The sequence below is a fragment of the Moschus berezovskii genome, chromosome 15 (assembly GCF_049115385.1).
Source record: "Moschus berezovskii isolate FMDL1 chromosome 15, NW_MosBer_1.0, whole genome shotgun sequence".
Classification (NCBI taxonomy): domain Eukaryota; kingdom Metazoa; phylum Chordata; class Mammalia; order Artiodactyla; family Moschidae; genus Moschus; species Moschus berezovskii.
In genome coordinates, this window is record NC_142474.1 from 50,486,770 (window position 1) to 50,558,858 (window position 72,089).

At 44.9% G+C, this 72,089-nt stretch overlaps 1 long non-coding RNA gene across 1 annotated transcript; it reads right to left on the reverse strand.

The window, feature by feature from the left end:
- Positions 1-16,701: 16,701 nt before the first annotated feature.
- On the reverse strand, positions 16,702-40,640 carry LOC148775441 (uncharacterized). Its single transcript, XR_016039178.1, has 4 exons — positions 40,261-40,640; positions 36,474-36,633; positions 17,972-18,096; positions 16,702-17,539 (listed from the first exon to the last, which is right to left on the reverse strand). It is a non-coding gene; the product is annotated as an uncharacterized LOC148775441 (long non-coding RNA).
- Between the last annotated feature and the right edge of the window lie 31,449 nt (positions 40,641-72,089).

Genomic DNA, 72,089 nt, shown 5'->3' on the forward strand with positions numbered 1-72,089 from the left:
ATCATGTCTCCTAGCATTAGTGATGGTAACTATTCAGCTAACAAATCTATCCATGTTAATGCATCTAATGGTGAAATGGAATCTCCCCCCTCGGATTATTACACCTAAAGTTTTCCTAGGCAATGTGTTTGTGATTGGATTAAATTAGAAAGATCCTTAGTGGCAAATCTGCATTTGTTTTATCCACAGCAGCATTAACATGACCAGATTTCCCACACCCTCTATTTCCTGACAACTTTTATCAAACTGCCCCCTGGAAAGATAAACCTCACAACTGCAAGGACATGAGCTAAGACCAGTTTCAAGGGCTAAGCAATCTGCTGACAGGGGATGAAAGGAGGGAGTCAAGGACCAATCAGAGAGAAGTTCCACCCACAACACAGGTATCCATCTCAGAGCCCCCTGCCCTCCCCATTTGCAGGGAGTCTGACACCCAGCTCCAAGCAGGACCCAGTGCCAGCCCCAGCATCAATTCCCAGACATGCTCCCCGCAAAATACAAATTATGGAAACAGAAAAGATAATGGAAGAATTCAGAAAAATCATGTCCTGTTTCCTCCTGCAACTCAAGCAAGTTACTTTAATAATTTAAATAAAAAATCCCTCAAAATTCCCTGTATGAAGAATGTCTTTGAAGAAAAGTCAGAAGAGACCTTAGGTTGGACTCATGCTGGTTTGGAGAAAGTGGCAAGACAACTGATGGTCACATTTAAAGGGTAGCTGAAAATAAGGGCTACAATTTGGGGACTGAGTGTCCCAAAAAGTGGATTTGTTATAATAGCTAAGAGAGAGGAGGAGGAGGAATAGTGGTACAGAAAGACATGACAAACTCCTGGAGGGTCCTGTTCATGACTATTCACTTGCCTAGCTGTATATACTACAGTAAGTCCTCTACATACAAACCTTCAAGTTGTGAACTTTCAAAGATGTGAATGTGTGTTCCATCAACATCAGGCATGAGTGTACTTGTAGCTTTCCCTCCATCTCCTGTTGCTGACCATCTCCCACATCCTCTCTCTCCTCCAATCAGTAACTCTTCTTGCCTGTTCACTTGATGCCAGGCCCTGTGTGCCAGCTGTTGTTCTGTACTATTCAAGGTACTGTATTGTATGACTAAAAATGCTTTATTGTGTTTGTCTTATATGTATTATTTGTGTGAAAAGTATTGTAAAACCTATTACAGCATAGTAATATAGGCATCACCAACTCAATGGACATGAGTTTGAATAAATTCCGGGAGACAGTGAAGGACAGGGAAGCCTGGCGTGCTGCAGTTCATGCATTCACAGTGAGTCGGACATGACCTAGTGACTGAACAACAACTATGTAGCTGACTGTGTTAGCTGGGTTCCCAGGCTGGCTTTGTTGGACTTATGAACAAATTGGAATGAACACGCTCATGGAATGTAATTCATTCGTATGTACGGGACTTACTGTATCCAGAACCAACCCCTTCCAAGTCAAGCCATGTCTTCAGGACCAATCAAAAGATAATAACAAAGTACCCGTCCAATCAGTTCAGTTCAGTTCACTTGCTCAGTCATGTCCGACTCTTTGCAACCCCATGAATCACAGCACGCCAGGCCTCCCTGTCCATCACCAACTCCCAGAGTTCACTCAAACTCATGTCCATCGAGTCAGTGATGCCATCCAGCCACCTCATTCTCTGTCGTCCCCTTCTCCTCCCACCCCCAATCCTTCCCAGCATCAGAGTCTTTTCCAGTGAGTCAACTCATCGCATGAGGTAGCCAAAGTATTGGAGTTTCAGCTTTAGCATCAGTCCTTCCAATGAACACCCAGGATTGATCTCCTTTAGAACCATCCATTAAGAAGGATAATCTGCAACTAAGAAAAACACACACATAAAAATGACCTGAAATGATAAATCTCCAGTAGGAAACATGCTTAAAAATGTGTTCTAAATATGTCAGTATTTACCATAAAATTGAGGAATGCTTTCTTCCATCTGAAATTAAATTTTTCAGTTTAAGACACTCACTCTGCTGAAAAGACCATTTATTCACTAAGAAAGTTATCTCCTTGCAACATTAATCATCTTAAGCTTAGGTTTCTTTAGAAGGTTAAGACCCACTTTGCCAGAGGAAAGAAACAACTTGACTGGATGAGCATCCTCATTAACACTGTAGGATGGAATTTAGAAATAAGGTCTACATAACGACTACCCCTGGGCACCATAATCACCCACAGGCACCATTTTCACCAGTGGAAAAGATGGCATCTGCTTTGGGTGCAATGAAAACCACATTAATGAAAATGACCAGGGTGAACTGTTACGGAATACTGATGGAATTCAAGGAAAAATCCGTACTTGTGAGCAGCTTAGATAACTGGAAGATCCTGACTGACAGTCACTATTGTAACGATGACAGAGTTAATTCCAGAATTTCACATAACAGTGTAGCGTGTTGAGAAAAGTGAATGAATAATCTTTACTCCTTTTGACACCCCGATATGCATTAAACATTTTCAATAATGCTCTTAAATCTGAAACTATTTGAAACTATGGATTGAGTCTCGGCTCTGGCAAAATCTGTGCCATCAAGAGAATTCTTTATGAACCTCAGTAGTCTTTGCTCTTAGTGAAATAGGCATTCACTAGTATTTCAGTGTTTTCCCCTTTTACCCCACAGCAGAGACAGCAAACATGGCACCAAGACCTCCTCCTTTTTCCCCAGCAGGCATCATTAGTCAATCTCGGCACACTTGCTTACTAAGCCCAGACCAGCTTTCCAGAGAGGACACTTTACTGAGTGGCCAGTCAGTCGGTGCTTGGGTGAAACCTATTTGCCACTCCTGTCCCCTAAAATAGCTCTACAGACCTGGTTTAAAAGGTCAGCTACATTCCACACATTCAGTTTTCTATAAAATTCCTTTTTGTGACTGTCCAAAGTGTTTCTCAGTAGGCTACTTGGAAACCAGATGTGATTTCACATAATTAAAACATCACCAATCTTTTAACCTGACACAGGTAGAAGACAAAATATGATAAAATGAAGGGTCAGCCAACTCATTTATAAAAACCTTAGTGATACTTTTTATAAATATATTTTTGTATAATGGAGTAAACCCATAAGCATGGTTAAGTTTTATTGATCTGTGAAATATTAGTATCCGGAGGAGATCAATTCATCATACTTTTTAAAATTCAAGCAAAGCTGACTTACAATATTGTATTATTTTCAGGTGCTGCTGCTGCTGCTGCTAATTCGCTTTGGTCGTGTCTGACTCTGTGCAACCCATAGACAGCAGCCCACCAGGTTCCCCCATCCCTGGGATTCTCCAGGCAAGAACACTGGAGTGGGTTGCCATTTCCTTCTCCAATGCATGAAAGTGAAAAGTGAAAGGGAATTCGCTCAGTCGTGTCTGACTCTTAGCAACCCCATGGACTGCAGCCCACCAGGCCCCTCTGCCCATGGGATTTTCCAGGCAAGAGTACTGGAGTGGGGTGCCATTGCCTTCTCTTATTTTCAGGTGCAGAGCACAGAAATTCAGTATTTTTACAGATTATATGCCATTAAAAGTTTCTACAAGATACTGTGCTGTACAATACATCCCTGTCACTTATCTATTACACTTTAACATTGAACTTTTTGCCACAGTGGTAGCTATTATGACATCACAAAAAATAATCATCTTTAAAAATAATCTTATTTGGTAAGCTTTTCTATATTATGACAAAATGCAAAGTAACTTGATTAATTAGTACATTTTATCAGCAAAAGCTTAGCTTCTAGTGCCACGATCTGTCATATATACCTTTATTCTCAACAAAATTGTTCCTAGGAAAGGGTAACTTCCGGCTTTAAACATCATCAGCCTCAAATACTGTGATCATTATTTGTTTTCATCAGAATAGCTGAATCTTAAGCCCAAGGCTACTAAAAGCTTACACTGGTAGCAGGGAAATTACCCAAACAGGACTGGAAGACTTCTTAGCTTCTTTTTCCATCCTTAACCTGGGGACCATCTGCTTCTCAGGATGTGGGAAAAGCTTGTAGGGAAGGTGGCCACCAAGAGGCCTCCTAGGGAGAAAGAAGGGGAGGAGGCTGCCTACTGTCCCTCCCATGTCACTGTCTCCTATCTCTTCTTCACTGAACCTTAGGAAGCAATGGATCAGATGTGGGAGGCATGACATGTTCGTTTAAGGAAATCACTGAAAGTCGCTCAGTTGTGCCCAACTCTTTGTGATCCCATGACTGTAGCCTGCCAGGATCTATGTCCATGGAATTCTCCAGACCAGAATACTGGAGTGGGTAGCCATTCCCTTCTCCAGGGGATAGTCCCAACCCTGGGATCAAACCCAGATCTCCCGAATTTCAGGAGGATTCTTGAGCCACCATTTAAGGAAAGGATCTGCGTAAAATGGAAAGTCAAAACTCTATCACACATGCTGGAAGGAAGCCAACTATTTAAGGTAAAAGCAAAACACAAAGCACCTCTCCATTTGCAGTGAACATGGGAGCTGAGTATTTGCTGAATTCTCTTTTCTGCTACATGAGCGTAAAGCTACCCAAGAGCAGAGGACCTTGCCTCCTGCCCTGACACACTGAGAAAACAGCTATCAGACCTAAGTAGGGACTGTATCTGAGGCAGGAATGTGAAATAGGGTTCAGCCCACCCATTAGCAGTGCTGGGGGATCCGGCTGGTTGTGGACTGTTTTCTTATCTGTAAGATGGAGTGATGCTCTTGAACTGCCTGCCTCACAGCATCCAGGGAGGGGAGGAGGGGAGAGAAATGATGTCATGCATGTGAAAGTGCTCTGTCACTTAGGGTAAGAGTTCACAAAGAGCCATGGCAGTGCTAGGTATTATTTTATGGTCATCCTCATCCTTTTATGTCTATGATAAATTTCAGGACATACAACTCTTTCTTCAGATTCAAACAAGAAGAAAGAGAGATTTAGATAAAGTGCAACACTGTCAAGCTCACCTGGGTTTACTTCCAACCTCCATGTTTCCAGTGGTTCTCAACCCTGATTCAGCACTCAGAATCTCAGTTTATTAAAAACACGTATTTTTAAAAATTCCATATATAAAGCGATATCATATGGAATCTAAATTAGAAAGATACAAATGAATTTATTTACAAAACAGAAATAGACGCACAGACATATAGAAAACAAACTTATGGTTATCAAAGAGGAACGGCGGGGGCGGGGGAGGGATAAACTAGGAGATTGAGATTAACATACACACGCTGCTATATATAAAACAGATAACCAACAAGGACCTACTGTATAGCACAGCAAACTCTACTCAATATTTTGTAATAACCTATAAGGGAAAAGAATCTGAAAAAGAATATACATTCTTTTTTAAATTTATCTTTTATTGAAGTGTAGCTGATTTACACGGAGAAGGCAATGGCAAGCCACTCCAGTACTGTTGCCTAGAAAATCCCATGGATGGTTGAGCCTGGTAGGCTGCAGTCCATGGGGTCGCTAAGAGTCGGACACGACTGAGCTACTTCACTTTCACTTTTCACTTTCACACATTGGAGAAGGAAATGGCAACCCACTCCAGTGTTCTTGCCTGGAGAATCCCAGGGACGGGGGAGCCTGGTGGGCTTCCGTCTATGGGGTCACACAGAGTCGGACACAACTGAAGTGACTTAGCAGCAGCAGCAGCAGCTGATTTACAATGTTGTATTATTTTTTTGCTATACAGCAAAATGACTTAGTTATACATATACATACATTCTAGAAAAAGAATATACGTTATTATACATATATACATATATGTGTGTATATGTGTGTGTATGTGTGTGTGTGTTAGTCACTCAGTTGTGTCTGACTGTCTGTGACCCCACGGACTGCAGCCTGCCAGGCTCCTCTGTCCATGGAATTCTCCAGGCAAGAATACTGGAGTGGGCTGCAATTTCCTTCACACACACACAGACACACACACAGACACACACACACCCCACCCCACCCAAATCGCTGAAGCTACACACACACAAAACCAAATCACTGAAGCTACGCGTGCACACACACACACGTATAAAACCAAATCACTGAAGCTAACACTTGAAACTAACACTATTTAATGAACTATATACTTCATTTAAAAATACTTGAAAAAATAAAATTTGCATTATGTACAGAAATAACAACAAAAACCCATACATTTAAAATACTATTTATTTATTTGGCTGTTGTGGCCCACAGGCTTCTCTCTAGCTGTAGAGCTCCAGCTAGAGTGCATGAACTTAGCTGCCCCATGGAATGTGGGATCTTATTTCCTCCATCAAGGATCGAACCCATATCCCTTGCACTGGAAGTATATTCTTAACCACTGGACCACTTTCAGGGAAGTCCCCCAGAAAAACCCATACATTTTTGAAACGTAGAGAAATCATGCACAAGCTTTAGCCCAAGACTGGGACCCAGTGGCTTATATCTTTTATTTGTTTACTATTTATTTTCTTTTAATTAGAATATAATTGCTTTACAAGTTTACAATATTGTGCTACTTTCTTCTGTACAACAACTGTAAGTCATACATATATATATATATACATGTATCCCATCTCTCTTGAGCCTCCCTCCCACCCCACCCCCATCCCATCTCTCTAGGTCATCGCAGAGCGTGAAGCAGAGTACCCAGCTTCTATTTTTAAAAGTTCCACCAGTCACCCTGATGCTCAGCCAGGGCTGGGAACCACAACAAGGTGATGCAAGTCAGCTGTACTAATCCTACACTCCACTCAGACCCCAGGGCTCTTTCTTCCAAGACACAGGTCTGTGCAATGGGCAGCAATGCTGTAAAATTCCACTGGCACTGCCCTCCTCCTGGCCCCTCCTTCCTTTTCTTACCTTCCCTGGAGAAGCTACCTTCCCAGTGTCAATTCTGGTCTCACCCCTCCTCCTCTGTCTCTAATTAACTGATGATGACTTGGAAGAGGAGCCACCTGAAGCGAAATGTTGGCGCCTATCTCTTAGCATCTAACACAATCACCATGAGTAGTATAATAGCTACTGAAACTTGGAAAGAAATTTATTGTACAAAAAGATATAAGTGTGCATTTAAGTGCGTGCCTGGGGTGACATTGTGCTAAATTCCAATTTGAAACTCAGCATTGAATTTATGTGGGTTTTGCATGTTTTTTTTTTGGTTCCAGGTAACAACTTCCGGAGAAGGCAATGGCAAGCCACTCCAGTACTCTTGCCTGGAAAATCCCATGGATGGAGGAGCCTGGTAGGCTGCAGTCCGTGGGGTCACTAAGGGTCGGACACGACTGAGTGACTTCACTTTCACACATTGGAGAAGGAAATGGCAACCCACTCCAGTGTTCTTGCTTGGAGAATCCCAGGGACGGGGGAGTCTGGTGGGCTTCCGTCTATGGGGTCACACAGAGTCGGACACAACTGAAGTGACTTAGCAGCAGTAGCAACAACTTCACTGGGGCTTCCCTGGTTGCTCAACAATAAAGAATCCTCCTGCAGGAGATGTGGGTTTGATCCCTGCATAAGGAAGATCCTCTGGAGGAGGAAATGCCAACCCACGCCAGTATTCTTGCCTGGAAAATTCCACGGACAGAGGAGCCTGATGGGCTACAGTCCATGGGGTTGCAAAGAGTCGGACTCGACTGAGCCACTAAACAGTAACAACAACGACTTCATTGATTAATTCTTTCCTCTTGGGTGAAAAAATTTTATTATTTTAAATGGTTTCTCTCCAACTCACCCAGTCACTGGCATGCATAATTTTAGCAGAGTTCATTCTAATCAGCTCCATCCTAGAAAAAGATTTTTAAAATCCCCCCCCTTTTTTCTTGAGCATTTTTAGTTAAATTAATCTTTCTGTACCTTTGCTGTTAAAATCTTCTCTGGTGGGTACAGGTAAGACCATTAAACTGACTGCTGACATTTAGAATGGTCTTGTTCTTCTCATTTCCCCAAAGTTTTTCAGCACATTCACACAGTAATACTTCCCAACTGGTAATGGACCCTGCTTCTGGAAGAGGGAAAAGCAAGAAACCCAGCCTCGCTCCTCAGCTGCATGTTATTACCTGATTCCCAATTCACAGGAAATGAACAATCATTTAGTCTTGACAGGTACATCCAGAAACTGTCTTCCTTTTCAACCTGAACAAAAAATCAGGGCCTGCAGAAGTTAAGCATTAGTCTTAAAGTACGCTTCCTAATTTTTTTTTCCCAGTGTTATGAGGATATCTTCTGAAAGCTTTTGAAAACACTCTGGGAAAATGCTGCCAACAGGCTTAGAAACCCAGGAGGAAAAAATAATCATCCAAAGAAATACTTTGTGTCCAGAAGGCTATGTAAGTGAGTGGTCCCTTGTGAGTTGGGGAAGTTTAAAATATGTGATGGTAATTGGGGCGTTAACCTGAACGGCCTCGTTAGTAGATTCTTAAACTGAAGAGGAAAGTGAAGCTGTCAGCAGCAGACCGAGCACCCCCCACGCCCCCACCCCTGCCCCAAGATCAGTCCCGGGATGAACAAAAAGCAATTACATGAATGCCGGAGAGGTTTTCTCTCCTTTATTCTGATGGATTTCTCCCTCGACTGAAAACATTTCCATTTTCCGTAGTTTTCCAAAGCAGTAATAAATCAACTAAATCAACATAAAATAACACTTCCCCTCACCTTGCAGTTCTTCACAGAGCCCCACCAGGAACCTGCCTTCCTCCCTACACCACCTCAATGGCAAGATGGATGCTGGCCCACTTTGTACAGGTGACAAAAAGGGGGAGATGGGAGGCTTTGCAGGCTACCCTTCTCAGTGGGAGCTCCTGGCCGGGAGCTGGCCCTCCTAGCTCCTCAACCAGTCCTGTTTAGTCTATTTAGTTGAGGAATTTAAAATATTGACTCCAGCTTAACTCGCTTTGCCCCCTATTATGGGCCATTTGTGTATGTCAGTCTTTATCTCTGGACCTGAGTCAGCCTTCATCCCTTTCTCCCACCTCCTCCTCTTTCAGAAAGAAAAAAAAAAATCAAAGCCTAAATATGGAACACATGTGCCTTTCGGCTGGGCTGTAGAGTGGGGTTAGGAAAATGGGAATTGTCAGTGGCCTTCTGTCCCCAAGTGCCAACCTGCCCTCACACCTGGGTCCCCCCACACTGCTGCTGGCCCCAACTTGAGCCTGCTAACCATTCAACATCCACCTTTCAGGGTCTGCCTTTCCTCCAACTTTCATCTTTTGGGGCTTCTTTGTGTGTTTGCAGGTTGGCTTTACCAGCCTGTGAAAAATCCAATTTGCCTTAATTTAGGGTAGATTTGGAGGCTGGTAGAAATGGCAACCCACTCCAGTGTTCTTGCCTGGAGAATCCCAGGGACGGGGGAGCCTGGTGGGCTTCCGTCTATGGGGTCACACAGAGTCGGACACGACTGAAGTGACTTAGCAGCAGGCACCTTAGACACTAAGATCTGGAATCTTCTGCCACCTCTCCGACTGAATGGCCGTGGGCAGCCATGACTCACCGTGAGGTCATACATTCCCAGGCAAGGTTTATAGTAACCCGGAGGCTGAGGTGTTTGCAGGTGCCTTCCAAACTGCGCGTCCTCATTCTAACTCACTCCACGCTGCCCTGGCATCTTTTGAAGTAGAACTTCATGGGGTGAACAGGAAGACTACAACATTTTTATTATCGTTGGCTTCCTTTGCTGAATTAGCGTTTATATTTTCCCAGTAGAAATCCCCAAATTGAAAATAGAGAGGTGTCAGCTAGCACCACTTTAGTGAAGGTTGTGTCAACATTTCCTATAAACCTTGTTTTTCTAGGGTTTATAACTAGACCATAAAAATGTGCTCAGCGACGAAACTTGGCTTAGAAAGGAAACCTGGGAGCAAATTTTGCAGAATTTGAAGAGGGGGAAAATAAGTTCAGCTATTTTTTTTTAACATGTGCCAGTTCTAAACTGGAACTGATGGGAAGGTGCATTTTCTCTGTGTGATTCAGATGGAACTGCAGATTAAAAGAAAAAAAAAACCTCAAGAGATTATTTCATTAATATGCGCTAATCGCAGTTGTTAATTTTTAGAAAAGATGTTAATGACTGAGGTGTTGAACTCTAACCCTCTGAGCCCACATCTGTGGGTACCAGTTTTGGCAAAGTCGTTAGCTGCACATAATAACGTGATTTGGCAACTCACCCTCACACCTTTTAGTGCAGGAAACCACCAACGCTTCGAAGGAAAGGATCCTTCCTGACAAGAGGTTAATGGGCCGTTTCAAAATGCATACTCACTCAGAGTAGCATCATTTTACTCATCTTTACTTAATATGCAGATCCCATTTATCGAATGACCCCAAAAAGCAGCTCCCGTAATGTTCGTAGAAAGGTAAGCATCTGATTCCTCCGAACGTCTGCCTTTTCCTGCCGGCGGGGCTCGTCCTCTGTGTGGCCAGCAGCTCCCGATCCCTTGGCTGTGCTTGCAGGTCATTGGTATGTTGGAGGCGGTCTGTCATCGTGCTGCCCTGTGCCCGAGCTGCCCTGGCCTGCATCTTCCTGTCTCCGGCCATGGACTCTGGGAAGATGGCAGCCACCAGGGGCAGGCGTGTTACGGAGGAAAGGAAGAAAGGGCTGGACTCAACGCCAGAAACCAAGTTCCAGCATCCGCTCTGGCCTTCCCCAACACTCAGGCGAGAGACTTATGGAGAGAGTCCACTGAAATCACATACAGCACTTGTAAAACTGTAAAGCGTTCTCCAAATGGAAGCAGGAAGCGCCTGCCTCAGCATCCGTACCCAAGATGTCCGCTGGCGTCGTGAGGCGTGTAAAGACCCGCCCTCCCCAGTTGGCGCATGCGTGGACTGGGCTTCCTACCGCCTCACGCCGCTCCTGGACGTCCCAAACTGGCCTTGTTTCTTCAAACTGCATTTTTTTTCTCCTTTTTCTCCCACTCGTTATGAATCACTGACCACCACTGTGAAAGGAGAATGTTCCAGGGCTTTGGCTGTTCCTTTGCGTGGACATCACCCCCCCTCCTGGCCCACATGCCACTTTTATGTTACCTTGTTCTGCCACCCACCACGCCCGCAACATGACCTCGGGGCCTTCTGCTTGCTGCAGGCACACCGTTTTTGTAACTTCCACCTTTTCTCTGGGACTATCCCCCACTGTCTTCCATTGCACCCTCGGGCTCCTTTCCTCAAGGAGAAGCTGGCTACACACCCTGGGTATAAGTGATCTACCTTTGGGGTGGGAAACGTCCCTCCGCCCAGGGAGATCTGTGAAATGGCATGAGGGTGGTCAGTCCTCAGAAGGGCACTGGGCCTGATGTAAAACTCGGCCGTCGGCATCTTGAAATTCCTTATCCATTCTTAATAAGGACCCGGCTCCATATTTTCATTTTGGACTGAACCCTACAAATTATGTAACAGGTTCCCATCCAGCTCTCTTCCTAGCCGGCCCTGACAACCAGGAACAATCCTGCTGAGCGCTCCAGACAACCATGACCAGGGCTGCAAGGTCTGAGGTCACCACTCCCCAGCAGCAGAGGGGTTTTAGAGCCAAGCTGGCTGTGCCTACCCTGGGCTGGTGTTTGCCTCGCGTCCTGGAGCCTCCCCCCTACCCCGACACCTGCAGCCTCCGGTCCTTGTGAAACAACAGCCAGACCCTCTGTGTAGCATTTCCAGCCCCTCTTCCAGAAGTCTGGAGGCTGATGTGGCCAGTTGTAGTGTTCAACAGAGTCCTGTTCCAACATGAGGGTGGTGATGCGGCAGCCGTGTAGGGAGTGAGGACTATCCCTCAGCTGGGATGCTCTTTATTTACCCAGCAAGGCTAGCTAAATGGTAACTGCGTGCCAGGCCCAGTTCTAGGCCCTGGGATTCATCCATAGGCCAGCAGAGTTGTTCCTGCCCCACGGGGAGTTCATGTTGCAGGGGCGGAAAATGGACAACAATGGACATCATAAATGGCTGACCCGTGGGTTGGAAAATGAATGAGGCTGTGGAGAAACAGACCACAGGTGAGGGATGAGGAGGGAGGGCTGCATAAGGAAGGGGAAATCAGATGCAAGGTTTGAAGGGGTTGGGGATGTCAGACCTGTGAATTTTGGGGGGAGGAGCCTTTCCAGCAAAGCTTGCAGCTAGAGCAAAAGCCCTAAAAAGGGGTGAGCAGGGCTGAGGGGGAGACCGTGGCTGGAGCAGATGAGAGGAGGGGTAGGAGATGAGACCAGAGAGGGAAAGAGGCACTGGGGGAGAGGGGTTGTCACCCTAGCCTGGAGCAGTGGGATGCCAGGACTTGATTCAAAGCTGCTTGCTTCTGTGTGAGGACAGAAGAGCAAGCACCAGGAGGTGAAAGACCAGCCAGAAACCTTCCAATAATACAGAAGGAAAATGTGCACTCCTCTGAGAATTCCTTTTTTAGTTTGAACAAGACAGGATGCATTTCTTTAGTGTCAGTCTGCTAAAGTCTAATCCTATTCTGATGTGTGCTCTGAGGCACCAAGTCATGTTTGTTTGTGTCCCCAGTATGGATAGAAAGACAAGAGTTGTCAGTGATCCTGGGTGTGGTCTGAACCAGCCCGGCGAGGATAAAGAGTACTCCCGGAGGAGAGCCTCCACTTTATCTGGGTGACACAGCAAGAGCCCCACCCAGATAAATGGTGGGGCCACCACCTGCAAGCTGACTTTGGCTGAAAGATGCTATCACTTCCCCCTCCTCAGACCCTCAGAGCCCTTCCACCCAGTCTCAGGCCCCAGCTGCTGCCTCATCTCTTCCCACTTCTTTCTCAGAGCCTCCTGGTATGATGGCTTCAGCAGTGTTTGCAGTTAAATCCATCCAACCAAGGCCTGGGAGCGCGGTCCCCTTCGCTAAAGGTTCTTTAAAAAAAAAAAAAAAAAGGCTAGCTTTTCACCTGGCATCTTATAAATACACAGTTGGGGGAGGGTTCAGACTTCATGCCTCCTAAAGACCCCCCCTAGTCCTGGAATGCGTTCCCCAGCCCCCCGACCCCCGCTCCCCTTTCCTAGCAGCTGCATCTGTACTATTTGACTCACCTATAAGCTGGTTTCAAACGAGTCCCTGTGGACAATAACTCAAGTCAGTAAAACACCTTCGCAGGCAGTAAAACACAGTTCTCTCTAAGGTCAGAGAGCTCCCTCAGCAAGAAAGTCAAGTGGGCGGTGGCTGTAAGCAGAAAGATCCGGGCTCTGGGCTCTCTCCCCAGCCCATTGGCACACCTGGCCTGCAGGTACAGGTAAGCACGGAGGGAGGTGCTGTAGAAAGGCCTGCCTCTCTCCCTTTTGTTCACCTCCAGCATCTTTTTTTTTTTTCTTTCTAGTACGTTGCTGGATCTGTTAATGAAAATGAAACCTTTCACACCAATCCCAGATTGTGTCCAGAATCAAATAAGAAAATTGCAAAAGTGCTTTATAAACATGAAAGCACTCTCCAAAATGAAGGCAGGATCATTATCTGGGAGAGCAGTCTCCAGAATTCTCCTTTTGTGTTTGGAAATACCGTGTTGAACACCTTCCAAGCAATTAAATCCCATCAAGCTGTTCAAATGGTCGTGTTCAAATAATCTGCCCAGACTCTCCCTGCATCTCTCCCCGGGGGGCCGCTGAGAGGCAGGGCTGGCTACATCTTCTGCTGTGCCAGGATGCTGGGTAATGGACCTGAAGTCAGAGCACCCGCTCTGTGGGTGACCTGGGAAGTCACCTAACCTCTCAGAGGTTCCACTTCCTTATCTGTAGAATGTCCCACCTACTTCACAGGGTTTTGGTAGAATCACAAGCGACAGTGCTCAGGAAAATCCTCTCTAAATTGGACAGTGCAACGCCAGTTGCCACGTCAAAGGCGGAGTCATCAACAAATGGAACCATAATGTTATGTTTATCAGCATTTTTCTAATAATTCTGAGATCCAAGTGCAGGTTAAATGTAGGTTTCAGGGACCTCCCTGCCTTCTGTTCCTTTTGATTTGTTTGTTTATTTAGAAAAATAAGAAAGCCAGGTGGCTGGATCCTGTTGCCCATCGAGGCCTTTGAGTTTCTTAAGTGAGAAACACTGCATCACCGGTCACTACAGTGATTTGCAATAATGAATAGGAGTTAACAAAGTCCATCAATGAGCAGCAGGTGAGAGAATAAAACTCCATTGTTAAAGCCTAAATAAACAGTGTTACAAAATTACTACTCTGTGAGATAGAATGGGAGTTCTGCTGTGTAATAATGGCTGCACCACTAATTCATGTGTTGAGAAACATTGTGGAGAGTAGTTGGTTGTTACATAATCACCAGTTATGAGATGCTTTCAGGACTAGGGGTGTGGAGGACCCCCACCCTGGAGGATCTTGGGACAGTGATCACTTATCAGTGATCCATTTATGGACAAGGCCTCCAGTATGGCATCACTGTGTCACTGGAAGAAGGATTTACTCAGGTAGGTATCAGCAACCTTGCTGGCTGAGGGGACCACACAGTAAACTCCTGCTTTATAAGGTGATCAAATCTTGTGAACAGGTCAGAAGGCCTTCATGCTCTCAGAATACCCAGGAGAGAAAAAGACATACTGTAGGACCCACTGGCCATGAAGTCTATCACTCTGGGTCAGCGCTGATTGTTAATTAATTGCAGGGGGCCACTGATTCCTCACCTGTGAAAACGCACTCTGCCATGGACCAGGGTGAGTTTGGGTGAGAACACCATATGTGAAAGACTCAGCCCACGCACAGCCAACATGTAGAGAGAGCTTTCCTTGTGCCAAGCCCTGCACTAATCACCTTTACATGGGTTATTTTGTTTGATTTTCCAATAACTCTATGAGCAAGCTGCTAATTTAGAACCTGCATTGAGAGCCATAATGGAAAAGAATGTATATGTGTGTGTAACTTGAGTTACTCTGCTATACAGCAGAAATTAACACAACATTGTAAATCAACTATACTATACTTCAATAAAAGAAATAATATTTTGTTTACAATGAACCTGTATTTAGGACAGTATAAATGGTCTCTGGGGCTTCCCAGGTGGCTCAGTGGTAAAGAATCCACCTGCCAATGCAGGAGAAGCAGGAGATGGGGGTTCAATCCCTGGGTAGGGAAGATCCCCTGGAGAAGGGAATGGCAACCCACTCCAGTATTCTTGCCTGGAAATCCAATGGACAGAGGAGCCTGGCTGGCTACTGTCCAAAGGGTTGTAAAAGAGTCAGACACAACTTAATGACTAAAACAACAACAGCAAATGGTCCCTACTTACCTTCTAGAGCCCTAATCCCCAGAATCCTGTTACTTGATTAATAGTATATGTCCTTTAGGCCCATCCGCATCTCTACAGATCCATTTGCAGAGCAAGAGTAGAGACGGAGATGCAGAGAATGGATGTGTAGACACAGAGCAGGGACGGGGAAGGTGGGACAAATCGGGAGAGTAGCATTGACATGTATACACTACCATAGGTAAAATAGAGAGCTGGTGGGACCTGCTGTATACACAGGAGCTCAGCTCAGTGCTCTGTGAAGACTTGGAGGGGTGGGAGGAGGGGAGGAGGTCAATGAGGGAGGGGATGTATGTATTCATACAGCTGATTCATGCTGTTGTACAGCAGAAACTAACACAACATTGTAAAGCAATTATACTCCAATAAAAAAATAGTATATGTCCTTTTGGTTAAGAATGCCCAAATATTATTGGAAATGTCTGTATCTTCTGCACATGCAGTTTAAGGCGGGGATCCCTCTCTTAGATGGGTATTACGTATTTGCTCTGGCAATGCAGGGAGGTTTCATTTCATAGCTTGTTACAAGGTCAGTGCTTTACAAGTATTATACATTGACCTTTAAAACAACTCAGTGAGATAGACCATTATCTTCATTTTCCAGATGAAGAGTCCAGGGCACAGAAAGGTTAAGTGATGGCTCAATGTCACACAGCTGATTCAGGGCAGAACCAGGTCTCTGACCCAGGCAGCTGGTCCTCACTGCTTCCCTCAAAGGCACTTGCCAGAGAGGGCAGTGGAATGCCCTGCATCCCTCCCATCCTCCAAATGGCCCAGGCCTCTGGCTCTGCTGCTACCAAGAGGTCTCAAAAAAGTGTCATGTTCACAAATGAAAACTGCAGGCCAGGCCCCAAATGCCTGATGGGGATTTTGCTGGATGGGTAGTGAAGAGGAAGCTGAAATGGGTCATCTTCTTGCTTGTGACCTTTTTGTTTGTATTGTGCTAAGAATATTTAATACGAGATCTACCCTCTTTGGGGCTTCCCTGGTGGCTCAGATGGTAAAGAATCTGCCTGCAGTGCGGGAGACCTGGGTTCGATCCCTGGGTCAGGAAGATCCCCTGGAGAAAGGCATGGCAACCCACTCCAGTATTCTTGCCTGGAGAATTCCATGGACTAGAGGAACCTGGTGGACTACAGTCCATGGGGTCGCAAAGGGTTAGACACAATGGAAGCGACTAAGCTCGAACACTACCCTCTTACCAGGGATAAGGAAATAGCAACCCACTCTACTATTCTTGCCTGGGAAATCCCATGGACAAAAGGAGCCTGGTGGGTTACAGTCCGTGGTGTCACAAAGAGTTGGACACGACTTAGCAACTACACCACCACCACCACCCCTACCCTCTTAACAAGTTTGGAAGTGTGCAAAATATTCTCATTGACTACAGAAACAGTTTGCCTGTGACTTTTAACACAGGAGCAAAAACTGAATTGAAAATATTTCTCATCCTCCTTGGCTGGAAGTAGCCTATTTAGGGAAGGTTTCTTGGGGATTTTATTTTGGATTATCATAAGGATGATCTGGATAACAAACTTGGCCTTGAGATATTTCATAGGAATATCTGTTCAGATATCCAAAGTCAAGATTTTAGTTTCTGGATCCTCAGTTCCCTCTACTAAATCGACATCCTCTGTGCCACGCTTTTGCCAAATAAAATCTTGGCTGTGATGATGTGCTACATATTTATGGAGAGTGGTCCCCAAACTTTTTGGCACCAGGGGCTGGTTTCATGGAAGACAGTTTTTCCACAGACAGGGACCAGGGATATGGTTTGGGGATGATACAGGTGCATTACATTTGTTGTGCACTTTATTTCCATTATTATTATTACATCAGCTCCACTTCACATCATCAGGCATTTGATCCTGGAGGTTGGGGATACCCTGCTTATGGAAATCAGAATGATTTGATTAAGAGTCATTTTCTTTGTCTAGGCAGTTAGATGGCACATGTAGTTTCAAATAACAAAGGTCCTCGTGGGTTCAAATTGCTGATTCACTTTGGAACCAGTACATGTTGAACAAGGAAAGGAGCAGAGGGCATCTTAACATCACCTGGTGGCCGGGTCCCTCTCCAGTCAGTGGGCGTCCTGGGGACAGAGATGCTGCTGCCCCATTATGGCTCTAATGGTATTATTTTCTTGGGCCATTAGCGTGTGTGACCCAAATCACTGCCGCATGCTCATTGGTCCAGCTCTCTGGGGTCTCCCACATGACGGGCCTGTGAAAATTCACCTCCAGCTTCTGAATGAAGTTGTTCCAGAACCCCTGGGATAAGTGTGTTTTCCTTAATGCTGTTCTTGATGGCAGGTTCTCAGAAAAAGAATGGCTCCCTGCGAACAGAAGCAAAGGGAGATGTCAATTTCTGGAAAGACCCTGCTTGGCTGTGAAAAGGTCATCCTCAGGGTGTGACCAGGCCTGGGCTGGGGGCTGGGACAAAGCACTGGTGGTCCCAGGCCTGGGAGAGGTGGGCAGGACAGTGTGGTTATCTGAGGGCCGAAGCAGGAGGGGTTAGAGCTCTGGGTGGAGGGGCCAGGCCAGCGGTAGGTCAGGGGCTGACTGTTGGCCCAGGGATCCCACAGAGGGAGACTCTCAGGGAGCTTGAGTTTATTCTCCTGTGGGGTGGCCCACTCAGGGGAGACAGCTACCGGTCCCCAGGGCTCTAATGAGATCCACCCAGGCCTGGTGAATATTCCCCGCTGCACCCGCCCCGAGGTCAGGCCCTTGCACTGAGCAGTATGGCTTTTAGAAAACCACCCACAAACCTTGAAAGGCCCCAGGGAGGCTCTCCTCAGCTGGAGAAGGATCACAAGTCCGGTAAGGAACCGGCAGAAAGTTGGACGGTTCCCTCATCTTTTCCAGGGAGGAGCTAATCTCTGGACAGGAAGACCTTGAGGGGAGAGGTGATGGCAGGTACATTAGGCCTGTCAGGAGGATGCCCCCACCCGCCTTTCCTCAAGCTTTGCTTACCAAGAGCTCCCCAAACACTCAGGCTCAGGCTGCCTTCCCTCCTGAAGCAAATTTGAGCAGGTTCTGCAGGACTCCCGGCCCTGGCAGGGAGGCGGGAGCTACTAGCTGGTTTTATGGTTGTTCCTACTGTCATAGCCTGGCTGCCCTGGGCTTCCATGGACTTGCTCAAAACAGCCTTCGATGCCTCTAGTTTTCTATGCAGTATTCAGAGCTATTCCCTTAGATCTGCCTTCTGCCTCAGCTAAATAAAAACGGTCGTGTCACAGGTTTTTCACTTTATGATTCTCACTCATTTCTGTCATCTGTAATTGGTTTTCTTTCAGACCTTTGTTGCTGTTGCTCATTTTTTCTCTAATGGTTTCAAACCCTTATTTTACATCTTTAAAATGTTTTATTTTATAATCTCTTCCAGGGATTTCCCTGTTGATCCAGTAGTTAAGACTCCGTGCTGCAAGTGCAGGGGGTATGGGTTTGATCCTGGTCAGGGTATTAAGATCCCACATGCTGTGCAGTGCAGACAATAGATTAAAAAAATAAGGTGAAATAAAATAAACACCTGTGAGGTTTAAAAAAATATTATAATCTCTTCCAGATTGTCCAATCACCTTTGAGTTTTGTTTCTTCCATGGTGGTTTAGTTTGTGTGTATCTTCTCATACAGCCTCATCCTCAGTGAATAGTATCATCCTCTGGGAGGCTGTGGCTCATGGACCATGAGGTTTATGCCCTGGTTCTATGCAGGCAGCCACCAGGTAGCCAGCATTCTCCAGTTTGTACCATTTTCTCCTCTGCCAGAGATTTGCAATCTGTGCGTGTCATGTAAATTCATATTCCATCCTTGAACATGAAGTTCAGGATTGACTTTTCATTTTATTCACAATAGACTTTTTTTCTTACTTGGGGCTCAGGGCTGGGCAGAAAGCTTTCTTAATACCTATCTGGGCCTTTGTAAGTTTCCTGGACCCTTTCTCATAAACCAGCAGCCCTTCAAGAGTCCTGGCTTTCAGCTGAAACCTCACTTCTACCTCCTCCTCTGGCGTTGACTTGAGGCTACATTTTTTATCCATGCATGGGAATTGTAAGTCTAGCTTTAAAGGGCTTCCCTGGTGGCCTAGTGGTTAAGAATCTGCCTGCCAGTGCAGGGGACACAGGTTCGATCCCTGGTCGGGGAAGATCCTACATGCCAGGGCAACTAAGCCCATTTGCTGAAGCCTGCATGCCTAGAGCCTGTGCTCTAAACAAGAGAAGTCACTGCAATGAGGAGCCCACACACTGCAACGAAGAGTAGCCCTTGCTCATGGCAACTAGAGAAAGTTGGCATAGCTGTGAAGACCCAGGGTAGCCAAAAACAAAATAAATCAATTCAAACTTTTTTTTTTTTAAGTCTATCCTTTAGCCTCTTGGGCCATTGTGGCTTCAGCTCAGACCATTCTCATTTGAATTCACTGTGCTCCTGGCATGTGAGAGATTCCACTTCTGTTGTTGTTGTTTAAATTCAACTTGCATTCAGTTCAGTTCAGTCGCTCAGTCGTGTCTGACTTTTTGTGACCCCACGAATCACAGCACACCAGGCCTCCCTGTCCATCACCAACTCCCAGAGTTCACTCAAACTCATGTCCATCGAGTCGGTGATGCCATCCAGCCATCTCATTCTCTGTCGTCCCCTTCTCCTGCCCCCAATCCCTCCCAGCATCAGTCTTTTCCAGTGAGTCAACTTGTCGCATTAAACAGCATTTTTTTTTTTCAATTCCTTTCCATCCAGGGTTTCATTGTTTGCACCAGGAGGAGTGGCTGAGTCCATTCACTCCACCATGTTGCCAGAAATGGAGCCCACACGCCAGCTGCTGAGGGCTCAATTTTGCCTTCTGAGTGTAAGTCACAGGTGGGGATCTTATTCTGAGACTTATTCTGATAGCAGACAGTGCTACTGTCTGCTAACTTTGAGCATCACTGCTCCTGGAACCTGTGATGCTTAATTTATCCCTTTGATTATGTTGTGTATCCACCTGTGTCGACTGACTACTTTTCTCTCCCTGTCTGGAACTCTTTTGGTGGCCAGATAACTCCCCTCCAGAGAGCCAGCCACTGAGGCCACACGTGAAGAAAGGAACTTGGTTAGTTGGAACTTCTTTATTTTTTCTTTAGGCAGGATGGTTGGACAAGGATCTTTCACCATCCAGAATCCTGTAACTTGGAGTGGAGGTCACAAATCCCTGTGGGCAGTGGTCCCCAACGTTTTTGGCACCAGGGAGCAGTTTCATGAAGGACAGTATTTGCATAGACCAGAGGAGGCAGGGTGGTTCTGGGATGTTTCAAATGCTTTACATTTACTGTGCACTTTATTTTGATTATTATTACAGCAGCTCCACCTCAGATCATCAGGCATTAGATCCCAGAGGTTGGGGATCCCTGCCTTAGGGGATCTGAAGAGAACAATGCACCCTGTCCTGAGAAGAAACATACATGCACAGAAACTTGTGCATGAATTTCAGAGATTCATCAACCCCCTGAATTCCACACTAAGAGCTTCTGCTTTGGAGGCCGATTGCTCATTGGGGAATGGGAACCTCGAGTTCTCTAGCCTTATTCAAATCAACCCTAGTGAAAAAAATCTTGTTAAAACGAGACCCTATGACATAATAACAATCTTTCAGTTTTTCACTCCTTTAATGTCACTTTGAAACATAACAATGGCATTGAGAGTCGTGTCAATAATTAGTGACACTCTCCTATAAAATCTCTCCTTCAAAGTACTTTTTATTAATTAATTGATGTTCAGTTCAGTTGCTCAGTCGTGTCCAACTCTTTGCGACCCCCTGAATCACAGCACAACAGGCCTCCCTGTCCATCACCAACTCCCGGAGTTCACTCAAACTCATGTCCATTGAGTCGGTGATGCCATCCAGCCATCTCATTCTCTGTCGTCCCCTTCTCCTCCCGCCCCCAATCCTTCCCAGCGTCAGAGTCTTTTCCAATGAGTCAACTCGTCACATGAGGTGGCCAAAGTATTGGAGTTTCAGCTTTAGCATCAGTCCTGTCAATGAACACCCAGGATTGATCTCCTTTAGAATGGACTGGTTGGCTCTCCTTGCAGTCCAAGGGACTCTCAAGAGTCTTCTCCAGCACCACAGTTCAAAAGCATCAATTCTTCGGTGATAAGCTTTCTTCACAGTCCAACTCTCACATCCATACATGACCACGGGAAAAACCATAGTCTTGACTAGACGGACCTTGGTTGGCAAAGTAATGTCTCTGTTTTTTACTATGCTATCTAGGTTGGTCATAACTTTCCTTCCAAGGAGTAAGCGTCTTTTAATTTCATGGCTGCAATCAGCATCTGCAGTGATTTTGGAGCCCCCCAAAATAAAGTCTGACAGTTTCCACTGTTTCCCCATCTATTTCCCATGAAGTGATGGGACCAGATGCCATGATCTTTGTTTTCTGAATGTTGAGCTTCAAGCCAACTTTTTTGCTCTCCTCTTTCACTTTCATCAAGAGGCTTTTGAGTTCCTCTTCACTCTCTGCCATAAGGGTGGTGTCATCTGCATATCTGAGGTTATTGATATTTCTCCCGGCAATCTTGATTCCAGCTTGTGCTTCTTCCAGCCCAGCGTTCCTCATGATGTACTCTGTGTATAAGTTAAATAAGCAGGGTGACAATATACAACCTTGACGTACACCTTTTCCTATTTGGAACAAGTCTGTTGTTCCATGTACAGTTCTGACTGTTGCTTCCTGACCTGCATACAGGTTTCTTAAGAGGCAGGTCAGGTGGTCTGGGATTCCCATCTCTTTCAGAATTTTCCATGGTTTATTGTGATCCACACAGTCAAAGGCTTTGGCATAGTCAATGAAGCAGAAATAGATATTTTTCTGGAACTCTCTTGCTTTCTCCATGATCCAGCGGATGTTGGCAATTTGATCTTTGGTGCCTCTGCCTTTTCTGAAACCTGCTTGAACATCTGGGAGTTCACGGTTCACATGTTGCTGAAGCCTGGCTTGGAGAATTTTGAGCATGACCTTACTAGCGTGTGAGATGAGTGTAATTGTGCGGTAGTTTGAGCATTCTTTGGCATTGCCTTTCTTTGGGATTAGAATGAAGACTGACCTTTTCCAGTCCTGTGGCCACTGCTGAGTTTTCCAAATTTGCTGGCATATTGAGTGCAGCACTTTCACAGCATCATCTTTCAAGATTTGAAATAGCTCCACTGGAATTCCATCACCTCCACTAGCTTTGTTCACAGTGATGCTTTCTAAGGCCCACTTGACTTCACATTCCAAGATGTCTGACTCTAGGTGAGTGATCACATTATCGTGATTATCTGGGTCGTGAAGATCTTTTTTGTACAGTTCTTCTGTGTATTCTTGCCACCTCTTCTTAATATCTTCTGCTTCTGTTAGGTCCATACCATTTCTGTCCTTTATCGAGCCCATCTTTGCATGAAATGTTCCCTTGGAATCTCTAATTTTTTTGAAGAGCTCTCTTGTTTTTCCTATTCTGTTGTTTTCCTCTATTTCTTTGCATTGATCGCTGAGGAAGGCTTTATCTCTCCTTGCTGTTCTTTGGAACTCTGCATTCAGATGCTTATATCTTTCCTTTTCTCCTTTGCTTTTCGCTTCTCTTCTTTTCACAGCTATTTGTAAGGCCTCCTCAGACAGCCATTTTGCTTTTTTGCATTTCTTTTCCATGGGGATGGTCTTGGTCCCCATCTCCTGTACAATGTCACGAACCTCCGTCCAGAGTTCATCAGGCACTCTATCTATCAGATCTAGTCCCTTAAATCTATTTCTCACGTCCACTGTATAATCATAAGGGATTTGATTTAGGTCATATCTGAATGGTCTAGTGGTTTTCCCTACTTTCTTCAATTTCAGTCTGAATTTGGCAATAAGGAGTTCATGATCTGAGCCACAGTCAGCTCCTGGTCTTGTTTTTGCTAACTGTCTACAGCTTCTCCATCTTTGGCTGCAAAGAATATAATCAATCTGATTTCGGTGTTGACCATCTGGTGATGTCCATGTGTAGAGTCTTCTCTTGTGTTGTTGGAAGAGGGTGTTTGCTATGACCAATGCGTTCTCTTGGCAAAACTCTATTAGCCTTTGCCCTGCTTCATTCCGTGCTCCAAGGCCAAATTTGCTTGTTACTCCAGGTGTTCCTTGACTTCCTACTTTTGCATTCCAGTCCCCTATAGTGAAAAGGGCATCTTTTTTGGGTGTTAGTTCTAAAAGGTCTTGTAGGTCTTCATAGAACCGTTCAACTTCGACTTCTTCAGTGTTACTGGTTGGGGCATAGGCCTGGATTACTGTGATATTGAATGGTTTGCCTTGGAAACAAACAGAAATCATTCTGTCATTTTTAAGATTGCATCCAAGTACTGCATTTCGGACTCTTTTGTTGACCATGATGGCTACTCCATTTCTTCTAAGGGATTCCTGCCCACAGTAGTAGATATAATGGTCATCTGAGTTAAATTCACCCATTCCAGTCCATTTTAGTTCACTGATTCCTAGAATGTCAACGTTCACTCTTGCCATCTCCTGTTTGACCACTTCCAATTTGCCTTGATTCATAGACCTAACATTCCAGGTTCCTATGCAATATTGCTCTTTACAGCATTGGACCTTGCTTCTATCACCAGTCACATCCACAACTGATGTTACCAGAGCATAATTTCCTCAAATACCACTTTCTGATTCAAACCTATGTCTTCTACAGGGCAGGAGCAGCTTCATGAAATAAGACAGACTGACACAGCATGGTGGAAATAAAGCTGGATTCTAGATTCAATTTCTAGATTTGGGATCTGGCTTCAGTTTGAACTTTCTAGTGACTCTGGGAAATTCCCAGTCTTCCGGGTTTCTTTTTCCTTATCTGTAAAGTGAGGAAGCTTGACTAGATTGGAGGTTAACAAACTAATATCCACCAGCCAAATTCTGCTTGTTGCCTGTTTTTGTAAATAAAGTTTTGTTGGAACATAGCCATTCTCCTCTGTTTCTGTATTATCTGTGGCTGCTTTCAGGCCACATGGCTCTTGCTGAGTAGCTGTGACACAGACCATATGGCCTGCGAAGCTGGAAATAGTTATCCTCTGGCCCTTTACAGAAGAGTTTGCCAATCCTTGACCTAGACAGTCCTTCCTCCCTTTCCAACTCCTTTCCCCCCACCCCCTACACATGGGCTGTTAGTTCCCCAATCAGGGTTCAAACCTGTGGCCCCTACATTGGAAGGTGGAGTCTTAACCACCAGGGAAGTCCCCTACCTCATTTCCACCACTGGATGATCTGTGATTCTTAGAGGCAGAGAATGCAACCCAGACACATTCAAGAGCACAGCTGGAGTAGAGCAAAGGATGGATGAGTCAAGACCAACCACATAATTTTGTTGATGCAACTTCCTCAATCACTGTTGCTTATGGAAGTCTAATAAATAGTCAAGTGGAACCACTTAAAACAATCAGAATTCATGTGTGTTCAATTGGTTTCATCATCCAAACACTGGTGATTCAGGAAGACCTTCTTCCAGCCTATCAGTGAGGATTTTAAAAATTTACCTCATAACACACATTAACAAACACAACGTTTAGGAAGAACGGACAGGATAACATATACAATCCCTTTTGCCCACCTCAGAGTTTTTAAGTTTTTATTGGAGTATAGTTGTTTTACAATGTTGTGTTAGTTTCTGCTATACAGCAAAGTGAGTCAGCCATATGTATACATATATCCACTCGTTTTTGGATTTCCTTCCCATTTAGGTCACCACAGAGGATTGAGAAGAGTTCCCTGTTCTATACAGTAGGTTCTCATTAGTTATGTATGTTATACATAGTATCATAGGATCAATATGAACTGTGGTGTTGGAGAAGACTCTTGAGAGTACCTTGGACAGTCATTCATAAAGGAAACCAGTTCTAAATATTCATTGGAAAGACTGATATTGAAGTTGAAACTGCAATGCTTTGGCCACCTGATGCAAAGAACTGACTCATTTAAAAAGACCCTGATGCTGGGAAAGATTGAAGGCAGGAGAAGAAGGGGACGACAGAGGATGAGATGGTTGGAGGGTATCACTGACTCAATGGACACGAGTTTGAGTAAACTCTGGGAGTTGGTGATGGACAGGGAGGCCTGGCGTGCAGCAATCCATGAGGTTGCAGAGTCGAACACAACTGAGTGACTGAACTGATCAATATGTATATACTATGACACTATGGATAGTATCATACTATGCGTATATATGTGTGTGTATATCAATCCTGATTCAAATTTCGTTTTGAAATGACCGAGAGCTTAAAACCACAAACCGAGAAAGGAAACCCTTCTGACGCGGATGACAAAGGTGGTCGGTGTTCCTTCCTCTGTCCATGAACTTTCTAAGTGGAACATTGATGAGACTGATATATTTTGATGATCTGTTTTGTACAAACCACGCTTTCCAAACATCATGAAGCTGGAAAGTCGCTGTGCCACAGTGCACTGCTGCAGTGGCAGACGGCCCAGAGGCTAGGGTTTCCCACTAAGTCAGACTTGCAATAATCTCATTAGTTTGGAATGTATCTATTTTTTAAATTGACTCTCCTGTTCCTCTGCCCTTGGTTCATCCAAGAAGGTATTATTTGAACTAAGTAGCAAGAAGCATTTGTCTGAAATTAACATATTTGAAAGTGCTAAGCCGAAAAATGAAACAGGAACCAGCTCCACAGATGCTTAAAATTTCAGGTCCAAAGGAGTGGAAAAATCTCCTATCATTGATGTAAATTTACCTTATGCTTTCAATCTACCCAAACCATTAGATTGCTATTTCCCTTTCTCTTCCAACAGCAGCTGTGCACACAGCCACTTTTGTATGTTGGGCTTCCCAGCTGGCTCAGTGGTAAGGAATCTGCCTGCCAATGTAAGAGATGAAATAGAAATGCATTTGATCCCTGGATTGGGAAGTTTACCTGGAGTAGGAAATGGCAACCTGTTCCAGTATTCTTGCCTGGAAAATTCCATGGACAGAGGAGCCTAGCAGGCTCACACACACTTTTGTATGTTGGTGCAGTGGAAACAGCTTATTATGTGGGCCTTTTGTTAACTAACCCTCAGAAGTGATTTTCAAACAGCTTTGAGCTCAACATTGCTAGTGTGTGTGTTAGTCACTCAGTCATGTCTGACTCTTTGTGACCCCATGGAGTGTAGCCCATGAAGTTCCTCTGTCCTTCGGATTCTCTGCTGCTGCTGCTGCTAAGTCACTTCAGTCGTGTCCGGCTCTGTGTGACCCCATAGATGGAAGCCCACCAGGCTCCCCTATCCCTGGGATTCTCCAGGCAAGAACACTGGAGTGGGTTGCCATTTCCTTCTCCATTGGATTCTCTAGGCATTGCTAATTACTAGAGAAATGCAGATGGAAGGAAGGAAGAAATTAACTCTTCACCCAGCCTGAGGCTTGCCATTCTAGGAGATATTTGAAACATTAATGGCCTTTTTATTTTGTTTCCTCACCTCCCCGCATCTGTGATCTATAAAAAACCTGGCTTCCAGACCCTGATAAATTGGTTATTTTGAGACATTAGTAGACATTTTCTTGGTCAGCCAACTCTCCAAATTAAGTCATTTTCCTTGCCTAAAAAAAAAAAATAAAGCTATAATGAGATATCACCTCATATCAGTCAGAATGATCATCATTAAAAGTCCATAAATAACAAATGCTGGAGAGGGTGTAGAGAAAAGGGAATTCTACACTGTTGGTGGGAATATAAATTGCTGCAGCCACTATGGAAAACAGTATGGAGGTTCCTCAGAAAACTAAACCTAGAGTTACCATGTGATCCAGCAATCCCATTCCTGGGCATATATTCAGACAAAACTATAATTCAAAAAGATCCATACACCGCTATGATCGTAATAGCACCATTCACAATAGCCAAAACAACCCAGTGTCCACAGACAGATAAATGGATAAAGAAAATGTGGTACATGTATACAGTGGAATATTACCCAATCATAAAAAAGAATGAAATAATGCCATTTCAGCAACATGGATGCAACTAGAGATTCTCTTGCTAAGTAAGTCAGAAGGAGAAAGACAAACATCGTATCGCTTGTATGTGGACTCTGAACTATGACACAAATCAATGTAACTATGAAACAGAAACAGAATTATGGACATAGAGAACAGACTAGTAGTGGGCAAGGAGTAGGGGGTGGGGGGATGGATGGATTGGGAGGTTGGAGTTAACAGATGTAGGCTTTTACATATATAGGATGGATAAACAATAGAGTCTTCTGCATAGCACAGGGAACTATATTCAATATACTATGACAAACCATGGGGCTTCCCAGGTGGCCCTAGTGGTAAAGAACCTGCCTACCAATGCAAGAGACATAAGAGACACGGGTTTGATCCTTGAGCCAGGAAGATCCCCTGGAGAAGAGCCTGGCAGCCCACTCCAGTATTCTGGCCTGGAGAATCCCATGGACAGAGGAGCCTGGCAGGCTATGGTCCATAGGGTTGCAAAGAGTCAGACACAACTGAATCGACTAGGCACATAGCATGTATGCATGATAAACCATATGGAGATAAATATATATGTGTGTATATATATATTTACACATGTTCTGGCTGAAAAAAAAATTCTCTATCACTCTTGCCATTTGGAAGCAAAACCAACTGGGGAATGTCTCGAAGGAGAGATTTTGCTGTGCACAGCTTTTGGGGGTAGGGCAAGTTGCTGGGGTATGGTTCACAGATGGGGAGTGGGATGGTCACATGATTTCAAGACAGCTTAGACTACTCGGAACTTTTTAACTTTTAGAGGCAGCATAGACAGGGACCAGAGAAAAGCAGAGAGTTTGTGTGGTCTGTATCACAATCCGTGGTTTTGGGCCTCTTGAATTTCTATTTTTCTACTAAAGAAATGAGTGCATTGCCTTGTTTGGCCCTGGAACACTGGTCTTGCTCAAAGCCTTGCTACAAAATTCTTCCTTCCAGGGTCTATCTCTGTTCAAATCTTGGTTCTATATTTTGCTTTATTGTTTATGTTTTTTAATTCAACTTCCTGGTCTAAACTCTGCGAAGTGCAACTTCAGCCAATTACAGTTGTAATGCTTTCTAAATTAAGTGCTGGCAGTTCCCAAAATACAAACACCAAATTTATGAATGTCCCTTACACCAAAAGAGCTGCCCCTTCTTGCTTTTGGGTGGTGTTACCAGAACCACCAGACAGAATTCTTGTTCCCGTGAAGTTTTGGCAGCAGAAGGAGAGCTCCTCCCAGCTAGATTTTTGAGTTCAACTAATTTCCCATACAAACCATCGCACATGGTGGTCCAGCTCTGAGACCAGCCTAGAAAAACGGCCCACTTAATCCATAATGTAGCTGAAAAAGAGTGAAAGAAACACAACTGATAAAAGATGTTCTTGCTCCTGTGTACTTGTTCATTTCCATGAGGGGGACATTTACACAGCCACATGTATGGGAAAATGTTTGCCCCAGGTTCCAAAAACTGATTTACAAACAAACTCTTGGAAGAAAAGAATCTGATCTAAATTTGGAACTTCCTAGATTAGCTCGAGTTTTCAGCACATATTTTTCCTTTTGTTTGCATAAGGCATCTGGGGACGGGTTTACAGAGACTGCCTCTGCAGGCAAACCCAAGCCATAATAGGGGCACCTGTCTGGAGTCAGTCACCCAGGTGTTCAGGGGCCAAGGAAAAAGGGAGTCTCTGTAATTCAGAAAAGAGTTTTGGTTTCAACTTGGACTGGATTTTCTGGATTACTTGAAAATACTGTCACCACTCAGCCTGGGTAGAACTCACATCAGATAGATTGTTATGTAAATTCTGCCTTTATACCTTCTTAATCATCTGGTTTGTTGTATATATGAGTTTTCCTTAAAAAAAAAAAATAGTACAAAATTCTCACTACCTAATTGGTCCATCAGAAAGTAGTTCTCCATAGTCAGATGGAATTAATGTACATTGGTTGGATATACCCAGAATGCTTTGCTGCTGTCAGTGACCAGATGAGACCGTGAACTCAGGACCTTTCTTCTGGTGGATGCACCTGAAGGACGGAGGTGTTTCTTGAGTCTAACTAACTACAACTGAAAAGATTTCCCAGTGAACGTTGCTCTCAGGACACTACTGGGCTCCAGGGCCAGGTACTCTGAGGGTTCTCGCTTTCTATGCCAACTCGCTAGACAGTGAAGGTGTGCCTGCCACTGCCACTGTAGATCTTTTGTTTGCCAGGAGTTGTAAGTGGTATTTTATTTTAGCAATAATGACTGGTAGAGAGGGTATTCCCTGATACTTAATGACCAACTGGAGGAACTGTGGGCCTGAGGCAATGCATATAATACGCTATTAAACTCTGAAATTTAAAAATGTAAAGAAAAAAATAATTACCTTCTTAGGCATGTTACCATGGATACTAAGTACTGTTTATAGTTTTAGTCTTTTCGTAGAGGTTGAAGTCTAGTTGGGAGACCAATAAGGAAGAAGAACTTCAGACTCAATTTCCACGCACTTTATAATGTTTGACATTACCTAGTTAGTGTAAATTTCTTCAAGAAGGCACATATCACCCCCAAAATAGGATGTGTAATGTGTGATACGGATTGCCATAATAAGTATTCATATTTTATTGAACAGTTTGGAAATCAGTATTTAAAATCAGCTAACCTTGTAGAGAATCACATTCTGTTTCCCCAGAATGGCAGTAACTTTCTTACAAATCCTTTCCCCCACCAAGAATGAACCATTTTTCAGTCTTCAAATTGCATGCACATATTTTATGCATTAGTCCCAGAAACACTTTTTTGGTTGGATCTATTATTATAGTGCATAACTCAGAGAGTAACATTTAAGCATGAAGGAGAAAATAGGCAAAGAAGCTGATACTCTACAAATTACATGGCAGCTATTTGTTCTATATTTTTTCAAATCCTGGAATACTTTCTAAATCTTAGGGAAAGATGGGACGGAATTAAATCAATTTCACAGCACTGCAGAAGGGCTGGCCCAGATTAATGCCTCTGACACCTCATTATCTATCCTAGGGATAAAGGTACTCAAGAAAATTTAGAGATTTAGTTTTATCTACAGCTCCAAACTTTCTCCCACAAATATTTTTTCCATGGCTATTAGCAAGATTTATCTGCTTTTATTCTTCTTTATTCTATCAGAGGAGAAGGAAATGGCAACCCACTCCAGTATTTTTGGAGAATCCCAGGGACAGAGGAGCCTGGTGGGCTGCTGTTTATGGGGTCGCACAGGGTCGGACACGACTGAAGCGACTTAGCAGCAGCATTCTATCATAATCAAGTATTTAGCAAATACTTAGTATAGGAATATCATTCATTCATTTATCTCATTTATTTATCATGAGTCAAATCACAAAAGCTTGCAAATGAAAAAACTAAGTTCCCCCTTGGAGAAGTCTGTCTGTTAAGGAGTCAGGCATGTAATGTAAGTTATAGTTGACGTTAAAGCAACACAGGTTTGAACTGTGCAGGTTCACTTATCTGCGGGTTTTTTTCAATACATACTACAGTACTGGAGATTTGGGACAGTTTTTCAGAGGACTGACATTTACTTTAGATGTGAACTGTAAAGCACTATACATAATTACAAAGTTGCTATTATTAGTTTCGTTAACTATAGGCATCAGTTCAGTTCAGTTCAGTTCAGTCGCTCAGTCGTGTCCGACTCTCCGCGACCCCATGAATCACAGTACACCAGGCCTCCCTGTCCATCACCAACTCCCGGAGTTCACTCAAACTCATGTCCACAGAGTCAGTGATATATAGGCATAAAGATGGATAAATTATTCTCTTTTTTTTCCTTTTTGTCTGTGCTACATGCCATATGGGATCTTAGTTTCCCAACCAGGGATCAAACCCATGCCCCCTGCATTAGAAGTGTGGAGTCTTAACCATTGGACTTCCAAGGAAGTCCCTGATAGATAAATTCTCAAACAGACTAAAACTCAGTCGGAAATCAAATATAAAAGTCTGATAGTGGTTATAAAGCCTATCTTAATATACTTCCCCTTCAGAAATCCCTCCAAATATTCGTATCTATTGTCATTGTTTGGAAATGGCAGCCCACTCCAGTATTCTTGTTGGGAAATCCCATGGACAGAAGGATTACCATGTGTTAGTATGTCCAAACATATAAGTTCATTCACGTGTCTGGCATACATTGTCATGTGTGTGCATCCTCTATGAGTGGTTGTGCTTTTGTGTACTTTACTGTACTGTACAGGGTACAGTAGTGCAGGGTCTTTATTTCAAGCCCAGGATGTCTGGAAGCAAGCCTAAAAGCAGCAGTGATGTAGCTGGTACTGCTGAGAAGTGCCAAGTGACAATGATGGAAACAAAAGTGAACATAATTGAGAGAGTGCCAAGGGGCGAAACGCTGGTAGACGTAGCTCGTTCTTATAACATGAATTGTTCAACCATCGGCAGGATTCTAAAGAATAAGGATGGAAATAGATGGAAAAACAGTGGAAACAGTGTCAGACTTTATTTTTTGGGGCTCCAAAATCACTGCAGATGCTGATTGCAGACATGAAATTAAAAGACGCTTACTCCTTGGAAGGAAAGTTATGACCAATCTTAATAGTATATTAAAAAGCAGAGACATTACTTTGCCAACCAAGGTCCGTCTGGTCAAGGCTATGGTTTTTCCCATGGTCATGTATGGATGTGAGAGTTGGACCGTGAAGAAAGCTGATTGCCGAAGAATTGATGCTTTTGAACTGTGGTGCTGGAGAAGACTCTTGAGAGTCCCTTGGACTGCAAGGAGATCCAACCAGTCCATTCTAAAGGAGATCAATCCTAGGTGTTCATTGGAAGGACTGATGCTAAAGCTGAAACTGCAATACTTTGGCCACCTCATGCGATGAGTTGACTCACTGGAAAAGACTCTGATACTGGGAAAGGTTGGGGGCGGGAGGAGAAGGGGACGACAGAGAATGAGATGGCTGGATGGCATCACCGACTCTGTGGACATGAGTTTGAGTGAACTCCGGGGGTTGGTGATGGACAGGGAGGCCTGGCGTGCTGTGATTCATGGGGTCATGGAGAGTCGGACATGACTGAGCGACTGAACTGAACTGAACTGATGGAACACGCGATGTATGCTGTGCCAATGATGTTGACAATAATATCACAGAAGCAGGGAAAAGTGGATGGAGGAGATGAATAAACGTCTCAGTGTGTAGATGCAGGATCAGCATCAGTGTTGAGTCCTGTTCAGCTTAGTGCTGATTCAAGAGAGAGCTGAAAGCTTTTATGAAAGCTTGAAGAAGAAACATGGCAAACACTGTTAGACTTAGGAACAAATTGGACTTATGATCGGACTCTCAGAATGGAACTCATTCGTATGTAGGGCACTTACTGTACTGCAAAAGTTTACTATTATTTTCAACAGCAGCCTTTTCAATGGAATAGTCAAAGGGAAAGGGCACATGTGCTTGAAAGAAAGAGGAAAAGTATCAGTGCAAGGCTGTTGGCATCCAAACACACACAAATGAGGCGAACAGGAGGGCTGGGTTCAATATTCCCAGAGATCATCTCCCCGGGCACAGGCTAAATCAATTGTGAGGGAGACGGGCTAACCTAATTGAGGAAGCACAGGGCCCAGCAGCAGTGAGCTCTGACTCAGGCTCTGACAGGACCTGGGCTAAATCACTCCCTGGACTGCTCTGTTCTCTTGGTCTCTTCTGCCTGGTCCACCCACCTCTGCAGCACCCATGATGGCAGAAGAATGGCACACACGCCAGAGCCTTCAAAGCTGGGGAGCATGATGGGGTTCGCGCTTACAGTCCTCCTAACCAGAGATGTTTAGAACTGACAGAATCATGCAAGCCAGGAAGAGCAGAGCTGGGAATGGCAGGAAGGTGGCGGCCACTAGGCCCATGGGCAATGTCAGTATCCATAGATGACTCAGCCCTCATGCTCCTTCCAGTAAAAGATCTGAGAAGCTTGACATCAAGTGGAAAAGCTGGTTCACTTGCCGCAGAAGGAGCATCTGAAAAGAGGGAAAGTTCTCAGTTCTTTACTCAAGACCACAGAAGAGACGTGCCCAACGTCCAAGGCATCCTCCTCTGAACCGGCCCAGGGACAAGGCCATTCAGGCTCATGACACCCATCAGCAGTCCTCTTGCGTGCATTGATGAGACTCAGGTTTGCGTCCTGGAGAAGGAAATGGCAACCCACTCCAGTATTCTTACCTGGGGAATCCCACGGACAGAGGAGCTTGGCGGGCTACAGTCCATGGGGTCGCAAAGAGTTGTACACAACTGAGCACACACATAATCACTGCTGAGTTTACAAACTTGTTGGAGCAGTTTTCTGAGCCACTTAGACCAATAACTTGGTCATGAAAGAACTTGGAGGGGCTTCCCTGGTGTTCAGCAGAAAAAAGAATCTACCTGCCAATGCAGGAGACATGGGTTGGATTCCTGGTCTGGAAAGATCCCACATGACCAATAACTTGGTCATGTAAGAACTTGGAGGGGCTTCCCTGGTGTTCAGTGGTAAAAAGAATCTACCTGCCAATGCAGGAGACATGGGTTGGATTCCTGGTCCGGAAAGATCCCACATAACTAAGCCTGTGTGCCACAACTACTGGGCCAGCACGCTAGAGCCCACATGCCACAATTACAGAAGCCTGATCACCCTAGAGTTTGTGCTCCAGAACAAGAGAAGCCACTGCAATGAGAAGCCGGAGCACAGCAACTAGACAGTAGCCCTCGCTCACTGCAACTAGAGCAAAGCCCATGCAGCAAGGAGGACCCAGCACAGCCATAAATAAATAAATTTTTAAAGAATTTGGAGGAGCCACTTTGTTCTTTTCCCAAAGGATCCAAGATGGGATGAGACGTTTCTTTCTGATGAGAGCTGAACTTGAAGGGATGAAGAAGAGAAACATGCTCTGCTGATTTGTCCAGGCATTCAGACCTAAGTGGACACATGTGCAAACAGACAGAAGGTAGGGACACCAATTCTACCTTTTCTGATCAGCCCTGAGTCCCCTCAAACCTCGACGGAGTTCATGGAGCTGCTATTGGGTGAATATGAAGTCAGAAATCAAGAAAATATTTATAGAGTTTGATAAAAACTGAATGTTTTTAAGTTTCTGCAACTGTCCACCATATACAAGTCTTGGCATGTATCTGAGTTATTGTACATCTGCCTTATTGGCATGGTTCAGTTTCAAGAACTGATCGAGCTGACATACAAGCCATGCATGCAAAGCAGGCACAAAACCTTGGGATTTCAGATGTGAATATATGAATCTACAAATGTCCTAAAGTTTCTGACCATGTATCAGAACTCTAGGGAATGTTTGCATTAACTTAGCTCTGCAAAAATGCATTCTCTTTTATGAAATGGCTAAAATCCAAACTGAGAATTGAAAGCAGGGTTGGAAATCTGTCATTTGAATTCAGATGTGCCCAGACTGAAAGTATTTAGAAATTCTCAAAAAGTGTTCCCTTTGCTCCTTATATGTATATTTTAATCAAAATCAATTGATGGCTAAAAAAAAAAAAGTCAGTTGACAACTAACAAGAGGCTTTTAATACTTCGGTATTAATAAGATGAAGTACTTTTTATAGCCCAAGTTTTCATTCATTGACCTCACCAGTCTACAAATACAAATGATCTCATCTGGTCATGACCCAAGTTTTACGGGCTGTTGTAGGTCGTGTTCCCAGGGAAGTAGTTGATTAAGGACTACTTTTGGGATCAATACTTTAGATGGGAGAGGGGGAAGCAAGATTAGAGAGAGAAGTAGAGATGCGATCCAGTCAGCAGCCAACCCACGTGGAGCTCTGACATGGGGCAGCCTTTTAGAGTTGTCCCAAGTTAGGGCAAGAGGCCCACTCAAGGCAGGTTGTCCCTAGAAGGAGGTGTGATATTCAGATCCACAGGAAGATTTCTTTAGCTGAGGCAAACCCCAGAGGCTAACAGCTGAGGGCCATCATCCAGCAGTCCTCTCAGCAGCTGGGGAAGAAAGGAATGCATTTATCCATAAGTGCTTATGCTCTAATGTTCAAAGGTATGCCCCTCCCACCCCTCCACTGCAAACTTAGTCCCCTGAATTTCTGGCTTAATCAATGCATGGGCCCCCATGTGGCTCAGAGAAGCTACAGGACAGACTCCAGAAGTTTTAGTAGAGAAGTGAGGTGTGGGTAAGAGGCCAGGGCCTGTTTGGTTGCCCCCACAGGAAGCTGCTCACAGCCTGCCTCAGTAGCCATAATAAAGGACAAGAAATGCCCAAAGGCACTGAGATGGTACCCAAGAGGTGCTGCTTTAAGAGCATCTTCTTAGTAGAAAGACAAATACCATATGATATCACTTAAATGCGAATCTAAAATACAGTACAAATGAACCTATCTACAAAACAGAAACAGAATCATAGACATAGAGAACAGACTTGTAGTTGCCAGAGGGGAGTGGGAGTGGGGGAGGGAAAGATTGGGAGCTGGGATTAGCAGATGCCAAGTACTGTATCAATATATAGAGAATGGATAAACAACAAGGCCCTGTATAGCACAGGGAACTATATTCAGTCTGCTGTGATAAATGGTAACAGGAAAGAATATGAAAAGCATATATACATATACCTTTATACATATATAAGGGAGGAGAAGGGGATGACAGAGGATGAGATGGTTGGATGGCATCACCGACTCGATGGACATGAGTCTGAGCAAGCTCCGGGAGTTGGTGATGGACAGGGAGGCCTGGCGTGCTGTGATTCATGGGGTTGCAAAGAGTCGGACACAACTGAGTGACTGAACTGAACTGAATTGATACATATATACATATAAGGTCCTTCTGTCTTGCACAAGAAATTATATTCAATCTCCTGTGATAAACCATAATGGGAAAGAATATGAAGAAGTGTACATATATATATGTCACTGCTGTACAGCAAAAGTTAAATCAACTATACTTCAATGAATTTTTTAAAAAAGAGCATCTTCTTAAAATCTTTTAATCTTTATCAGTGTGATGATGATGTGATGATATGTGAGCCACATGAGGTTCTAGGCACTGAGATTCTATCTATGCACAGAGACAACATTTGAAAAAGTATGTCGTTTGTTTCCTGTTTCAAAGTATGACGCTTTCATGAATGCACCAGAGATTATATCTGAAAACAGACTTACTCCAAACATCTAGTCTAGCAAGCTCCACCCAAGTCAATGTCCTTTGCAGAAAATAAATAATCAAAGGAGTGAAACTATTCATATTACACATATGGATAAGAAACCATTTCTACACTCATTTTTGGAGTACCTCTGAATTTCCAGAAGCAGCTTTCTTTGAGGCTGGCTGGTGTAAGTGCAACTTCTAAACAATATGAATTTTTTTCACTGTCTTCTTACCTCCAGACCCCGAAGATGTTTCTTCTCTGGGAATCCAGTACTGATTGTTTTTTTTTCATGGTCAAATTAAGCTGCAACAAACAATGCAAGATCCCATTTACCTTCTGTGGTAAGTAGGTCGCTACTATTTAAGATAGCGTGGTCTTCTGGATCACAACTCTGATGCAGAGGCACTTAGCACTTGGCTACTAAATCAGAAAATGGACTGTGGGCAAAATGTCTGAATCTTGATAGATAGCTACTCTGCTTCTCTCTTTGAGAATAAAGGGAGATGGAATCACAACTAAATTTACTAAGTGGGAGAGCTCTATAAATGCTGGTAAAGAACTGGAATCCTGCTGTAGAGCACAGGGAACTATACTCAATAGTTTGTAATAACTTCTATAGGAAAAGAATCCAAAATATATATATATATGTGTGTGTATATATATGTAACTGAATCATTTTGCTGTAGACCTGAAACTTCCCTTGTGGCTCAACTGGTAAAGAATCTGCCTAAAATGTGGGAGAACTGCATTTGATCCCTGGGTTGGGAAGATCCCCTGGAGAAGGGAAAGGCTACCCACTCCAATATTCTGGCCTGGAGAATTCCATGGACTGTACAGTCCATGGGGTCACAAAAAGTCAGACATGACTGAGCAATTTTCACTTTCACTTGAAACTAACATAACATTGTAAATAAACTATACTTCAGTACAAAAATTTTAAATCTCAAAAAAATGAAAAGTAAAAGAATTAGAATCCTTCTGGAGGGAAGAGCAATCAATGATGAAGGTCCAGAAGGTGTCCCTTGAGTTCCAAATGCAGCAGCAAAGAAAATCTCCTCTCTCAGGACTTAGTCCCCTGTGACTTGCTCTACTGACACACGACTTATGGAGTTATGTTAACCTATTAGAGGTTGGATATTCAACATTTAATTAATCAACTATTAGCATTTAAATAAAACTGATGCCTATCATGAGAATTCTTAATATAGTTGACCCTTGGACAACCAGGGGTTTAGGGGCCCCACCCTTCCATGTTAAAGGTCAGCAGTTGACCTTCCATGAAAATCCACCTATAATTTATAGTCTACCCTGCCTATCTTTGGTTCCTCTGTACCCACAGCTCAGCATCTGAGGGTCAACCAATGCATTGACCATACAATACTGAACTTACTGAAAAAAATCCGCATATAAGTGGACCCTCACAGTTCAAACTCATGTTGTTCAAAGGCCAACTGTACACACAAGAATTTTAAAAAGTATAACAGTACATACTATTATCTTTCATTACAAAGTGCCTGAGGCACAGAGAGGCTAAGAAAGGCCTCCAAAGTCACACAGCTAAGAAGTAGCAGACTTTTTAATGGTAGAGTCTAAGCCAGGCAGCACCAGTCACCAGAGCCTGACTCTTTAATCTATATCCTTGATTCTCTCCTCATCATCAAAAAACAAGGAAAGGATTTGTCACAGGATGTAACAAAGAGGCCAAGATAAGGGAGCTGACCTTGATGAGGGCACGTTAATCCTATTCATCTCTCCCCACGGCCTAGTCCTCCCAGGACACAGGAGATGGGGGAAACAGAGCAGCAAAGTTACTGTTTCACTTCATCCACACTCCCAGTTCTGAAGTGTTACTAGATATTTCTGGTTTGAACACAACCTGGGAGACCAGCTAAGGCTCTAAAATCCTTGCAGTTCAGAAACCTGTTGGCCAGGGCTCACCAACTCTCTTCAGACTTATTTCACGATGGCCTCACGATGATACTGCAGAAACAGTTTTGAAATTAGCAAGCTGAAATAATAAATTCTATATCCAAGTCACTCTCTTCTTGGTGGTTCCCCTGGGGGTACCCGGAGTGGAGCGGCTGCAGCCTGTCCCCACATCCAAAACAGAAACTCTGGGACTTCCCTAGAGGTCTAGTGGTTAAGAGTCCACCTGCCAATCCAGGGGACATGGGTTCGATCCCTGGTCCAGGAAGATCCCACATGCCTCCTGGCAACTAAGCCTGTGCATCACAACTAATGAGTCCTCGCTCTGGAGCCTGCCATATGCAACTGCTGAGCCCTTGCACCCTAGTGTCTGTGCTCTGCAACAAGAGAAGCCACCACAATGAGAAGAAATGCACACTGAAACTAGAGAGTGCCCCCTCTTCCACTTGTAGCAACTAGAGAAAGTTGGAGACCAACAACGAAGACCCTGTGCAGCCAAAATTTCTTTAAAAAACAGAAACTCCAGGAACAAGTTTCTCATTAACTTAAGGAAAGTCTGATTATTCATTAGCCCACCAAATACTTAGGGAACACTGGGCTGGGTATGGAGATTCTGCCTATGAATAAAAGGCCAGTTTCTGCCTCAAGAAGCTTACAGTTAAATAAGGATGATGAACTTTGCCCAACTGGACCTGCCATGAATATGAAAACAATCCAAAAAAAAAAAAGTACCAGGTGTGGCAGATCACTTAACAAGAAAACCTTATCTTAGAGAGGTGCCACCGAAGTGACATTTCACCCGAGGCCTAAAAACTGACCAGGAGGTCACCTGGGAGGAATCTGCACAGAATCTGTGTCAGCCACAGAGCTTCTCCCAGTAAACTACCTGCCCTCCCACATCTGCTTAGACCCCTTCCCTCTCTAGAAGCTAGCTTTAGGGATCCCCTATTCCTGTCAATAGCACTCATCACCCAGAATCCTGGTTGGCTGTTTACATGTGCACAGTCCCCCAGCAGAATGGCTGCACCTTGAAGCCTGGGAGTCATGTTTCTTTACTTCCCAGATCTAATCAACTGCCTGGTCCCTGGTTCACGGGGGCACTCCATCAAATGTTTGTGGAAGGAAGTAAAGCAGGGAAGACAGTAAGAGGGAGGGAGCAACAATGAACTAACACCTCCCTGCGTCCACACTTTATTCTCCACAATGTCCTGCGCCTGACGCGTGCTAAGTCGCTTAAGTCGTGTAGTACTCTGCAACACTATAGACAGTAACCCTCCAGTTTCCTCTGTCCATGGGATTCTCCAGGCAAGGATACTGGAGTGGGTTGCCATGCCTTCCTCCAGGAGATCCTGACGTAAGGATTGAACCCGTGTCTTTTCTGTCTTCTGCACTGGCAGGCGGGTTCTCTACCATTGGCACCACTTGGGAAGCCCCACAATGCCCTGCTGCTGCTGCTAAGTCGCTTCAGTCGTGTCGGACTCTGTGCGACCCAATAGAGGGCAGCCCACCAGGCTCCTCTGTCCTGGGATTCTCCAGGCAAGAACACTGGAATGGGTTGCCATTTCCGTCTCCAATGCATGAAAGTGAAAAATGAAAGTGAAGTCACTCAGTCGTGTCCGACTCTTCGCAACCCCATGGACTGCAGCCTACCAGGCTCCTCCGCCCATGGGATTTTCCAGGCAAGAGTACTGGAGTGGGTTGCCATTTCCTTCTCCCTGGCTGGTTTTTGTCAAATAACAAAGGACAGCAGTTACACTCAGAGGTCATAAGGACCACACCCCGCACCCCTCTGCACGATAATTTAGCGTCGAAATAATTGCAGGAGGCGGAGGAGAAGAAGATGAATAAGACGCAGCGTTTCTGTCTTCAGGGGGTTTATGATCAAGCGGTGGAAACACAACAGAAGTGCAGTTCTTTCATCCTTCCATCTTTTCGCCCAAATATCAAGCAGAAAAGGCAGGATGAGTTTGGGTGTCAACCATCCAGGCTAGACTCTGGCCTTACCCGCAGACCGCTGGCTTTACAACTGTGGGTCCGGAGCCCCGCACGAGGAATGCTTGCCTCTGCTAGCTACAAACTTTCCCGCGCATTCACTGGTTCTTCCCGGCCGGGGATGAGGGGGGCGGTTAAACCCATCTGTCCTGAGCGGGGTAGGCGGCCGAGCTGCCCGATCTCTCCTAGCAGGGTGGGATCCGGGTCCAACCGCTCCGCAAACCCAGGACGCACCTGCGCGTCGCAGTCTCTGCGACCCACCGTCCCGCCACCCCTCGGCCTGGCTGCCCCTCCCCCGCACGACGTCACCCCGGTCACGTGGGTGAGCCCCTCCCCCGCCACGCCGGACTCAGCTGCCCGGCTCCGCTGTGGGAGCAGGGGGCGGGCGGCGCGTCTGCTCGGCCCCTCCCGTTCCACTCCTGGGAGCCCGGGTCTGCGGGGAGTAGGGGATGGGGGGAGTTGGTGAAATCCGAACCCGGGCTCTGAATGAAGGGGAGCAGATGTCCCTGTGTTGCTGGGAGGCCCGGGTGGCCTGCTGTTCAGACGGTGATCGTCGGGGCGCTGACCTTCCGGGGCCGCAGTCCGTCTCGGTGCAGATGGCCTGCCAGCCCTGCCCGCTCCTCGGCGCGGGGCCCGCGGCAGCCGGCGGGTCGGGGGCCGGAGGGAGCCGTCTGCGTGGTTTTGGGGGGGTAGGGGGAGAGGTCGGGGAGGGGGCCAGCGGGGCCCCGGGCGGGAGGGCAGGGCCAGCCTCGCGCACAAAGGAGCCCTGGCGGCGGCCCCTCGGAGGACAATGCAGCCCTGGGGCGCGGGGGGCTGCGCCGCGCTCCAGCTGCCTCTTCACAGGGAGGCCTGCAAACGTGCCCACTTGATTCTAAATCCTCTTAGGCGCTCGCGGTGTGAACCGGGAAGGGGGTGGCCCTTCAAGCCTTTGCAGTCCCAGGCCTGGAGCCTGGCCCTCGGCTAGCGGTTTGCACCACGCATGCAAATCGAGTTGGCGTCTTGGAGATGTGGGCAGAGTCTGTTGGGTTACCAGCAAACGCCCCGATACGGCTCTTCAGTGCCACGCGGGGTCCCGAAAAATGTGCAGGGTGTTTCCCCTGGAAAGACTTCCTGTTAAGTGTTCAAAAAAGCCAGCTGAGCTGCGCGTCATTAGTCACCCAGGTATTTACACTGTTTTTCCTATTTCCTTTCTCTCTTGGCCTCTGTGGTCAGTGGTATAAAATTCCTAGGAACTCCCACCTAAACACCAGCTTCCTGTTTATGCTCTCAGTGGCTTTAATGTCTAGCTGTTGAAAGCAGTTGACCAAGGCTCTATGAAACGACTAACGGAGGTTTGCAGGTGAACAGAGAGAGGAGAAAAAAAAACAACCAAATGGGTAGGTCAAAGGTTCGGGTTCATTTTTAATCACTTATGTCAGAATCACAGGGGGAAAAGGTAAAAGTGAAGTGTAATTTGATGCCCAAGATCGTGGTTCAGTTTCATTTGGCCCTGTGTCTACAGGAACCTGTAAAATATGATGGAACCTGTAAAATATGATACCTAAACTAGGAACGTTTTCCTTTCTAGCGGGTTAAAGGCTTTTTCCCGCCCCCTCCCCAATGTGGCATGACACTTCTGTTATGAAAGGTTAAAATTCTCACATAAGCTCAGTCTGGGAGCGCCTGTGTGTGCCTTGCAGCTCCTAGGGCTGCTCCTTAAGTGCCTGCAGCAAAATGTTGAATTTCTGTAGCTACCTGAACTGCAGCCTCCCCAACCTGAAAAGAACCTGAAAGGGCGCTTACTCAGCTCTTTTCTAATGCAGAATTCCCTGTAGGACTCCTGGGGAGTGAAGAACTACTCCCTGATAGGATCCCTCTGGAATTCCTTACATCAGAAGACAGCATCTTTCCTTGACAACCTGATTTTTTTTTTTAAAGGTTTTCTATCCATAAAACTGGAATCTGCCACCACTTATGGAACATGGAGAATTAATCAAATTTATGTTTCACATGATATTAGCCTTCAGATGTTTGGAGACACTCCCTACACCCTCACCCCCAGTCTTCTCCCAGCTAAACACCTGAAGATCCTTCACCAGTCTGTCCCATGGGTCTGATTCCTGCACCATCCAAGTTATGCAGAGATGCTTCAGTTCACCTGAGTTCCTCTGAAACTGAAGATGGTGTTTCAATCATGCAGAAATTCAGCCTAGGAGGCAGCACTGGAGAAATATGGCTTAAAACCAACAGGGAAAAACAGTCCAACCATGGCCAAGTTATTCAGACAAAAATAAATTCTGGTTTTCCATTTTAGTCTTTTTCTACGCTGAAGCTAGTCATGCCCAGCTCAGTTATGAAGCCCAGGAAAGAAGGAAAAAGCTGTATGGCAGGCTAGCACTGAGCCTTTCATATTCTTTCATTTTATCCTCAAAAAACCCTCTGAGTGGGTACTATTTGTTATTCCTCTTTTACTGACTCCAAGGTCAAAGAATCCAACGCAAGGTCACACTGCTTGCTAGCAGAGTGAGGTCTCTAACCTATGAATTGCACTTCCATTGCTCGAAGCTGCTGCCTTGGAGTCCATCCTGAAAACCAAGGTCCTGGATTGGATGTGTTTTTCTGCGTGTTCTATGACATACAGCTTCAAGGCCAGTTCGCATACATCCTATTTATACAGCTACAAAAACTTTTGAAATGCAAGTTAAGAACTTTATGGGGGAAGAGTTCTTTCTGGAAGCAAATGAAACAGAAATTTCAAGTGAGAGCCAAAAGTCATCCCAAACATGGTTTTATTCCAATGGCATTACTTAACCGTAAAGTGTTATATTACCCTTGAATTTCCTGCCTGGGCTCAGGGTAGGCCAGGCCCTGGATGCTTTTTTTGCGTTTATCACAGCAAAGCTGTCGCCCCTTATTCACGGTGGCTCTCCAACATGTCCGTTACTCAAGAAAAAAGGGAAGAATGTTTCCCATGCACGCGCTGTAATTTTTTTTTTTTTCGTGTTGCTCAGTCTGCCAGAACAAAAGTAAAACCACAGAAAGGAGATTTAGATCAGCCTCTTCATCTGCCGGCTGTTATGTTACAGTTTTAGGAGGGGTTGGACATCAAACACTTGAAACTGTCATCCATGCATTCCTTCTTGGAATAAAGCAGCGTTGGCGTGGACCCCTGCTACATTATTTTCTACCCCCAAATGTTGGAAACTCTTGCCCTCCAGGAAAATACAGAAGAAAACCCTGAATTAAGGGAGTTAGTTCTGAGAAAGTCTCTTGCGGTCTGTAATAAACTGGCACATAATGACATCTGGCCAGATGGATTCTCCACCTTCACAGAGATGTTGCTTGGATGTTTAGTTTTTCTAATTTGTTGGTTCTTATAAATAGTGCTTGAGAGAACTTTTTTCTTACTGCCCCCCGCCACAAATCACTACCACATATGATTAAATCTATTTATTTATTTTTTAAGTATTTATTTATTTACCTGGCTGCATCAGGTCTTAGTTGTGGCATTCTGGATCTTTCATTGTGGCACACAGACTCTCTTGTAGCATATAGGCTCCAGAGGGCTCAATAGTTGCCTCGAGTGGGCTTAGTTGTTCTGTGGCATGTGGGGTCTTAATTCCTGGACCAGGAATCAAAAAACCGGTGTCCCCTTTATTACAAGGCAGATCCTTAATCACTGCAACACCGGGGAAGTCCCTGTTTATTTTCTTCAAACTTAAATGCAACTTAATGCTCTAATTCTTTATGCACTTGTTCATGGTCTACCTTATCTTGATCATGACTTGTGCATGAGTCAGGTAACTTGGTCTATCTCATTTATTACCTAGCATACCTTGAGTAGGTCCTGAAGAAATGCTTTTTGAATGACTACATCTTTTACATCTTTTGTGCATATATGTGTAACTGTTAATGCAATTTTCTCATTAAGATTAATTCTTTGAGTGGTCAAATTGCTAGAGACAGAAAGAACACAATTGTTTAATAGGTGAAGGGTGTCAATAAGGGAAGAGAAAAAAGTCCTGCAGGTGGATGGTGGTGATGGTGGCCCAACAATGTGAATGTACTTAATGCTTCTGAACTGTACATTTTGAAGTGGTTACAATGGTAAATTTTATAATATATGTCTTTTACTACAGTAAAAATAAATGAATACTTTGACTTCCTATTCTTGGGCTAAGAGTAAGGATGTATATTTTAAGTTTGGGTGTACGTTACTAAACTTTCCTCCAGAAGTTATGCCATTTTGTATGCCAACTACCAGTGCATGTGAAAACCCATTCTCTAGCATGCTAACAACATTCTCTCAGTCTCTTTGTATTTGATAGGTAAACACACACACACAAATAACACTATAGTTACTTGTGTAACTATGCTTATTATTAAGGATTGAGTATATTTTCATGTTTGATATTTCCTATTTGTTTAAAAGCTTATGTGTTCTCTGTGTCTGCCCTGCAAATAGGTTCATGGACACAGAGTGGGAAGGAGAGGGTGGAACGAATTGAGACTAGCATTGGCATATATACACTACCATGTGTAAAATAGATAGCTAGTGGTAAGCTGCTCGGAGAAGGCAATGGCAAGCCACTCCAGTACTCTTGCCTAGAAAATCGCATGGACAGAGGAGCCTGGTGGGCTGCAGTCCATGGGGTCGCTACTAGTCAGACAAGACTGAGCGACTTCACTTTCACTTTTCACTTTCACGCATTGGAGAAGGAAATGGCAACCCACTCCAGTGTTCTTGCCTGGAGAATCCCAGGGACGGCGGAGCCTGGTCGGCTGCCATCTATGGGGTCGCACAGAGTCGGACACGACTGAAGCGACACAGCAGCAGCAGTGGTAAGCTGCTCTATAGCACAGGGAGCTCAGCTTGGTGCTCTGTGATGGCCTAGAGGCGTAGGACTGGGGTGGGTGGGAGGGGATATATGTACAAGTATAGCTGATTCACTTTGTTGTACAGCAGAAACTAACACAACATTGTAAAGCAATTATACTCCAATTTAAAGTAAATAAGTAAATAAAATATACCCTTTTGTACCTTAAAAAAGCTTGTGTGTTTCCTTTCCCATTTTAATTGGGCTATTTGTTTCCTTTTATTGATTTGTAAGAGCTCTGTGTATAGTAAATATATTAACTCTCAATCTGTTATACAGTTTGCAAATATTTTTCCCAGTTCATTATTTCTCTCTGTTACTTGTAATTTTCTGCTACATGAGATTTAAAATTATGAGCTGTATCAATATAAGCTTGGGATGGAAAAGTCCCTTCCTCATTCCAAGATGATAAAAATAGTCATAGCTTTTATCCAGTACATTCATGACTTTGTACTTTTATACTTAAATTTTTGATGCATCTGTATGTTGATGGTAAAGACTAAGGTAAAGATTCAGTTGAGTTTTTCCTTATTTAATCATTGATTCTATCATCATTTATGTGATCCATGTTTTCACTGAGTAATTTGAAATGACATCTTTTTGTTGCAATAAGTAACCATATTCCAAGGTCCATTTCATTGCTCTATGTATCCTGGCACCTAGATATACTGTTTTATTTAAAAGAAGTTACCAGTATATTTAGATGGCTCCTATTGCCATAAATCATATACTAGTGATGAGCATTTAAGAATTAACCGGTTGTTGGAAAGATTTTATTTTTAAAAAATATTTATTTACTTGGTGGTGTCGGGTCTCAGCTGTGGCATGCAGAATCTTTATTTCAGTCATGTAGGACCTTTTGTTACAGTGCACAGGCTCCCTAGTTGGGGCGTGTGGGCTTCAGTAGTTGCGGGACTCAGGCTCTCTAGCTGTCGCTCATGGGCTCTGGAGTGTCTGGGCACAATAGTTGCAGTGGATTTTTAACCACTGGACAACCAGGGAATTCCCAGAAAGAGTTTATATTATGAATAATTGGAAAGGTATAGCCAGAGAGAAAATTTCCTCTCCTGGGAGTCAGCAGAAGATGCCTAGAAGGACCAGTGATGGAAGGAGAGGGCTTGGCTGGGATGACTGGTGCAGTGTCAGGCCTGCCTTATATCTAAATCACATTCCCCAGAGGGATTAGTTCAGCTTTCCGTGGTGGACAGATGCTGGTGGACTTTGCCCTCTTGGTATTGAGTTCTGTCTCTGCTACTTCCTAGGTTTATGGTCTTGGATAAGTCACTAAAGCAATCTGCTTATCTCAAGGCAAAGAACAGCTACCAACATGATTGCTGTAAAGGTTAAACAGTACATTTCATTGCACTCTGCAAATAAGATGTAAATATTTATCATCATCATTATTATTAGTACTACAACTGCTATAGGGGCAGATGGTTTCCCTCCCATGTCTTCATGCTTCTGCCTGTTCACCTGCGTCCTGGCTGGGCCGCTTCCTTGTGGGACATCCTTCTTCTCCAAGGAAGAGATGCTTGAAGGATGGCGACACTCGAAGACTGCCATCATCCAAGGGCATGGCCCCAGGCAGCAGCCCCTGATCACCTCATCCAGGACTCAGCTGCCTTCACGTGCCCATACTCTTCCTACACACATTCTTAATTTGCTAATAATATTGTTTACATACTTTTGTGGGGGAGGAGGTCTTTGTGTTGCGTGGCCTTTGATCTAGACCAGGGGTCCCCAACCTCTGAGATCTAATGCTTGATGATCTGAGATGGAGCTGATATAATAATGATAGAAATAAAGTGCACATAATAATATAACTGTGGGCTTTCCAGTGGCTCAGTGGTAAAAAATTCACCTGCTAATGCAAGGAGACAAAGGTTTGATCCCTGGGTCGGGAAGATCCCCAGGAAGAGGAAATGCAACCCACTCCAGTGTTCTTGTCTGAAATACTCCATGGACAGAGGAGCCCGGTGGGCTACAGTCCATAGGGTCACAAAGTATCAGACAGGATTAAGCTACTGGGCATGCGCATGCACAATAAATGTAATGAGCTTGAGTCATCTCAAAACCACCGCCACCACCACCCCTTCCCTCGATCCATGGAAAAACTGTCTTCCACGAAACTGGTCCCTGGTACCAAGAAGGTTGGAGACCGCTGGTTGAGACCATTGGTTCTGACCCAGCTCAACTAGTGAGTGAGCACTCTGTTGCGGGCACCAGGAGATAACAGTGTGCTTTGGTTGTCACTCTGCATTGTTCCTTGGTGATACCACATACACGATCAAACCTCATGGAAGGGGGACTGACTGACAGAGACTTGGGACACTGCTGGTTCTCTCGAGATAACATCCCAGCCATCAAATCCTCCCTGCTCTGACCTCTAAGCTCTAACGATTGATTACCTGTCCCCGACCTGGGTTAGTTACTCCCACCAGGAGGAGACTCTGCACATGGACTGAGAGTTCATTAGATACCAGTTACTGCTCTTACTATGGGCTCTGCCCCTGCAGCAGGCATCGAAGTGGAATCCTGTGAAGTGGGTACCACTGTGCCTGGGTCTCCATCATGCTTGGTCTAGGCTGATTCCTGCCCTCCACCTCCAGCCCCTCTGGGACCCTGGCCTGGGACCTAGCTCTCTATTGACCATCTACTCCCTGGATCCACACCCCGCTTCGCCCCAGCCCTTGCCTTTCCTTCTCCAGTTTCCCTGTGCTGCTCGCATTCTGTCTTGTTTTCTCTGGGTGGTATTTCACCTAGCATCTTGCCGGCATGGCTAAAAGAAAACTTAGTGAGTGTTTAAGACACTCTGGACCCAAGCAGAACACAAGAGCTGCTGGCCAGCAGGGGATTCAGTGAAGGTCAGGTACGAGGTGAACTGCGGACCTGGCTGACCCTGGAGCCTGCTGTCATTAGAGCAAGGGTGGGGGGGCATCGCCAGCATCTCCTGTGTTCCTGAAGTGCCTGTGCCACTTGCTGGGAATCAGAGGCAGGCAAGACAGATGTGATCCTCAGCCTCCGGGACCTCAATTCAATGGCGGGGGGGAGGGGACAGACAAACATCACAAACCAAGTGAATGAAACAGCCCAGTGTGGAGAGCGCTGTCCAGGCATGGCCGGGTGCTGAGATGGAGGCGAGGCAGCCAGCCTGGAGGCCCACTTGGAGCTGATGCCGGGGGGAAGCCCTATCTGAATGCCTTAATTGCACTTTCAACATGAACTTCCATCATATCCCATACAGATTTAGAAAGACTTCCACCAGCTTCTCTTACATTTTTGCCAGTTTGCTAGTCACAAAATTTAAACAAAGTAAAAAACACAATCACCAGGTGGTGAGCAGAGAAACCTGTAAAAGTGAGCATCCCTGGCCCCAGGCACACCCCCCTCTTTGTTGCCCTTTGACACCTTTTACTTGATTGCATGAAGCCTGGATTAATTTTTCCTGGCCCGAGGCCCATGCTAATTTGCATGGCTATTCTATATACGGGTCAGGTCCAGGAAGACAGCAGGCCAGCCTGAATTCACAAACAGTGTCACATCCATCAAGTAGCCACGAGCTCAATATACTTACTGAGAAGAATGGAGGGTAATGAGAAATCCTACTGCGGCCTGAAAGCATGACTCACCAGGGCTGCTCTGTGGTCAAGCTGATGGGTAAAGCACTCCATCATCCTTATGTTCCCCTTGTCAAACACTTGTGGGCTTCCATTTGGGGCTTTAGACATGTAATTATGGTTCCCATTGTTTCCAGAGCCAGAATGAAGCCTCAGATGATATAATTAATTGTGAGTTAGGTGGAGAACCTTCTTTCGTTGTATGCTCTCTTCTGCGATGTTCATACAAATCCTCATTTTGCCCAGTAATACCATATACTGCCGAACAGCACTAGTCTATAAAGTACATGTTAATGCTATCACATTTAACTGCTGTTCTGAGTGGGTGCCTGGAAGACTTAACGTACAACGGGGCTAAAATCTATTGTGGGAAACTCCAGTCTTTCTCTGTGTTTGTTGGCATCATCAATAATTCTTATGGTCACTGGGAGTGTTTGTTCATTTTTTTCACACATTTGTTCATTCAGTCAGTCAACAAATATCATTTTAGGTCTTGATGTGAGAGTAGCTGTACTAAGTATGAAGATGTGTGGTCTCTAACCAAAACTAGAGCTACCATGCATGCTCAGTCACTTAGTTGTGTCTGACTCTTTGCAACCCCATGGCCTGTAGCCCGCCAGTCTCCTCTGTCCATGGAATTCTCCAGACAAGACTACTGGAGTGGGATCAGGCCTCCTCCTCCAGGGGATCTTCCTCACCCAGGGACCAAACCCGAGTATTCCTGCAGCTCCTGTATTGTCAGGTGGATTTATTGTCGGGCAGATTCTTTACCACTGAGCTACCTGGGAAATCCAGAGCTGCCATATGATCCAGAAATCCCACTCCAGGGCATATATATCCAGACAAAACTATAATTCAAAGATACATGTATCCCTAGGTTCACACCAGCACTGTACGTGGAAATAAGCTTCATTGGCAGATGAATGGATAAATAAGATGTGGTACATATATACAATGGAATATTACTCAGCCATAAAAAGAATGAAATAGCACCACTTGCAGAACATACGTGGGCCTAGAGATTATCATACTGAGTGAAGAAAGTCAGAGAAAGACAAATATGACATCACTTATACGTGGGCTCTAAAATATGACACAATGAACTTACCTATGAAATAGAAACAGACTCACAGACCCAGAGAACAGACTTGTGGTCACTAAGGGGGAGCAGGAGCAGGGGAGGGATGGACTGGGAGTTTGGAATTAGCAGGTACCAACTATTATACATAGAACAGATAAACAACAAAGTCCTACTGTGGAGGACAGGGAGTTACATTCAACATCCTATGATAAACCATCATGGAAAAGAATATGAAAAGGAATATATATATATATAACTGAATCACTTTGTTGTATGGCAGAAATTAACACAACATTGCAAATCAACTCTACTTCAATAAAATCTCACAAAGCCAGGGTCTCGGACCTCAAACTGCTGGGCTGAGAAGGTGCCCACCTTGGGGCTGGTGCTGTATCTAAGTCACCTGGGCAGCCTTCTAAAGTCACACATGCCTGCCCACCTCATCCCAGTCTCATCCAAGATTCAAGCTTTCCAGATTCAGTGGGAGGCCCTGACGTGGATTTTGAAACAAATAAACAAACAAAACTCCTATGATAGTTCTGATTACACTGGGTGGTGAACCATTGGTCTAGTGATCTTAACAGAAGTCTGTAGAACTCAGTGCCTCCTTGTGGGGCAGTGGAGCCGTGAGTCCCTCTTGACCCATGCGGCAGGAGCTGCCCTGGGTCAGCGGTGACACGGGCTCCTGAGGGCCCGTCCCCAGGCATTGGGTCAGGCCTGCGCTGGACACCTGGCCAGGGCATCTCTGCTGCAGTTTGTCCCAGGCTCAGGGGCCCTTGTACTGAACTTACCTGGTCCTTGGACCTCTTCCCTTGGTCAGAAATCCCACCTCCTAGTGCTGGCTCTGCAGTTACACATGGTGACTGTCAGTTAGCCCCCCCTGCCCCACCCCCGCCCCATCCAAGAGTTAGTATGACAAGCTCCGGTGTAAATACTGCAGGGTCACTGGGGGAATGTCATTTTTGGGTTGAACAGCGATGATTTGTCTCATGTCAGCTTGTGAATTCTAGCTCGTTTTTCATTTCTAAGTGTCACGTCTGATTATTTTGGATATGACATTCTGCCTGAATATTGGGTGATAATGATGGTGGTGCTAGTGGTAAAGAACTCGCCTGTTAATGCAGGAGACCTAAGAGATGTGGGTTTGATCCTGGGTGGGACGATCCCCTGGAGGAGGGCATGATAACCCACTCCAGTATTTCTTGCCTGGAGAATCCCATAGACAGAGGAGCCTGGCAGGCTACTGTCCATAAGGTTGCAATGGGTTGGACACAACTGAAGTGACTTATCACACATGGTGACAAGTCACAGATGGTATATTCAATATTTCACAATTATTATTTATTTATTTGGCTGTTTCAGGTCTTAGTTGCATTATATGGGGTCTTTTTTGCCATGTGCAGGCTCAGTTGCTCCAAGGCCTGTGGTATCTTAATTCCTGGGCCAGGGATTGAACCGGCATCCCTTGCATTGGCAGGCAGATTCTTAACCACTGGACCACCAGGGAAGTCCCTACAATGATGTTTTAAGTTCACCCATGTAACAGTTAGCCCAACCAACCTGGGTCTAGGTGCCATAAGTTTCCTAAATGGATGAAAGTGAAAGTGAAGTCTCTCGTCGTGTCCGACTCTTTGTGACCCCATGGACTGTAGCCCACCAGGCTCCTCCATCCATGGGATTCTCCAGGCAAGAATACTGGAGTGGGCTGCCATTTCCTTCTCCAGGGGATCTTCCTGACACAGGGATCAAACCCGGGTGTCCTGCACTGCAGGCGGACTCTTTAAAATCTGAGCCACCAGGGGTTCCTGGTTTTCCTAAATGGATGAATGGAGTCAATTCAGAAAGTCTTACTTAAACTAATCACCTGGATAAGTACAAATAAAACCAGAGTTAGCTGGTGTATATTTTCTAACTGTGGCAATTTGCTGGTTCTTGACCTTCAGTCATCACGTCCTTTTGTAGCATGTCATCTGTCGGTGCTTTTGCTCGGCTTTCACTGAACCTGTTATGTGGGGTCATATGCTGGCCCCAAACCATGCCTCCTTCCTCATGGCCACACACCCTCCCTTCAGGCACAGACCACCAGGCACGCATGCAGATAAAGTGAGCAGACATGGTCACCCTCAAGCCACCCTGTTGGGTAGGGGTGACAGCCACACATCAACCATTCCTAGGTGATGGAGGCTGTGGTGGGGTCTGCCCTGGGTCTTGAAGATGCAGAGCAGACAAGCGAGCTCAGCTCTGCAGAAGCAGTGGGTGCCAAGGCTGGAAACCAGGGCATGTGGTGGGGAGGGTGGCTTGCCTGATGCAGGGGACAAGGATGGAGGACAGGCTGGGGAGGCAGGTCCTCACCCAAGCCTGACCTGACTGTCCTGTGAGTGGCTGTCCTTCATGGGACATTCCTGCCCCTCTGCAGTGTGACCAACGTCAAGCATCCACAACTACCCTCCAGGGCCTGCCACTGGGCTGGAAGAGGCAACTCAGACCTTTGTTCTTGGGAGACAGGGAGGGAGCTGGTGAAGGGCGTGTATTCCTCTTCCTTTTGATGTTGAAACAAACCACATTTAACTGCTGCGTGGATCCCTGTTCAGGTGTCCAACAGCCCCGGCAGCACACAGGGACCCCTCCCTGGTCCCAGTGGAGACATGTCCTGAGCCCTCAGAAAGGTCTACAGCACGAGGCTAAAAATAGGCAAGCAAAGCAGCCCAGACCCAGGGATCAATGTGCTTTGCAGGCCCCAGGAAAGGCAGCTGTATCAAGTTCAGTCTTCCTCCCGCCAAGCCTCAGGGTCGTGAGAGATTTCCCAGCTTGGCTTGGAGCTGGGAAAAAGGGGGAGGAAGTGGAGAGGCAGGATGTGGTGGAGGGCCCTGGGCTGTCTGGAGGGCCAGAGCTCTGAGCAAAAATCCTCCTACGGACTCTTTGAACAGTTTAAAAAAACAAAAGCGTGCACAAACACACACACAGTCCCTAAAAACAGCCCTTTGCTTTAATCTCCTTTGGTGGAAACTGGGATTTGGGGCGGTTCTCATGGCGGTGGCCAGGTCTTGGTTTTCAGGGTCTTCTAAGTATGTACGGCCATCAGCAAGACTGTGATAGCACCAGATGAACCCTGATAAAGCCATACTTGTCCCAGGTTTACGGACACGAGTGATGGCAGAGCAGCACTTCCCAGAGCAGCGACTTCTCGATGGTGATTTGCAAAGAACCTGATCAGGCTCAGTGTGTGATGAAGCAGGAGGCCCTTTTCAGATCCCTCTCTTCCAGCTTCTCTTCCCTCTTCCCTTGCAGCAGTGGAGCAGGTTTGCGATGGCTGGCATGGTTTCATTTGGGGTCGGGGGCATGGGTCCAAGGGACTGGAATTATGATAGGTTTCAGTCCTGATTCCTTGTGTTCAAGGACAGAAAAGACACTTCCTCTTTGCTTCTGAACTCCTTCCAGAAGAGAAAAGCAAAAAGCCACTAGAGGAAGACAGAGCAGCATGGTCACTCCTCCGTCCTCCCCAGGGACCCTCTTCTGGGGGCCTCTGTTAGCAGGTGGGTGAAGTCTCTTCCAAGTGTATTAAACATGAGAAGCTTTGAGCATGTTTCTGGTGAGTCATGCAGACGGGGACGGCTCATTCTTTAGACTCTGACAAGGATCGTTACCAAAATACCTAAGGCAGCTATTGTCAACATTTTGGAACACATACATTTTAAAAACATTGAAACATTTAAAAACATTTTACTTCTCATTTTTTATTTATTTTTTATTTGTAATACCTTAAGTAATGCACTTTCTTATTTCTTACATTTTTTTAATGTGGATCATTTTTTAAAATCTTTATTGAATTTGTTATAATATTGCTTCTGTTTTATGTTTTTTTTTTTTTGGCCACAAGGCATGCGGGATCTTAGCTCCCTGACTAGGGTTCAAATCCTCATCCCCTGAAATGGAAGGTGAAGTTTTAAACACTGGACTGCCAGGGAAGGCCCAATGCATTTAATTCCCCCCGCCCCCCCCCCCCCAAGATTTATGGAGATATAGGACTTCCCCGGGGGAGCTAGTGGTGAAGAATCCATCTGCCTATGCGGGAGACATAAGAGACGCGGGTTCGATCCCAAGGTCGGGAACACCCCCTGGAGAAGGGCATGGCAACCCACTCCAGTATTCTTGCCTGGAGATGTTAATTAAACACTGATTCATTTGGAAGGATCACCCAGGCACGTGCTACACCTGCTGCACGAGAAAGACGACTTGTGCTGATGCCTGTTTTTGGCGGGGAAGGCACAAAGTGGCAGCAAATAGTTTGCCTTTTGGTGATCTGGGAAGGTTTTTGCTCTCCTCATGCTTCTGCACCTGCAGAGTTAAAGCTTCTCAAGTAGAAAAAAACCTCTATCCCAGGGTGTCGTTAAATCACTGTGTGGACCAGACTTTTACTCCATCCTTCTCCCTTTTATTTCAAAGAAATTCTTTTTTTTTTTTTTTCTTGCACTTATTCCAGTTAGTTCTAAAGACCTCAAGTGTTAGGGAATAAATTTGCTTATAATGATGGACAGGCATTTTGACAACCCAGGGCTTTGCTTCCAGAGCACTTTTACAGGTTCTAAATACCACCCGACAGGGAAGGAGCCCAGGACACCCAACAGAGAAGAGTGTGTGTGTGTGTCTCTCACATTGTAGAGAGATCGGTGACCTGTTTAAAACTGCCCAACAAATTGGTGACAGGCAAAGTGGATTGCCCTCAGCCACAGACTCACACAGAGGGAAAAAATGAAGAAGCAAGTCATCCTCTGCCCATCTGTCTTTAATTAGAGACAAAGGAAGTCAGGACTTTTTTATCCACTGGAGAAAAACAGTACAACTTTACTAGCCAAATGCTGAAAATCCCTGTCATCAAAAGTCCATGGGATTGGGCTTCTGGAAGGCCATCCCAGCAGTAAATGACAGTGACGTGGCTGTCCAGGGAGTAGCTGCAGAGTGAGCATCCCAGGAAGGAGTGTCAGGAGCAGCTGGTACTGGATGGGGAGCAGGGTTCTGCCTGCCCTGGAGCCCTCGGGACAGTCGTGGTCCCTTTGCTCTGTTTTCCTGAGGGGAAAATGGCCCAGATATTTTTCCTGATCCAGAAAACCAAAAACCTGAGTTCAAACATTCTCAGTCCAGTGAAAATATTCTGAAACCTCAGAAAAGTGCATGCCCCAAAGACCCTCATCCTGACTTGTATTTGGTCAGTGATCACCTGTTTTTAGAAAAGTTTGGGTGGTCCTATTTCCTCTGGGAACTCTGGAGTTTTCTTGGGTTCAGTTTCCGGAGTTTTCTGCTGGCCTCAGAGGTCCAGGGAAACTGAACTGGCTGAGGAAGCGAGTGCCAGCCGATGGGCTGCAGAAGGTGGTTTTGTGCTGAAAAAAGGAAAACTTAATTCACGTTCCTTCCGCTTTCTTGATACCAGGGAGTTGGCCTGAACGCAGCCTGTGCAGAGAGGGAGTCTTTGAAAGTTTCATCCCTAATAAACCTGCCTAAGAAAGATGCTCCACCGACAATTTCAAAACATTGCATAATGAGTTATACATTTAGACGTGTCATTAGATCTCCTGCCACCTCTTTGGGACGTCGGAACCACTAAGCATCAGGCAGTATCCTCCCTGAGGGCCCAAGTTGGCTGGGACCAGGGTGGTGTGCATCTCTGATTTCCACATGCTTTAATGCAGTTCTCTAATTTGAAGCATGCAAACTAGGTTTTCTCCCTTCGGAAAGATGATCCCATACAATTTGGTTGAGGAGCAATGCACATTTCACAGAAAGAGAGGATGGGACCATCCAAAAAGGATAGAAATTGCTCAAATGAACAATTTGCATTTCCTCTCCTCCCCAGGGGGGAAAATGAATGCAAAAACATCTGCTGTGAAAGCTAAAGTCTAAGCTTCAACTCCTCCCTATTTGGTACAGCAGAGTTTTAAGAGAGGCAAGCTGTATTTTTGTCATTGTTGTTTTGTTTAATGAACACACAGAGTGTATCCAATACATAAATGGTCCAGGGCACCAGTAGGGAGTCTGAGAATATAAAGTCAGGACGATCAACTTGTAGCACAAGTTGGTAGAGGGTCCATGTGACAATGGAAATGGTCTAGGAGTATCGGCAAGCATCTCTGGGCAGTCAGGGTGGTCCCCCAGCCAGAGGGGCCATTACCCTGCCCTCAGTAATAATAACAAAAAGCACAGCCCATGTCCCTAAGTGAGCAGACATCTTTTCCCACTTCAGCCCCATCAAATATTTCTCCTTCCAAAGGTAGGACAAGCATATGTCTCTTTTGTTGTTGTTGTTGTACCAATTCCTTTTTATTCTATAAACAGCTGCTGCTGCTGCTAAGTCACTTCAGTCGTGTCCGACTCTGTGTGACCCCATAGACGGAAGCCCACCAGGCTCCCCTGTCCCTGGGATTCTCCAGGCAAGAACACTGGAGTGGGTTGCCATTGCAGCAATCATTTATTCAGCTCAGAAGTCTGTGGGCAAGCAACTGGGTGGACTGAGCTGGGAGGCTCTACCGTGAGTCTTGCTGGGCTCACAAAAAAATCCGAGCACTCTGCTGCATCTCATAGTCTCTGATCCAACAACAGGCTGCTGGGACATGCCTGTGGTGGTCCCAGGAACCCAAAGAGAGGACAGCCCCAATGCTCAAGCTTCTGCTTGTGTCACAAAGAAAATGACATGGCAAAATCAGATGCAAGGAGTAAAGAAATGGACTCCTTTACCTCTTGACTGGAGGAGCTGCAAAGTCACATTGTAAAGGGGAGTAGAAGGACTTTAGCTGCTTTGAAATCCATCAGTCAACAGGTGACAGAGTCAGACTCATCCAGATTTCAAAACCCATTGTTCCTAATACTGATCTTGCAATGTCTCTCAAAAATGGATTCATTCGTAGTTTTCAAGATGACTGTCCCACTTTTTGAGGGAACTTGCCTTCTCTTAGTTTATAAGCCCCTACTATCTTCAACCCTTGACAAGCATTAGTTCTCTCTGCTGTGTGCCCCTGGGTACCCCTGTTCTGTGTATCTATCCACAAGAACATTTATCACACTATAATGAAGCATTTATCATAATACAGTATTTACTCTCTAGACTGGGGGTCCCCAACTCCCAGGGCATGGACTGGTACTGACCCATGGCCTGTTAGGAACCAGGTTACACAGCGGGAAGCAAGTGGTGGGCAAGTGACAGAAGCCTCATCTGTGTTTCCTGCTGCTTCCCAACACTCACATTACCTCCTGAGCTCCGACTCCTATCAGATCAGTGGTGGCATTAGATTATCATAGGAGTGTGAACCCTACTGTCACTGTCTCCCATCACCCCCTGATGGGACCATCTAGTTCCAGGAAAACAAGCTCAGGCCTCCTCCTGACTCTGCATTATGGTGGGTTGTATAATTATTTCATTATATATCACAATATAATAATCATAGAGATATAGTGCACGATAAATGTAATGTGCTTGAAGCATCCTGAAACCATCACTCCTTTTCTGGTCCGTGGAAAAATTGACTTCCATAAAACTGGTCCCTGGTGCCAAAAAAGTAGGGGACCTCTACTCTAGACAGTGTAGGGATTCTGTCTAGCTACAGCCCTGATGCCTGCCCTAATCTTTGGTAAGCATATGTTTCCTGAAGCTAATCAAGTAGAGGACAGTTTGAGATGGAGGTGGGAGAGTCACTTCTCCAAGGTCAGTATATTCAGACTTTCTCTGTCTGTTTTGGAGGAGCCCAGGGAACCCCCATGGGTATCAGATGGGAATTTCTCCCTCTCAGCTGCAGAGCCATCCATTGTGGGAAAAATCCAGCAATACCGGGTCTGGAGCTCCATATCCAATCGCTGTTGTTCAGTTGCCAAGTTGTGTCCAACTTTTTGTGACCCCATAGACTGTAGCATGCCAGGCTTCCCCGTCTTCCACTATCTCCCGGAGGTTGCTCATATTCATGTCCATTGAGTCGGTGATGCCATCCAACCATCCCATCCTCTGTCTTCCCTATCTTCTCCTGCCGTCAACCTTCCCCAGCATCAAGGTCTTTTCCAATGAATCGGCTCTCTGCATCAGGTGGACGAAGTATTGGAGCTTCAGCTTCAGCATCTGTCCTTCCAATGAATATTCAGGGTTAATTTCCTTTAGGATTGACTGGTTTGATCTCCTTGCAGTCCAAGGGGCTCTCAAGAATCTTCTCTAGAACAGGTATTTTATCAAGTGCCAAACACAAGTTTGTTTTCTTCTTTCCATTCAGAGTTGCTTTAACACAAGTTGATTTTCTTCTTTCCGTTCAGAGTTGCGTTTGCTGATTTCATTAGGCCCCCGAGCTTGGCATCAAGACCAATTAGAAGACAATGATGATAAAGTTTGGGAGCGTGTAGAGCTAAATAGATAAAAGCTATCACTCTGTAGATCTGAGTGGAGCTTTCTGGCAGGAGCCACTTTCCAGCACCAAAGCCACTGGGACTTTATCTATAAGATGCTTTGACCTTTTAGCTGATACAGCTGCTACAGTCTGATTTGCAAAAGTATCTGAAGTTTTTCAGCCATGACCTTGGTTTATCTCTTCTTTTTCTCTCGCCTTCTGTCTCTTCAGTCAGGCTATTCTCTGAATGTAGTTCGGTTCCACTGGCTGAAGATGTTAGAAACGAGGGCTGGGTTCAAGTCTGTCTCAGTCCAGCCTGCTTGCCCCTCATGATGAAGGAATTCTGTGCAAAGACCTTATCATTGCTGATCTTGGCACATTCCAATGGCCTGACTGTGTGGGCCCCAGACGAGCCCCCACTGTGGCCAGCTGGATGGATGTCACCAGGGAAACCCTCTCATCTCAGAGGGTCACTTCCTTTCTCAGGCTACAGCCGCGAGAGCAGTGTTGACTGGGGCTGGGAAAGTAGGTTGAAGCAGAACTGGAAGGGAACCAGGCAGAGTGCATTTGGAGGTGTCTGTGATCCACAGGGCGACAGATACCTCGTCTCTGCTGAGAGTGACTTCGGAATTATCTCCGTTTGTCTTCAGTTACTGAACGTCATGTGCTGTGGTTCAAGCCATGTAATTCACCCAAATCTGCACAGGTGAACTGGCTTTTCACATCCAAATGTCTTTTCTAAGAATAAGTATATTTCTATCTTGTGGTCTCCTGTCTCCAAATATTGCCAAGTGTGTATGCCCAGGGTGTGGATACAGTGGGGCCAAAGCTGAGCTGCCATCTGCATGCAGACATGTTCCTCATATGTCCTCCTCTGCCAGTTTGCTGCCTGAAACCCTCAAATGGGAAACAAAAATTTTAATTCTACCATCTGAACCAAGGACTCTGCCAAGAGGAGAAGATGGAAAACATCCCACGAAGATTATAATGATGTGCAGATTCTTGCCCGAGGTTAAGCTTTGTAGACAATTGGTGGTGGGGAGGGGCAAGGAGGGGTCGAGAGCAGGAGGGTCCTTGGGTCCCAGAGAAAAGAAGAGGCAATCCCATGGTCAGAGGAACCTGGTGGGCTAATGTCCATGGGGTTGCAAGAGTCGGACATGACTTAGTGACTAAACCACTACCACCACCATCTAGGAGGACACCAAAGGGAAGGGAGGGAAATGAGGGCAGCGTCACCTAGGCTACCCCTTGCCTGGCCTATCAGTGGATGAGTCTATCATCAGCAAAGCAGGCCTGCAGGCAAGGACGCTCCATGGTTGGGAAGGTCCCTGTCTCCACACCAAGGTCAATAGCATACAAAACTGGGTTTGTGTCCAATTCACCCTGAGCTTTGCTAGCCATCCCACCCCCAGCAGAGCCCAAAGGAGCTGACTCGATCAAGAGATCCAGTCCCACGTACCTGGTTAGAGACACAAGGACATGGCCATTGGTTTTCAAACCTTTGCTCCTGATGGATACCTTCAAGGGCAGGTATCCACAGGCCCATGGCAACTTGGGTCTCTAGGTAGCATCTGTTCTTGATCCACCCACCTGACCCATTCCACCAAGTCCCCCCTAGCCCCAGCCAAAATAACCTTTAACATAGTCCAGGAAGAGGATCTTATCAGAAAGAGGGTTTTTCTGCCCTGTGATTTCTCACTCTCTGTGCCTGACTTAACCAGGCAAGCACCTCCAGAAGTCTGTTCTCCTTGATGGCCCTAGTGTGAAGGAAATGTAAAGGACCCACGTGTAACCCCTTCTGATAATCACTTCCGAACCCTTTTGCCAACAAATACAGGCAGAGCCCATGGTGTTTAAGTACACTGAAAACTCAAGTATTGAAATAACTGGGGATGGACTTGATCTAGACCTGCGGCCAGGATGAAGAGATGGATCCCAGCTGGTTGACCCTTCAGCTTGGAAAAAATTGAAAGAGTTTCCCAAAGTCCTGGAGCCACCAGCTGTATTCAAAATATTGTGCCTGCTTTATTTACAATGGCCTATTTTAGTAAGTATTTTATTTATAATTTATTTACACGGAAGCAACCTAAATATCCATCAGTAGATGAATGGATAAAGAAGATGTGGTATATAATTGAATTGTATAAATGTATAAATGGAATAGAAAGAATAAAATAATGCCATTTACAGCAACATGGATGGACCTAGAGATGATCATACTAAAGGGCATCAATAAGAAAGACAAATACCATGTGATGTCACTTATATGTGGGATCTAAAATATGACACAAATGAACTTATCTATAAAATAGAAACAGAATCACAGACGTAGAGAACAGACTTGTGTTTGCCAAGGGGGTAGGGGTGGAGGAGGGATAGAGTGGGAGATGGGGGCTAGCAGATGTAAGCTAATATATATAGAATGGATAAACAAAAAGGTCCTTCTGTATAGCACAGGAAATTATATTCAATATCCTGTGATAAGCCATAATGGAAAAGAATATAAAAAGAATGCGTATATATATACAAAATCATTTTGCTTAACAGTATTTAGCTTCACTATCAACATTTGTTTCAGCATAATTAAAGCCATTTCATTCCTTTAAAAAAATGGACAGTCTTATATTCATATTTATGGTCTCAGTTCCAGAGTGCCTTTTAATTCTTTACCATTTCATCTTTTTTTAAAATCATGTAACATATGGAAAGAAAATGGAAAGATTACTCACTTGACTGGAATCAGGTTTGAAATCACTCTGAATATATTTCCTAACGCTTCCTCATTGATTGCCTTGGAAATAAATAACCCCAAGTGGTAGCATCATATTTATATTTCTAAGTCAGGAAGATTTCTCTTGTTACTCTGCTTCTAAAATAAATTCCCAAGAAAGTGCGTTAAGTATCAAAATAGCATTTTCAATATCTGCCAACCTAATGTTCACGTCTCAGCAAGAAAGCATGTAACCAGTGAGTAAACTGCCTCTTTGTCAAACAGAAATGTGGCAAATTCTAAGGTGGCTCCTTTTCAACTAAATTGTCTCAGCACGCAGAGCAGCGGGGAGAGGGTTTGCTATAGGACATGGGCAAAAACCCAATCTTTAGATGATTTTTCCAGGAGGGTATTATATTAAGTTCCAGGGAGAAATGATGAGATATTCACGGTGAAACGACACATTTTCTTTCAGAATCACCCGCTCCATTTAAATGCATTCGCTCCTTCAGAATGAGCCCCCAACGGGCCACTGGGTCACACACGGAGTCCCTAGGATGCAAATGAATTCTGTAACCTGACTGGCTGCTCCCGATTTCCAGGATGTCTGACCTTCTCTGGATGCACCCCGACTGCACATACATGCTTTTTAAGAGACACAATTTTGTCTTGTCTGAAGCACAATGTAATTAGAAAGCAATCTGGCCCACCCACGCAGTTGCCAGGGTCACTTGGCACAGCCTCCACCTGCCTCTGATGGGGTTGCCCTGGCTGTCCTTGGCTGTCCTCCGAGATGTCTCAGGGCTCAGGGATCCCAGGCGGCGCTTGCCCGGAGCCCAAGCTTGGCCAGACTCACAGAGAGTCAGGTGTTGTCTGCTGGGAGCCCTGGGGGTCAGACTGGATGGAGCCCATAGCAACCATGTTACACGTGGCGTTGGGTGGCACAAAGGAGCCTCAGCCACCTGACACGAGCTGCCCACCACTCCACCCAGAGTGCAGAGACCATCCCAGGGCAAGTGCAGGCAGGCATGCACAGTCACTCTGATTCTTTGTGACCCCATGGACCGCAGGCCCCCAGGCTCCTCTGTCTATGGGATTTTCCAGGCAAGAATACTGGAGTGGGTTGCCATTTCCTCCTCCAGGGGATCTTCTTTACCCGGGGATTGAACCTGTGTCTCTTGCATTGCAGGTGGATTCTTTACCACTGAGCCAGCATTGCAGCCAACCAGGAATACATCCAAACCCCAATCCCTTCATCCCATCACTCACAAACTTTCCCTGCAGCCTCTAAATCCCAGTCCCCCAGACCCCCTTTTAACCCAGCTCTCTATTTCTCTCTCCCCCAATAAGACACCATGCCCCATCAAGCCAACCTTCTTTTTCTGCTCTCAATAATCTAAAATTTCCATTTTCTGCCCCCAAACACTCTAACAGCCTCAACAGTTATTTTCATGGTCAATTCCACATCCTCCAATTCAAGTATTATTCTATAGCCAGATTTCTTTCCCAAATACATACTTTTGGTCATGTTACAATGTCATTCTCCTCCTCACAGACTTCCAGTGGCTTCTCATGGTCTCGAGTTTCCTGAGTTGGGTGCTCTGGCCTGCTGCCTATTTGTGCAAACAAAGTTTTATTGGCACATAGTCACTCCCATTCATTTACATACTGTTTATAGCTGTGTTGATGCTATGATGGCAGAGCTGAGTCATTGTGACAGACCCTACATGGCTTGGGAAACCTAAAATATCATTTGTCTCTTCATAGAAAATATTGGCTGACCCCTGCTCTAAAATGTCGTCCCAAATTTCCTTTCCAGTTTCATGTCTTTAGAGCCTGGGCTCTCCTGCCTTTCCCACTTTGATTCCCACTAGTCCACTCTCTGCTGGGGGAAATGTTCCCCTCCAGGCCCATTCCAAGTGGACCCTACCCACAAATGCTTTCCTGACTCCTGTTTCCATGTCATCCCTCCCTCCTTTGGATCTGTCACGCCTTGTGATGGCATTTTGCATGTTCTGATTTTTATTGTAAATATTAATGTGTGTTTAGTGTTGCTTCCCCGAAGCTCCTAGAGGGCAGGAAACCAGGTCTCGATCACATTAAGTTCTCAGCCTAGCTTCCTGCAATGTCATTCAATAGTTATTTGGAGACTTACTTGACTGAAAAACTGGGCCTCTTTTCTTTCAGTGGCTACCAGAGTAAATCACCAACCTCCTCCAAATGCCCACAGGCATCCCAACACCACCCAATACAAGGGGAAGTTGGAGTGAAAGGAGTCAGTGGTCTTAACTGACTTGAGTTCAAATATCTTACTGTTAGCAAAATTTTTAAATATGACCACATTGTAAGGGCCCTTCCCAGCACTGTGGAAGGAGCCACTGCAAGTGAAGGGCTCTCAGCTTTATCAGCTTCTTGGCAATTTACCTCTGTATCTAGGCGTCACTCAGGTATGAAGTCTTTAATGTGATTGTGCACAGAGAGCTGACCCGAGAGATACATGCTCCGTGCTAATGAGGACTCCAGGGCCAGCTGGCACTCTTATTACTCAAGCATCCCTATGGATAATGAGAGCCTTAGTCTACATTTTTTCTTTAATCTGGGTTTTTTAATTTTGCAGATTCACCATGGGAAACAGTTTGGTAGTTTCTCAAAAAGCAAACTGTAGAATTACTGTATGACCTAGCAATTCCACTCTTCAGTATATACCCCAAAATAAATGAAAATTAGAAACTGGAAAAGATACTTATACACCCATGTTCATAGAAGCATTACTCACAAATGTAGCCAAAAGGCAGAAGCAACCTAATGACCTTCAGCAAATGAATGAATAAACAATATGTATGCTTATGATGGAATATTATGCAGCAATAAAAAAGAATGCTTTGATGCATGATACAACATGGATAGACCTTGAAAATATTATGCTATGTAAAATAAGACACAAGAGGACACATATTTTGTAATTCCACTTACATGAAATATCTAGATCAGGAAAATTCTTAGAGGCAGCAAATAGATTAGAGTTTATGAAGGGTTGAAAGAAGAGGGAAGAGGAAATTATTTGTTTTGAGAAGTTCTGTTTGGGATGATGAAAAAGTTTGGGAAATATATAGTGATAATGGCTTACAATGCTGTGAATATAATTAATGCCATGGAATTGTACTCTTAAAAATTATTAAAATGGTACATTTGTGCTATGTATATTTTGTCACCACAAAAATACCCCCCAAAAGTGAGGTAATATCTGATCATCAGAAATGAATTTGTTCATTTCAGGTTCAGTTCAGTTCAGTTCAGTCGCTCAGTCTTGTCCAACTCTCCGCGACCCCATGAATCACAGCAGGTTACTCATGCATTAAAAAATATCTGGCAGAATCTTTTGCATGAAAGTATTTATCTAAAATGATTGCAGTCTCTGGAATAAGAACTCTGTAGAGCTCATATACAAAAAATTCTTGCAGGTTAACTACTAAGCCAAATAAAACTGATATTAACTTGATGTACATTCTCCAATCCTCCCTCCACTTGTCAACAATCAACCGTGGACGAATTCAATGGCAGTGAAGACACAGGTTTTGAGAAACAGTGTGGCTTGTGTTTGTTTGCCAATGTTGTCTTCAAAAAAAGACAAACTTACTTGGTGGCGATTTGCCTAGGCTAATTTCTTTCAGACCCTGAACTCCCTGAAGTCTGTTTAATATAACTCCTTGGCTATCTGTATAGACCCTGACAGCTGGCTGCAGGTGAGGGGTAACTGGGCAGCCTCGCAGAGGTTCATCCAGAGCATAAAAGCCTTGATAAGGGAGGATCATTAGGTGAGCGAGAGACCACATGCCACCTGGACATCGCGAGGATCCCTTTAAATGTATTTGCTACCTCTGCCTCCCCTCCCCCATCCCAGGTTCCGTCACCCTCTCAATTGCTTTCTCTAGAACATGTTCAGAACCTGCATTATGTTGGATAAATAATGCTTGGTGCAGCAACAAATCTGAGCTGGTTTAGCACAATCAGAGTTTTGTTTTTCATTCCATCACAATCTGAGACACTTAGGAAGGCAGGTTTCTGTGAAGTTGATCAGGAATCTGAGCTCCATACACTGGGGTTCCCCCATTCTCTCTGGCTTTGGGGTCATCTATTGGATCTGCTGCATGTGACCAGGAGACAGGGCAGCAGGATGGTGGAGATGGCTGAGGTGGGTTTTCTGGGCTTAGCATGGAAGTGATGCATCTCTCTTCTGCCTCCAACCCATTGGCCAGAACTGAGTCACATGACCCCCACCTAGCTGCAAAGGAGTCTGGGAAATAGGTTTGTCTGAGTCCTTAATAGGGTTTCCCCCAGGGGGATTTATATATTTGTATAACCAGCCAATCATTGCTCTTCCCATCCTTTGTTCTGCTTTATCCTCACTCCACCAGTAGGCCAGAATAGACTTGCCTTCCAAGGAGACGAAATAGAGGCACAGAAACCTTGAACCCAAGGCTCCAGCCTGGATAAAGACTGCAACCAGGAGTGCTCTTCCACTTTCCACGGTGGGGCAAGGCCACCTTCTTCAGTGACTTGCTCTGAGCTCCAAGGTGGACTGGGACAGCCTCTGCTTAGAGGGAGACTCGCTTGGAACATCTGGGCTCCAGATGCGCTGGCTTCTTTCATGCCTCTGAGTGCAGGGGAAGGTATTGGTCTTAAGCCCTAAAATCCTGCGGAGTCTGCTTTTTGTCTCTGAGAGGTCTTCCCTCCTCTCTGCACTCTTTGAGGGCTGAATTCAGCAGAGCCAGCCTTCTTCAACAGCTGACAGGGAATTCTCAGTGGAGAACAGTTGATTTTGGACCAATTCCTGCTGTCAGTCCTGCAAAGCCCAAGCTTCCTGACCTATAGGGAATGCTGACAACCCCATCTGTGTTTGCAGTTAGTTATTGGAGGGGCTTCATTGTAAAAAGTTTGTTGAAAGTTAAGCTGGATGGTGCACAGAAAAAGATGCATTCATCAGGCTGATTCTTCCACTCTCTGCCCTCTTTCTTGTGTCTTTGTTGACAGACCCACACAATGTGTGTTGCCAGGATATGAAGATACAATCCACAAAAAATACCTTTTGCCTCCTCTCTGTGTAGGTTTCCATCCATGCATATATCGTGGCATTTTATTTCTCATGAAAGTGATTCTAAGGTTGAGGTTTACCTCTACTGCATGATCTCTTAATTCATAATATGAATAACAATGTGGAGAATTGAGTCGATTCATAAATGGTCACTCATAATGGGATTTGGGGAAATGAAAGTGCATTGTGTGTGGCTTTAACTTTTCAAAGCTGAGACAAATACGATCACACCTTCAAACTTTTTTCCCAATGTAGTTTTGGTCATACAACCCTGAACTGGATGGATGGTGTGCTGACTGCCAAGGGCTTTTTACATTTGCACATAGCTCATTACTAAACATACTTTACAAAAACTGTGAGGAAAGTAAGTATTTGTTATGTTAATACAACATATAAGAGCAGAGAGGCTCAATAATACACTTGCTTTAAGATAAGGGAATACACATGGTGGTCCAGTAGTTAAGACTCTGTGCTTCCACTGCAGGGGCACAATTTCAGTCTCTGTTCAGGGAACTAAGATCTCTGCATGCCAAGGGGCCAAAAATATTTTTTTCTCTTGAGCTGAATAAAAATGAATATACAACATATTAACTAAAAATTAGGGAATAAAACTATCACCTGTTCAGGTGAGAGGTCTGAGATCTGTGTTTTGTTTTGTTTCTCACTATTTGTGAGAATTTACTCAGTCAGGTTTTCTTCTTCTGTACCACAGTGGAGAAGAAAGGGATGTGCTTTTGAGGGATGGTTTCAGATGCAAGGAAAGCATTTCTGACCAAAAATGAGGTTTACTCTCTCACACAACAAGACATCCTGGATGTAGAGTCATGGGAAGGTTGGCCAATTCAATGGCATAAACAATATACTTTGCTCTGCAGTCCTCAAATGTGCCTCCTCATAGCCACAAGATGGATGCTGCAGCTCCAGACATCTCATCCTCACAGAACTAAGGCCAAAGGCTGAAAGGTCTTTCCTCTTTTCAGGAAATACATTGCTTAGAATCCCCCAGCAGACTTTTACTTGTATCTCATTGGCCTAAAGGGAGTTCAGTCTTATCCTTAATATAATCATTGGCAAAGTGGAATGGGATTATCATAATTGGTTTAGACCAGTGGTGCTCAAACTTCAGCATGAATTGGAATCTCCTGGGGGCCTTATTAAAATACAAATTGCTGTGTTCCTGCACCAAAGTTTCTGATTTACTATATTCAGAATGGAGCCTAATAAATTTGCATTTCTAATAAGTTGCCAGGTCATCCCACTGCCGCTGGTCCAGGGAATCATACTTTGGTTGGTTTAGACAGATCTTGATTCAGTTTCTAGGGCTGGGGACAACTGGAGGAAAACATCAGGACCAGATTAGCTGAAGAGAATTTGTTAGGCCAATACCCTGTCCCGTCCACTGCAGGTTTTCTTGTATTTTCCCCTGCATTTTCTGGGTATACTTCTAGGCTCTTTTGGCCTTTTCTGGACCATTGCAGATTAGATAGCTTTATGAAAATTGTTTTTATTAATTTGATTCAAGTCTTTTTTCCTTTGAAACTAACATAAATTCTAAGTCCATCAGTGTGTACAGCTTAAATTATGTGGAGCTTAAATTATTTGTTTCAATAGCTATTACCTTTCGACCTTCTCTGTAAAATGTCATCAGTCTTTGCGTTTGTTCAGCCATCCAGTTTATTAGAACCATCTTAAGATCTTCCTTGGCTCTTACCAAGCTAAACACTTTTGAGTCATCAGCAGATTCTTTCACACTATCGTTCACTTCATCCTCTAGGTCACTGACGAGTATATTGAGCTAAATTACTGAGACTACCTACCAACTTGAACTTCAGGCACTAGCAGCATCTGAAGCAATGTACCAGGTGTAGCAGCAGCCTTCAATCAGTGTATCAGTTTCATATAATAAAAAATGTCCAGATAGGCTTTCCTGGTGGTCCAGTGGTTAAGAATCCACTTCACACTGCAAGGGACACCAGTTCAATTCCTGGTCCGGAAAGATCCCACAAGCTTCAGAACAACTGAGTCCATGTGCCACAACTACTGAGCCCACATGCGACAACTACTGAAGCCCTCACGCCTAGAGCCCGTGCTCCACCATAAGAGAAGTCACTGCAATGAGAAGCCTGTACACACCAACTAGAATAGCCTCCACTCTTCAAAACTAGAGAATGCCCGAGTGTAGAAAAAAAGACCCAGTGCATAAATAAATTAAATCAATATTTTTTAAAAAGAAAACACAAATCATCTGAATCTGATGATGATTCGTGTGTTTAAAAAAGAAGTCTGGACTTTCCTGGTGTTCCAGAGGTTAAGAAACTGCCTGACAATGCAGGGGATATGGGTTCAATCCCTGGTCTGGGAGGCTCCCACCTGGTGAGAGGCAACTAAGCCCGTGAGCCACAACTACTGAGTTTGCATGCCTAGAGTCCGTGCTCTGCTCGACTAGAGAAGAGACTAGAACAAGAGAAGCTACCACAACGGCAAGCCCGCCCACTGCAACAAAGAGTAGCCCTTGCTTGCTGCAACTAGAAAAATCCCACCCATAGCAATGAAAGACCCGGTGTACCCAACATAAAAAAATGTGCATGTTTGATTCCATTATTTCCTGTGCAGAGTTTGTAGCAGTTATGTAGAGACAGATATAAACATAATTATATAGAAAGAAACTTCTATATATATATGCCCCAAATTCCATGTAAATGACAACATTTTTGAGACCACTGTGGAGATTTGTTTCTAGAGACACCCTCTCAATCCCATGCCTAAAGATCTAGCTGCTGCTGCTGCTGCGTCACTTCAGTCGTGTCCGACTCTGTGTGACCCCATAGACAGAAGCCCACCAGGCTCCCCCGTCCCTGGGATTCTCCAGGCAAGAACACTGGAGTGGGTTGCCATTTCCTTCTCCAATGTGTGAAAAGTGAAAGTGAAGTCGCTCAGTCGTGTCCGACCCTTAGCGACCCCACGGACTACAGCCTACCAGGCTCCTCCATCCATGGGATTTTCTAGGCAAGAGTACTGGAGTGGCTTGCCATTGCCTTCTCCAAAGATCTAGCTAGCTGATACCAAATTCCATTAGAAAGTCGCTCCTTGGAGTAAACAAGCATCTCATTTAAAATAAGTGTCTCTTGAAAGGTTAAGGTTAAGAGAGCTAACTCTGGACATATATACAAACCTGAGTGAGAGTCCATTTAGTAATCCTCATTCCTCCCCGCCGTGATCTCTGCGCTGAGGGATGAAGGATGGAGGCAAGGAATGGACTGACTTGGGAATTCAGGGAAGTAAACTTCTCTGGGAGGGAATTCCCAGTGGGTCCTAGGCAGCCAGGGTGTGATGGGGGAACTGGGTGTGATGCTTGTAAGGGAAAAGGCCCCAGAAGGGGGCAGTGAGGGTAGAAGTGGGAACACGTGTCTCTCACAGTTTGATCCAAGATAGCCCTGTTTACATATTAATAAAGAGTCCTGGGATGTTCTTATTATTAGAGGAATGTTAATTCCTGAACTCCAGGCCAGCCTTTTTCCCCTTACTTTCTGGCCAGAACACATTGATGGGGCCCATGTCTGTTTTTAAAGCCTCATCTTAGTCCTTATCTCAACCAAGCCCCACAGGACTGGAATCCAAGATGAAGAAACTAAGTTATGAGGAATTTTTAGATGATTCACCAAAGGCCATATCGTTAATACCAAGATTTGGTGGTCAGTGCTGCTTCTATCAATGGCAACCCACTCCAGTACTCTTGCCTGGAAAATCCCATGGACAGAGGAGCCTGGTGGGCTGCCATCTATGGGGTCGCACAGAGTTGGACACGACTAAAGTGACTTAGCAGCAGCAGCAGCTGCTTCTATCACACCACGTGGTCTATAGGATCAGGGCTGCTATGGATGGTTGTGCACCCTGCGCACGGCAAAAAGGCACCCAGCTGATGGGTGACAGAGCAGCAGGAACCAGGAGTCCTTTTGTAAGTAACAAGAAAGTCTCAAATGTACTAGCTCTATTGTTGCTGTTGTTCAGTCACTAAATCATGTCTGACTCTTTGTGACCCCATGGACTGCAGCATGCCAGGCTTCCCTGTCCTTCACTATCTCCTGTAGTCTGTTCAAACTCACATCCATTGATTCAGTGATGCTATCTAACCATCTCATCCTATGCTGTTCCCTTTTCCTCCTGCCTTCTACCTTTCCCAACATCATGGTGTTTTCCAACGAGTCGCTCCTCGCATCAGGTGGCCAAAGTATTGGAACTTCACCTTCAGCATCAGGCTTTCCAATGAATATTCAGGATTAATTTCCTTTAGGATTGACTGGTTAGATCTCCTTGCAGTCCAAGGGACTCTCAAGAGTCTTCTCCAGAACCACAGTTTAAAAACATCCATTTTTCAGTGCTCAGCCTTTCCATGGTTCAACTCTCACATTCATACATGACTACTAGAAAAACCATAGCTTTGACCATATAGACCTTTGTTGGCAAAGTGATGTCTATGCTTTTTAATACTCTGTCTAGGTTTGTTATAGCTTTCCTTCCAAGGAGCAAGCGTCTTTTAATTTCATGGTTGTAGTCACTGTGTGCAGAGATTTTGGAGCCCAAGAAAATAAAATCTGTCACAGCTTCCACTTTTTTCCCCTTCTAGTAACCCTTGATAGAGCAGAATTCTTATATTTTTATTTATGTAAAATTGGTGCCTCTAAGGCAGGTTCTAGGCATAAGGAGGATTGGGTTTCTCAGCATCTTCCTGAGTGGTTATTCTGTTTCAGTCTCGCTTCTTCCAATCTCAGAGCCACGGCCATATCACTTCAGCAAGACCTGTGTTTTAACAGCTTTATAGCCTTACGACTTAGAGACTGAGATACAGTGACCTAACAATATACTATATGTTTTTAAAGTATACAGTGTGAAATGTTGACATATGTGTGCACCCATGAAACCACCCCACAAAGTGACCCACATGTCCACCCCTCCAAAACTTTCCACCTGGCCCTTTGTAAACACTCCCATTTCTTCCTCCTAATCCAGGAAACCACCCATCAGCTTTCTGTCCCCACAGGTCAGTTTACATTTTCTAGTATGTTATCCATGGAGTCACACAGTCTGTACTAATTGTTGTTTGGCTTCTTCACCAGCATGATTATTTTGGTCTTTATCCAGGTCCTTCCATGTATCAGTGGGGGCTTCCTTGGTGGCTCAAACAGCAAAGAATCTGCCTGCAATTCAGATGACCCAAGTTCAGTCCCTGGGTTGGGAAGATCCCCTGGGGAAAGAAATGGCAACCCACTCCAATATTCTTGCCTGGAGACTTCCATGGACAGAGGAGCCTGGTGGGCTACAGTCCATACGGTCGAAAAGAGTTGGACACGACTGAGTGACTAACACTTACTTACTGCCATGTATCAATAGTTCATTCCTTTCTTATTACTAATTATTATTCCATTGTCTGTATATGCCACAATTTGTTTATCCATTCACCTGATGATGAACATTTGGATTGTTTTTAGTTCTATTTTAATTCATTAATTTATTTTAATTCATTAATTTTGGCCAGTACAAGCAAGGATGCTAAAAATATTTCTACACAACTCTTTGCATGGACATAGGCATTTATTTCACTTGGGTATATATCTAGATGAAATAAATGCCTATGGCCATAGAAAGATGAGAATCTGCCTACGAATGAAGGAGACACGGGTTTGATCCCTGGGTTGTGAAGATCCCCTGGAGAAGGAAATGGCAACCCACTCCAGTATTCTTAACCAACAATTCATAGAGTCAGTCTTTTTAAGTATAGATATACTAATAGGCATACAAGAATATCTCACTGTGGTTTTAACATGCATTTCCATAGTGCATAATGATACTGAGTATCTTGTCATGTGTTTGCTTTCTTTCATAAATTGCGTGTTCAAATCTTCTGCTCATTTAAAAAATACAGTTGTTTGTTTCCTTTTTGCTGAGCTGAAAGTGAAAAGTGAAATGGCTCAGTTTGTGACGCCATGGACTGTAGCCTACCAGGCTTCTCAGTCCATGGGATTTTCCAGGCAAAAGTACTAGAGTGGGCTGCCACTTCCTTCTCCAGGGGATCTTCCCAACCCAGGGGTTGAACCCAGGTCTTCCGCATTGCAGGCAGACACTTTACCCTCTGA